We start from the raw sequence: 72,089 nt of genomic DNA, 5'->3' as shown, positions 1-72,089 counted from the left end.
GCGTGAAGTGCTCTATGTGTGACTCCTTGCGCTACTAATTATCACCTGAAAGACACGTAAAAACATTTGAATCAGTATAAACTGAGTGAATTCACAAGTTTTGGTGACTTGATAAATCGTATAGCATCATATCCTTGATAAAACCATATTGAAACACATTTCTGATAACATCATTAAAACATATGCTTGATAAAACCGTCCCGCGGGTTACGCGCGGACATTTCTGAAAACCGGGCTCGTCTATGCAAAGTGGCGCTGCCACTACGAGCTAAAACAATACCGTCCCGCGGGTTACGCGCGGACGTTGTGCTCGGAAAACTAGGCGCTCGTCCGTGCAAAGAGGTGCGACCCCTACGAACGGGCTTTACAACCAGTAGTACTACCCCATGACCATACTAGGCACTCGTCTATGCAAAAAGGTGCGACCCCTACGAGTGGGTTGATCAAACACAGTAGTCCCTACCCTTAGAGTTCCACGGACGAGTGATCACTGTCTAAAACTTGCGCACTTACATTGAAAACCAAGATAAACACCATGAACAGATAATCGTTTGCATCGCTTGTAAATATACCATGATAAAACATAATTTAAACACGTGTCCCTAGCCCCGAAAACAGTTTAAAAAAAACAGTGAAAATAGGGGCTGTGAGACTCACCTGTGATTCTTGTTAAGTGATGGTTTAGAGAGAGATTAAACGAGATTCAGGTTTCCTGATGTTATCCTCGAAATCGGAAGTCTAGAATATGTTTAAATAACAAGAAATATGTGTATTAAGACCAAGTAATCGAAGAATATAAGGGCTGGTCAGAAAAGTAAATCTCAAGACTAAAGTTTTCGGCTTACCTAGCGATGGAACTGGGAACGGATGCTTGGGAGATGGTAGTGCAGAATTACAGGTTTAAGTGGGGAGTTTGGAGTGTGTTTCTTGTGGTTGTGATATTTTTATTCAAGAATTGATACTTATTTATAGGCAATTTCAAGGGAACACAATCCCTTGATTTAGGGGATTGAAATCTTATTTATATTGGGTGTAATGATGACAAGGTTTGGGGTTTATTATTATTTATTTTAAGGATGGGGGTGATGGTCCTAGGGAGTGGTTATAAGGATTCTGATGGATTTGACAGTACATGCAGGACTGTGGTTGGTGAGAGTAGGTGCGGCTGACAGCTGACATTTCGTGTTACAGTATACTTTTCCTGGTACTGTTGTCAGTGTGCAGTCAAAAGGTAAAAATCTCTGAAACACGCAACTGGTTCTTTCTGGGCGGGGGTAATCCTCTTACATCTGAAGAATAGACTAAGTGTTTTGTGCGTGTAGCCTTGCGCGTATAGCCTTCTGCGTGTAGGCTATTTCTTTGAACGTTGTGGGTCCGGCGGCTCCAGTTGGTCTTCGCGCAAGCGTCCTTGTAACGAATCCTGCGCGTATCACTGCGCAGGCGTCCTTATAAGGAATCCTGCGAGTCCATCTGGCTCTGCTGGAACCAGCGTTCTCAGAGTATTAACAGGGTGAACTTTTGGATTTAAGCGAAAAGGTGGTTGGTTTCTGTGCAGACGTTCGTGCGTAAAGGGTTTAGTTTTAAGGTGTCCCGCGGGGATTCTTCCCGCAGGTGTCGCTCATAACTCCTTTTTATTTGATGCGGGTAGGTGAGTAACCTTCTCGTAGTCAGGGACGTTGAGTTTCATTTGTAGATTCTCCATGAGGTCTTGGTATTTCAACATAGTGATCAGTTATGTTGAAGTCAATTCCATCTTGGAGCTTCAAACAAACTAGCTCTCAATGTTCCCGCCATGCGGGGAGGTTAGTTCCCTTTTCCCGCGCGCGCATAAATGATTTTGGTCTTAAATAGGAAACTTGGATATGGTTTGAACATAGTTTTACTTATTGATTATTGAAGAGGTATGCAACCCATTAGACAAAAACGACATAAAATTAAGTTGTCATGAAAACACAACAAAAACCTGTGCGCGTGGCGCATATAACATATGCCCGCGCTGATCCTAACATAGCGCGCATCGCATCCGCGCTGGCGCATATAACATATGCCCGCGCTGATTCTAACATGGCGCGCGTCGCATCCGCGCATGGCGCATGTGACATCTGCCCCGATCCGACCCGACCCAGGTACCCGTTTCTCTGACCCGATCTCTCTTTTATTATTTAATATTTATACTTGTATTTTATTTTTAATAATAATATATATTTCCTGCCCGCCTCTTTCTCCCTCTCTCTTTCCGCCTTCTCTTCCCTCTTGTCCTTTGGTTCTTTCCGCCTAAGGATGTCTGCAGCTCCACGCGCCAGACTCCTTACATGGAAGCCTGCGTGAAGACATCTTGTTCCTGCGATGCGTGAAGAGAACTCTTCTCGCAGCGCGCTAAGAATGCATGTTCTTCCCGCAATGCGCTAAGAATGTATGTTCTTCCCGCGATGCGCTTAGAATTCTTGTTCTTCACGCAGCACGCTAAGGATTTGTGATTCTTCCCGCAGTGCGCTAAGGATTGTTGTGCCAGCCTTCGCGCTCGCGCACTCAGCCTTCCCGCGCTTAACCCTTGTATCTTCTGTTTAAATCTAGCCGTTTGCTTTTGTGTTGTCTTATCTTTTGAGCTGTTGACCTAATCTGCTTTATGTCTGAAAAGTTACTTTCGGCGCAGCATGCGCACCAACCCCATTGGTTGGTAGAAAAGGTGACTGACATTATCTTTTGAGATCTGCTTTTTCCATGCTTGACCAGTAACTTTATCTGTCCTCTCCCATGCCTTTTTCTGAATCCTGTCAGCCTTTTTCTCTTTTTCCTGCTACCATATCTTTTGATATCTTTACTTTTCAGAACTTTTTACTGTTGATATCTTTCTTTACTTTTGGAGATCTTTTTTTGGGTTTATGTCCCCTTGGGTTTGCCTATAAATAATAGTAGTATTTTCTTAACACTTCACACACAACACTTATTATCTCTTCCTCCCTCTTTTGCTCTCTGCCGTTGTCCTCCTGCCGCCTCCCTCTCTGCCTCCGTCTTCCTCCTTGTTCTTCCTGCTTTTCCGGTAATATATATATTATATATAATAGTTTACTTATTAATTATGCTAACTTATAATCAAGACTTAAAACCAATCGTTAAAACAATAATCTTTAATTATAGGTTAACTTTGCTTGTTTAAGAGTTGGTTCTTGCTTTATCTATCATCGCATCTTTATCAAGTGAGTAATCTCGTACCTAATCCCTTTTTGCTTTTAAATATTTTGGGATGTTCATGTGTTCATACAAAACTTGAGTCTTAAACTTGTTTATGAACTTTAGTCGCGCAGTATCCCATGTGTTGAGGACGTTTACTTGGCTGTTTATTTGTATGTGTGTATCATTAACCGCTTTGTTCGGCCTATTCCGCAGTTCCGTTGGTACCATTAGTTGAACACGGGAGACCTATCGTTTACGGTTTTCTTTGTTTACACTTGCACAGATGTTTTCTCGTTTTTATGCTCAATTGGGAGCATGGATTGAACTATGATCTATGAACTATCTTAGGCTTGATCACAATCTGATTACACCCTTGTTAAACTCTAGACATACACGTGTTGCGCGCAGATTTACTGTGATTATCTATGATTATCTATTAAACTTGATTTCTCACCAACACGCAAGTGTTTGACGTTTATTTTAACACATGTTCAGGTTTGCAGTAGCTGTTTTGGAGCTTGTGGACACGTAGGACGTTTTTACTTTTGGACCTAGAATTAAAATGTATCAAGACAAGTTAATGTTGTTTGAATGTTATAATTTAAAATATATTGATTTATGTTTGATTTATGTTCTTTATTTTCCCCGCCGCGCGTGCGCGATAAAATGTGTATTAATAAATATTGACACCAATAGTGTCGCGAGTAATGAAGCAATATGTGGCGCCCCGATGTATAATCCGCCTTTGGTCGGGGTGTTACAGATTGGTATCAGAGCTCGTTGACTTTAGGATAGGTGGTTAGACGTAACGGCCTAGAATACCTAAGAGTCCCTTCTCGCGCATGAGAGAAATCTCATGTTTGCGCGCTTATTGTTAATTACTCGTTATTTATGAATATGCTCGCGCTTGCGCAGTATATGATTTTATGTTTTATTTCGCGATATTTCGATTTTTGTTGAATTTCGATTTTATTGATTTTACTTACATATTCGTTTGTTGGGGTTGAAAATCCGAAAAGTCATGGTGATACATGAATAGTTGATTTTCAATTTCCATTTACGATTATGTTCTGAGGTTGGAGACTTGAAAAGTCATGGTGATACATGAATTGTCAACCTCCAATACTCATTTTCTTGTATATTTTATATTGAAGATTGGAAAGTCATGGTGATACATGAATCGTCAATCTCCAATACCCGTTTACTAGCTATTTTAAATTGAGAACTCGGAAAGTCACGGTGATACGTGAATTGTCGATTCTTGATTCGAATTTGTTACCTTTATTAAAGTCTGCATTTAGGATCATTTATTTTACTTTAACTTTTGATAGTATCTAACTCTGCGAAACCAAGCTTTATAAAGTTAAACTTTGCGATAAAAACCAAGATATTAACTAAAATTAAAACTTTTATAGAATGCCTCCGCTATCTCGCCGATTTCAGAGAAGAGAAGCCTCGCGCGTGCGTAGACAGCAACGTTCCCAGGAAATGGCCGCCGCAATAGCCCAAGCTTTGAGCCAAAACAATGCTAATACCTCCAGTTATAACATTAAGTCCTTTAATGCGGGTAACCCTCCGAAGTTCACAGGTCTTGAAGGAGCCACCGTGATGCTCCAATGGCTTGAGAAGATTGAAAACACTTTCCTCCATACCCAATGCCCCTCAGACAGACGAACCCTATATGCTTCCAGTGTCCTGGAATCCAGAGCGCTTACATGGTGGAATGGAGTAGCTCATGCGCGTGGCGCAGAGGCTGCTTCTAGCATGACATGGGAGGAATTCAAGGAAATTCTTACGCGAGAATTCTGCCCTCCCAACGAAGTTAAGCGCCTGGAGGAGGAATTTTGGAATCTTAAGCAATACAGCGGTGAAGCGCGCGAGTACGCGACGCGCTTCCACGAGCTAAGCTTACTGGTCCCTCACCTTGTTACCCCTTCCCGCCGAGCAATCGAGAAATTCCTTGGGGGTCTCCCCATGGAAATTCAAGATTCTGTATGGGCCAGAAACCCAGTAACCCTCTCTGACGCCATCGAATTGGCCGCTGTGCTCAGCGACAACCATGTCAGAACAGGAACCTTGTTCCTGCGGGGAACTGAGAAGACCAAACCCACCAAGACTGTCCCTGAACCAACAGAAACCAAACCAGAACCCTCAAACCATAACCAGAAACGTAGGCGCAGACAAGCCTATGCGCTTACCAACCCGCCCATTGTCCAGCAACCAATTTATCAACCAGTTTACGCGCCTAACCCACTGTCAACCTACCCAGCACCTCCTGTAGTCCACAACTATGCCTTAACCAATCCAGCACTTCCTGCCCCGCCAACTAAGAAACCTTACACAGGAAACCAACCCTTTTGCCCAACCTGTAGACTTCATCACCCACCTCAAGTCCCGTGTCGACAATGTAACCGATGTGGCCGCGTAGGTCACTCCGTTGAGTACTGTAGAACCCCTCCCTCCAATCCGATTGCGCCAACACCACCAGCCTACCCGCAGAACCCACAGCCAACTTACCAAAACCCACGACCCAGATCGTGCTTTAACTGCGGTGATCCAAGTCATTTCCGGAACGCGTGCCCAAGGCTACAAGTTCAGATTACACAAGCGAATCCGGTGAACCAGATTTCAAACCAAGTGACGCGTGGACGAGCTTTTAACATAACCGCGCACCAAGCGCAAGCGAATAACGACGTAGTTAATGGTACATTTTTGCTTAACGGATTTTATGCATCTATGCTTTTTGATACTGGCGCCGATCGAAGTTTTATCTCTCGCGCCTTCGAGCAGAAGCTTGCGCGACCGCGCAACGATTTAAAAGAAGATTTTTCAGTTGAATTGGCTAACGGTGAAACTGTTTTAATTAACTCTGTGATTAAAGATTGCACGCTTAACCTTAACGAAAATGATTTTCTGATTGACCTCATCCCCTTGCCTCTTGGAAGCTTTGATGTTATCATTGGTATGGACTGGCTCTCGAAGAATCGCGCCGAAGTTATTTGCGCCAAGAAGTTGATTCGCATACCTCGGGAAAATGGTGATCTTCATATCTACGGCGAAAAACCCTCCAGTGGTCTTAAACTTATGTCTTGCGCCGAAGCCCGAAGGCTCATGCGGAAGAAGTGTATTGCATTCCTAGCCCATGTGGTTAAACCTGCTGAAGAGAAGAAGCTTCGCGATATCCCTGTTGTGCGTGATTTCCCTGAAGTTTTTCCTGATGATCTTCCTGGTATCCCTCCCGCTCGTGAAGTCGAGTTCCGTATTGATCTTGTCCCTGGTGCTTCCCCCGTGGCTAAATCTCCTTATCGTCTTGCACCCGCTGAGATGCAAGAATTGGCCAGCCAACTTCAAGAGTTGACTGCTAAAGGATTCATTCGCCCTAGCTCTTCGCCCTGGGGTGCTCCGGTGTTGTTCGTTAAAAAGAAAGATGGATCGTTTCGCATGTGTATTGATTACCGCGAGTTGAACAAACTCACCATTAAGAACCGGTATCCCTTACCGCGTATTGACGACCTCTTTGATCAACTCCAAGGTGCCTCCTGTTTCTCGAAGATTGATCTCCGCTCTGGTTATCACCAGTTGCGTATCCGCGATGAAGATGTTCCGAAGACTGCTTTTCGAACTCGTTATGGCCATTTTGAATTCTTGGTCATGTCCTTCGGTCTAACCAACGCACCCGCCGTTTTCATGGATCTTATGAATCGGGTGTGTAGGCCTTTCTTGGATAAATTCGTGATCGTGTTTATCGATGATGTTCTGGTGTATTCTAAGACCAAGGCCGAGCACGAGCAACATCTTCGGTTGGTATTGCAAAAGCTTAGAGCCGAGCAACTCTATGCTAAGCTTTCCAAGTGTGAATTTTGGTCTGATGAAGTACAGTTTCTTGGTCATGTTGTAAACAAGATGGGTATTCATGTCGACCCATCCAAGGTTGAAGCAATCAAGAACTGGATTACGCCATCCTCTCCTTCCGAGATCCGTTCTTTTCTGGGCTTAGCTGGTTATTACCGGCGCTTCATTTCGAACTTCTCGAAGATCGCTTTGCCTTTAACAGCTCTGACGCACAAAGGTAAACCGTATATTTGGGGCTCGAAGCAAGAAGAAGCCTTTCTAACGCTCAAGCGTTTGTTGTGTGAAGCTCCTGTTCTTGCACTACCTGAGGGTAATGATGATTTTGTCGTGTATTGCGATGCATCCAACCAAGGTCTCGGTTGTGTTCTTATGCAACGAGGCAAGGTTATCGCTTACGCATCAAGGCAACTCAAGGTTCATGAAAGGAATTATACAACTCACGACCTCGAGCTTGGTGCAGTTGTTTTTGCCTTGAAGATCTGGAGACACTACCTTTATGGTACTAAGTGTATCCTCTACACTGACCATAAAAGCCTTCAGCATATCTTTGATCAAAAGGAACTTAACATGAGGCAACGCCGATGGAACGAACTCATCAGCGATTACGATTGTGAGATCCGGTATCATCCTGGTAAGGCTAATGTGGTAGCCGATGCGCTCAGCCGAAAACCCTGCCAACTTAACTGTATCTTGCCGCGCACCCAGCTTCACTTCGCGCCGATTCAAAGCAACCTTGAATCGCGTATTCGTGACGCGCAGCGCGCATCCATCAGTAATGGTAACCTTCGCGCCGAGTTAGCGTGTGGCGCGGAAGCACTCTTTGTCCCTAATCTGAGTGGAATTCTCTGCTATCTCAATCGCATCTGGATCCCTTGTGATGAGAATCTTCGCGCTGATATCCTGAGTGAAGCGCACAAATCTCGGTATTCTATTCATCCTGGCACTGATAAGATGTACAAGGATTTGCGCATTACTTATTGGTGGCCCGGTATGAAAAAGGATATTGCTGTGTTCGTAGCTAAATGTCTGACTTGTTCTAAAGTGAAAGCTGAACACCAACGCCCATCTGGTTTGCTCGAACAACCAGAAATTCCTACGTGGAAATAGGAAGGTATAGCAATGGACTTTATTACCAAGTTACCTTTGACAGCAAGCAAACATGATAGCATTTGGGTAATAGTGGATCGATTGACTAAGTCTGCTCACTTTCTGCCCATTCGTGAAAACTACCGTGTTGAGCAACTCGCGCAGCTTTATGTCAAGGAAATCGTCTGCCGCCATGGTACTCCTTTGAGCATCATATCCGATCGCGATGGCCGTTTTATATCTCGCTTTTGGAAATCTCTCCAATCTGCGCTAGGAACTCGCTTGGACATGAGTACGGCATATCATCCTCAGACTGACGGTCAGTCTGAGCGAACTATTCAAACTCTTGAGGATATGCTCCGATCTTGTGTTCTTGATTTTGGAGGTAATTGGGATTCACACCTGCCTTTGATCGAGTTTTCTTATAACAACAGCTATCATTCCAGTATCGGTATGGCCCCATTTGAAGCACTTTACGGTCGTAAATGCCGCTCCCCGATTTGTTGGAGCGAAGTGGGTGAAACTCAAATCACAGGACCCGAACTTGTTCAAGAGACAACCGATAAAATCGCCAAGATCCGTGATCATTTGCTGACTGCCAGAAGCCGACAGAAGAGTTACGCAGATCGTAGGCGAAAGCCTCTCGAATTTCAAGTTGGTGATCTTGTTCTCCTCAAAGTGTCGCCTTGGAAAGGTGTTGTCCGCTTTGGGAAGAAGGGTAAGCTTGCTCCTCGTTATGTTGGTCCATTCAAGATCCTCGCGCGTGTGGGAAAAGTTGCCTACAGACTTGACCTGCCGCTCGCGCTCGGTAATGTGCATCCAACGTTCCATGTTTCCAATCTCAAGAAGTGTTTAGCTGACGAGAACCTTCACATTGCACTTGATGAAGTTCAAGTTGATGAATCCATGCATTTCATTGAGAAGCCTGTTGAGATTATGGATCGCGAGGTTAAGCAAACCAAGCGCAGTCGTATCCCTATCGTGAAAGTTCGCTGGGAGTCCAAGCGCGGAGCCGAGTTTACATGGGAAAGGGAAGATCAAATGAAGATCAAGTACCCGCACCTGTTCTCTGCGCAACCTACTTCGAGATAAATTTCGGGACGAAATTTCTTAAAGTAGGGGAGACTGTGACATCTGCCCCGATCCGACCCGACCCAGGTACCCGTTTCTCTGACCCGATCTCTCTTTTATTATTTAATATTTATACTTGTATTTTATTTTTAATAATAATATATATTTCCTGCCCGCCTCTTTCTCCCTCTCTCTTTCCGCCTTCTCTTCCCTCTTGTCCTTTGGTTCTTTCCGCCTAAGGATGTCTGCAGCTCCACGCGCCAGACTCCTTACATGGAAGCCTGCGTGAAGACATCTTGTTCCTGCGATGCGTGAAGAGAACTCTTCTCGCAGCGCGCTAAGAATGCATGTTCTTCCCGCAATGCGCTAAGAATGTATGTTCTTCCCGCGATGCGCTTAGAATTCTTGTTCTTCACGCAGCACGCTAAGGATTTGTGATTCTTCCCGCAGTGCGCTAAGGATTGTTGTGCCAGCCTTCGCGCTCGCGCACTCAGCCTTCCCGCGCTTAACCCTTGTATCTTCTGTTTAAATCTAGCCGTTTGCTTTTGTGTTGTCTTATCTTTTGAGCTGTTGACCTAATCTGCTTTATGTCTGAAAAGTTACTTTCGGCGCAGCATGCGCACCAACCCCATTGGTTGGTAGAAAAGGTGACTGACATTATCTTTTGAGATCTGCTTTTTCCATGCTTGACCAGTAACTTTATCTGTCCTCTCCCATGCCTTTTTCTGAATCCTGTCAGCCTTTTTCTCTTTTTCCTGCTACCATATCTTTTGATATCTTTACTTTTCAGAACTTTTTACTGTTGATATCTTTCTTTACTTTTGGAGATCTTTTTTTGGGTTTATGTCCCCTTGGGTTTGCCTATAAATAATAGTAGTATTTTCTTAACACTTCACACACAACACTTATTATCTCTTCCTCCCTTTTTTGCTCTCTGCCGTTGTCCTCCTGCCGCCTCCCTCTCTGCCTCCGTCTTCCTCCTTGTTCTTCCTGCTTTTCCGGTAATATATATATTATATATAATAGTTTACTTATTAATTATGCTAACTTATAATCAAGACTTAAAACCAATCGTTAAAACAATAATCTATTATAGGTTAACTTTGCTTGTTTAAGAGTTGGTTCTTGCTTTATCTATCATCGCATCTTTATCAAGTGAGTAATCTCGTACCTAATCCCTTTTTGCTTTTAAATATTTTGGGATGTTCATGTGTTCATACAAAACTTGAGTCTTAAACTTGTTTATGAACTTTAGTCGCGCAGTATCCCATGTGTTGAGGACGTTTACTTGGCTGTTTATTTGTATGTGTGTATCATTAACCGCTTTGTTCGGCCTATTCCGCAGTTCCGTTGGTACCATTAGTTGAACACGGGAGACCTATCGTTTACGGTTTTCTTTGTTTACACTTGCACAGATGTTTTCTCGTTTTTATGCTCAATTGGGAGCATGGATTGAACTATGATCTATGAACTATCTTAGGCTTGATCACAATCTGATTACACCCTTGTTAAACTCTAGACATACACGTGTTGCGCGCAGATTTACTGTGATTATCTATGATTATCTATTAAACTTGATTTCTCACCAACACGCAAGTGTTTGACGTTTATTTTAACACATGTTCAGGTTTGCAGTAGCTGTTTTGGAGCTTGTGGACACGTAGGACGTTTTTACTTTTGGACCTAGAATTAAAATGTATCAAGACAAGTTAATGTTGTTTGAATGTTATAATTTAAAATATATTGATTTATGTTTGATTTATGTTCTTTATTTTCCCCGCCGCGCGTGCGCGATAAAATGTGTATTAATAAATATTGACACCAATAGTGTCGCGAGTAATGAAGCAATATGTGGCGCCCCGATGTATAATCCGCCTTTGGTCGGGGTGTTACAGCGCATATACCCTGCGCTGATCATAACATGGCGCGCATAATATTCACAATCACCTAATAATTAGGTTGATTACTTGGTTTATGGGATTGGGAAATTACCGGGTGTCACAATTACAAAGAAACAATATTTTATAATACCCTTGGCTTATGAAATGCTATATTTGATCAAGGTATAGGCTATACCCTAAACTAGGGTCTAAGCCAATATAATAAAATACTTATGTAAAACCCCTACCTTATGCATGTACTTGGATGAAATGCCTGTCTTGAGTGGGCAACGCTCCTACTAGTCCTCGGATATTTGAGAGAAAACAACGTTGGAACTTGCACGTACTTTGAGAAACAAACACACCAGATCGTTGGAAACATAGCACACACTTCAAGATTAACTAAGTGAGAGTGTCTTGAGTGGGCAACGCTCCTACTAGTCCTCGGATATTTGAGAGAAAACAACGTTGAAACTTGCACGTACTTTGAGAAACAAACACGCCAGATCGTTGGAAACATGGCACACACTTCAAGATTAACTATGTGAGAGTGATGGTATGTTTGGGATGCTGTGAACATCACCCCCGTACCCCTATTTATAGAGTGAGTTGTCGCACCCTGAAAATCTTAATTAAACAGCAGAAGACTTTGACTAAGTCGTTTTGGGTGATGACCGATGCTATTTCAGCCCATCATAATCAAATTTACATATAATACATAGATTGGACTTTATTCAATTATCGGAGTTTTTACACGTGTCATAATACACGATTTTATTCAAATACAAGTCCAAAGTTTGAAAAGTCAAAAAACACTTTCCATTCAAACACACGTCATCTTTTCCCGCGCCCTCCACGAAGCTTCCACATTTTCATTTACCTGAAAGATACATTTAAAATATTTTGTCAACGCAAGGTTGGTGAGTTCTCAATTTTTAAAACCATGTATTTTGAAACAAAGCTTTTCTTTGTTTAATTATTTCCATAAATACCACTTCGTCCATACGGCCCGAAGTCAACGTTCATTGAAGTAGCAAAAATCACGTTAATGAATTACAGTCGTATCAATATATATATATAATAGTCGTATCAATATATATAATCCTCTTCGAATGCTTACGAAGGTAATCCATAATTCAAACGTTATCCAACATTTTATTATTGTAACAAGTGTATTAGTCATAAGTTTGCAAGAAATATGACACATGCGAGGAAGTTAAATCTATAACCCGACACATACCAAACTCAAAATATTTGCCCCCAACATTTAACCAGAGCGACTGGTTGGCAGGCGGGGCGTCACCCCGATAGATCTATCAATATTTCTATGTCCCAATACGAGGATAACGGTTATAACGACCGGGTAGTTATTTCCTTACCTTCGCGTTCATACTATATTTAGGCAGTTGTTTCCTTACCTAAGTATTTCACGTCAGTCTGATTTAACCCACTACATTTAATACAATTGTTAAATAAAATGCTTACGAAATGTGTCTTCCCCCAAAAACATTTATAAAACATTTAATTATTAAAACGAGAGGATTTGTGAGAAACTTATCTTCGGTAGGTACAACGTTAGATATGTCCAAACACCTCGTGTCCTATTAATATGGTACACATTTTTAATAATATATACATTTTAAGTTTTTCGTTCAACTTAAAATATTTCACACAAACGTTTTAGTTTTCTTAAAACGTTTCTTTTTATCTTTTTAGTTCGATTGACCCTCGGTGACTTTTAGTTTGTTTAAGTCCAAGTTACGTTTTCACACAAGCACGCAAGATCCTAACTTACATAAATATTTATGTATGTATACTTATCTTAAATAATAACTAGTATCAATATATATACATGTATACAAGTAATAAAGTAACCACTAACACAATACTATTATTACAACAATAAATTATTATTATCAAAATTTATAAATTTTTATAAATTTATTAATTAGTTGCTGGAATATTTATTAGTGTATATCTTTGTAAAATAAATAAATAAATAAATTTTAAAGTTGTTTTCACCGGTTTTGTCGGTTTGTCGGTTTCGCGATTAACGGCGAACCGGTTAACTTTTTCATGTGAAACTTTATGTTTTAAATTTTTAAAAACACTTTTTGTATGAAATGTATAAGTTTATAAGTTCTTTTATAAAAATACTTTATTTATCATTTTAGATATTATTTTCATAAAATTGGCAATTTAAAGTTTCCGTGTCGGTTCTCGTGACACGAACCGTCTAGGATCAAGTTTTACTAACTTATCCTTAATGTATAAGTTAGTTTTGAGTAATGTATAACATTATATAGGTTTGAGGGGCTGTTCTAAAATAGTTTCTAGAAACGTGTCGGTTCGCGTTAAAAAGTCGAATTTTTCGACCATTTAAGCAACCGACAAGCAAACTAAACCAAACGAAATATGTTGAACACATTATGCACCAAATACGATCATTTTAAATTTATAAAATACTAAATATTCCAGAATCAATTATTTATCAAAATATGCATTTTTAAGCAAGCTAAAGTAAGCATGTTCAGGTTCTATTCTATCATGTAAGATTACCATCATTTTGCAATTATTTATCATTTGTCATGTAGCATTTATATTATCAAAAATAAATAAATAGATTTTGTTCTTATTTTATCATGTAATAAACACCTTAAATAAGTATGCGAAACTAACAATTTTTCAATATTCATTTTATTCATTTCAATTCCTCATATATGATTTTCTAGCATTCAACTCAACATATTTACTACTCTTAAACTTATCCTAACTTTCAAGAATCAAGGTGACAACCATCAACCATCCATTAGCATTTAGAAATCAAGAAACCAAAGTTGCAAATCTAGCATATCATCCTCCAACTTAACATTTACTTAAACCAATATTTTTATATCCAACCAATATATAGTGTGTTTTCAATAATAAACGAAGTCATCACTTAAATCAAGTTTTCAAGTAATGGATGAAATTAACTAAACTTGGACACCCACCCACCCACTTACTCTCTCCCTCCCAATTCGGCTCCCTCTCTCTCACACTAACATTTCAGAACCCATTTCATTCAAGTTTCATGTTAGGATCAAATCAAGCAAGAAGATTACCTATGGGTTTCTAAGCATCAAAAAAGAATCTAATATATATGCATGTGTATGTATATGTGTAAGGCACACTTACACATATCCATACACCTACGGTTCCCACACACATACCCACATTCAACACCAACTTCCATTTTCATGAGTTTTTATTTGGTTTGTGTGAAGCTTTTAGTAAAACGAACTCAAGCAAACTAGATTTTTGAACTAAATCTTACCTTCGGGTTTGCGTGAAAGAGATGACTTCTTGAGTGTGTGTGTGTGTTTATAACCTCCTAGAATCTCCTTAAAATGCTCTCAAATGCTTCCTATATCAGTTTTGGGGTTGTATTTCTTAAGGGTTTTGTGTTAATATAAAATGATAGTGAGAATGAATTTGGTGGGATTTGGACGGCTTGAAGGAGGTAAGAAAGAGTGAAAATGGTGTGGTTTAGGAGATTGTTGATGATTATAATAAGAAAGAACAAAACAGATGGCTTTCATGCATACTTTGAAAGGCCACGTGGAAGATCTAAAAACTCACAGCACATTTGGTAAGGTAAGCTATGTAGTAGGGTGAGGTGGGGATGGCTAGGAGGTTGGGTAAGTTTTATTAAATAGTAATTATTATACCCGATATTCTAAGTTTTGCGAATTTTAAACAATCAAACGAGTTCCAATCCTAATAATTTCTATCAGACTTTATCCGATGTTGAATTCCTGATAATATGGAGTAAAGAAATTAAATTTTGGTGGTGGTGGGTTTCGGGTTTATACAATATCCGACACTGGCTCTTGAACCGCTAACTTTTAAAAATAATTTGAACCAAACCTTCTTAAAATAAGTTTATAGCTTATTACTAATTTTTTTTATCATAGTAATAATTTTTAGAGTTATTCCAGATACTTTGGACATTTAACTTTTTACTTTTAAGTCGCCGCCGGTGTTTCGCGTAGTGTCCGCTACACGACAAATTTAACTTTTCGAACATAAATAAATATATAACACATAATTGGAGTTTTTTGACTAAAATAATGTCACTTTATTTATTATATTATTTTATTTACATAAGCACGGTTACATTAGTCATAGGATTAGGCTAATTTTTAGGGGGGTGTCACATGAGTTTTGGATTTGGTTGCGTATCGCAATGGAGTTCAAGAATATCCATCGTGTAGCGCGATGGGTGTTTTAGCCGCCTCTGAATATTTAATATGTCGCATATCAGGATAGATGAGATGGTGGGCCTTCACGTAACGCGACACCGCCCATTAGGGTTGCAATGCCGACCCTAGACCTGCTACGTGGTCTGTCGCGTGGTGCCACATGTTGACCACGTCGCGTATCGCGATGGTTCTAAACCGAATCCATCACATAGCACGACATCGCTCAACGTTGGGTTTTGTAATACTCCCATCGCGTATTGCAATGGGTCTTGAAACTCAGAATTTTCATTTTTTAGGCCCTTATCTTTTGTAACCTGTCAAATTTGGCCCGAACGTTTCAGGATGTTACAGAGGTGCACAAAAAACCCGAACCGAAAAAATAGCTCAGAACCGGGTATTAGAAAAAACCGGTTTTTGAAAACCCAAATCTGAAACCGGGTTTTTTCAAATACCCGCCCTCTACCCAAAAATTACATGAAAATGCCCATAAAAATATCCCAAAAGCGTAGCCTCTTAAGAACCCAATCTATACCTAAAATTAAGGTATTGAAATACCCAGGTATACCCAGTTTCATACCTTACCCGAAACCGATTGGGTATGGTTTTTCAAGACAACACCCGAAGTCAGACCCAAACCTAACTTGGGTATGGCTAATACCAGATCATGCCCGAACTCGGTTCTAAAAAAACCCGATACGTACACCTCTACTTCTAGGTAGATTTGGATTAAACATTCTCTAAGTAAAATTATTATTTCAATACTTGTTTGATTTTCTAATTATATTTACTTAAGCAATCTTGTTTCATAAAATTTTTCCAAAGTATATACAACTTTCTTTCTTCATTTTATACAATTCTCTTAGAGCGCGTTCGTTTTACGGACTTTTTTTAAAGGATTTGGAATTGGAATTGAATTTGGAACTGGAATTGGAATTGGAATGGAATGGAATGTTTGAGAATCCCTATCATGTGTTTGATTGGTTAATATGTATTGGAATTGAAATCTTCTTCATTCTCGTTTTTTTTTGAAGAACGAGGGAAACGTTGTAGTTTTTTTACATTTTTCGTTTTTGATTTATATTTTGAGTTATGATTTTTTTATTAATTTTTTCGAATTTTTTTTGGAGAGGTTTTTATTTTCCATAACAATCCTTATAAAATATATGGGATTTTAAAATCCCATGAAATGTGGGATTTAATGGGATTTAGTTTCCATTCCCGTTCTTTCATTTAATGAAACAAACATATCAATTAATGGGATTTAAAATCCTATTCCTTAAAATTCCTTTAAAATCCTTGAAACGAACATGACATTTTTTGCATCATTTTCATTATTTGGTATAGATTCTTCATATAACACTTTGTTATCTTGATCATACTTGTTTAATAATTAAAAATTATTAATCAAATACTTGTTTAATAATTAAAAATTATTAATCAAGCATTTACAAACATATATGTGACATATAACATCATTGATAAACTAGTAATATTTCAAGTCACATTACGCCAACCAGTCATTATAAAAGCCACTAAGGTTGACCATGGTTTTTCTAACAAAATTACTACTAACTAATCGGACAGTTAGCTCAAGGTTGTCACACAACCCCTAAACATTAAGAAATGAAACTGAAAAGGGCTAGATTTGTAATATTCTCATGAATCAAAAGAGCAAATATCCATTGATTATCTTGTTGGGCATTTGATGTAAAACAATAATATGAACCTCGGTGCTCCATTTTGCGCCTCAACGCCTCTCCACTCCAACCTAAAGACCCGGTAATGTAATTCACTGCGGCATTTCGTCGAACACCTTATCTTCACCTCTTGTTTTCACGCATTAATCAAGTATTCGCTTAGTTTGCCAACTGGGTATCGTACTGATTGCTTTGCTATATGGGTATACTTCATCTCATGTTTCAATTACAGGAATTATAATGCTGCGGGCGCTGACAATTTTGCAATTGAGAGTCACAGTGTAAGCTACTCGATTAACAATGAAAGGGGGAAATTGGTTCCAATTATAAAGGACTGCTCGTTGAAGATACCGTCTGGCCAGTTTTGGATGCTGCTTGGACCTAATGGCTGTGGGAAATCAACTCTTTTGAAGGTATCAAACCAACCGATAAACCCTGTTCACCAATTTTGACTCAGTACTCATAGGGATGGATTACTTTAAAAAAATTGCGGGTATGAGACGGGTTTGGGATTTGGTGATATACCCGTTTACCCGACCTGATTGCATATACATGTTTACCCGATTATACACCCGGCATGATTTTCTTTCTTTTATTTTAAGTTGATATGTATATAATGTTAAACTTTGAGCAAGTGAATCAAGAACACGAACACGAGATTTGTAGAACTCTCTACAACTCTTTTATTAAGAAAACGACAAATGAGAAAAACTTAATAATAACTAACACATTGAACCTAGGGTATATATAAACCCACGGTTCCAATCCTATACTAACTCAAATACAGAATTTGAATACAAAACAAATATGAGTAAATAAAATAAGACTAACTTATCTTATAATAATAAACTAATTATTATATTAAATAATCTCCAAGACTCTAGGAGCCTTCAATCTGGTTTGGTGTTGGACACGTTTAACATATAATGTACCCGGTTTGTTTTTAGTATGTATATATATGTGTGTGTGTGACACTAGCTTTTAGCCCGCGTTCTACGCGGGTTACTTTTAATTTTTTTTAATATTTTATAAATATATATATTTTTTCTTGTATGATTTGTTTAGGTTTTAGTTGGAGTTAAGTTTTTAGTTTTTTTGCTTTATTCACGTTTTTTTGGACTTGATAGGCTTGTTTGGTAATGCGGAACATATATATTGTTTAATGGATGGCCTTAAATGGGCTCTCATGCATCTATTAAGTAATGTGGTCCAACATTTTGTTGTTTGAGATTTTAATAGGATTTTTATATCTTTTTATACTTCTATAATGTGAAGATACAATTTTATGAAATTGAGATTATTGTTTTGTTAGCCTTGGTATAAGTGGGAATAAAAGGTACAAATCCTAGTTGAAATATGCCTTGACAGTTTAGTTATGTGATATCTAGACGAAGCATTCATAGCTTCGTTAAAAAATGTTAAAGCTAACATTTGCATGCATAGCTTTACATAAAGGAAACGTCATATGTTGCATGCTGTTGCTGACTTCTTACTTGAAATATGCATAGAGTAGACGAAGCATACATAGCTTTGTTACAAACTATTAATGCTATTTCTTCTTGAGGGGTCGAGTGTCTGTTGAAAATCAGTTTGCAATGAGTGTGTTAGTCGTTAAAAAAAATAAAACAACCATATAGTTATCATTGTTAAACTGCGAATGGTGTTATGACTTCAAAAAGGTTTTTAATTCTTTTTTAAACAACGTTTTAACTCCATGGTTTAAACGTTGGTTTTAACTCCATGGTTTTAACTCCATGGTTTTAACTCCATGGTTTTAACTCCACTATGCCTAACAATCACCAATTCCTGAGTTTAAACGTTGGGTAATGTGTGATTCAGTCTGAAAACATTAAACAAAACGCACTCTAAAATCCAAATACAAAATACCTTGTCAAGGAGGAAGTCATGATGCAGACATATTTTTGCACACGGAACAACTGCAACAGAACACAAATACTAAATTTCAAACTTAAAAGTAGAGATTCTCAATTACTATTATTTTTTCATTTGGTCCGTTAACATATTAAAAAGATATGACTTGAATCGACCCTGCCTAAGTAAACATGGCCAAAACTGGTGAATAGATTTATGCATGGATGCTAAACGGGTTGTGTTGGCGAGTCCAACCCGACACAAACCTACAAATCGTGCTAGATGTGTGAACCCAAACATGGCAAGAATGTTCGTAGCTTGACACAAACAACTCGCTTATTCGAATTTCTTTAATTTTTATTTATTTATTTGCATATTAAACTTTAAGATTACAATCTTACAACACAGATTTTCTGCAGCATGGGGATGAAATGATGAATAGTCAATTTAGGGTTTTAGGATTGAAGAAAGGAGATTAAAGGGGTAATATGACGATGGCTTGTAGGTAAGGTGTTAGTGATAACTATGTATTATAGCTTTCACACATGTTACTGGTTCTGAAATAAACTAACTCATACATACATAAACACATATCTTGAATAGCTTAATAATTTTTTTTTTTGGAAACCAAAGACAAATTGGTTATGAATGTTTTGAAAGAAAGCAGAGAAATTAAGTACATTGGCAGGAAAAGGTTCATGAGCATTCCCATACAAATAAGTTTCAGTCACATCCAATCTTGTTTACTTATGCATTAACAAACTAAACCGCTTTTAATCATCTAAGGCTATATTGAAACTATTTAAAAGCATAGTTGTTAAAATATTTGTTAAATAACTAGAATGGCCCGAGCTTGGTACACTGTTTAGGCTAAGGCTTCGGAGGAACCTACACACATAATTTGTTTGCAAGAAAGTTAAGCTTAAAGGTGTAAATGTAACCTATTTCCATAATGCTTCTGCTTCCATTCTACGACAGTTTGGCTCGATCTGATATTGAAATAGCCCAATTAAGGAGTGTTCATGGTTTCATTTTAAATCATGAAACCGTCCAAACCGGTCATCGGGTTGGTTTCATGGTCAGTTTTTTCTTTAACTTTTCGGTCGATCGCTTTCAAAAATTCTAAACCGTAGCGAACGATTTGGTTTACAGTTTATATCAAAAACCGGCAGTGTGAAACAGGACCGGACTGTAAGATTTGACAATATATATTTTTGTTTTTTATATATATATTTTTATATATTTTTGTTATTTATATATATTTTGTATTTTTGAATATTTAACTATATGTATTGTTTTACATTTAGTTGGAAATAAATCTGGGTCAAACTCTTCAAAGACTTAAAGTCCCATGAACTATGATTAGTTAGCTGCTTTCAGGTTCCATCATTTTGAGTTCATATACATAGTTTTTTTCTAAACAAATTGGTGAAATTACCATTTCTACATGCATATAGAATTACTTAAAATTTGCATATTACTTTTCAGTTGTAATATTCAAACTACATCAATAACATATGCAAACACATTTTTTATTACCAAATTCAGTTTATCACGTAGTAACCTTTTCATTTAATATTTTTTGCAATTTTTATTAAGGCTTAATAAGTTTAACCCGTGAAACCAAACGGTTAGTAACGGTTCGGTTTGGTTCGGTTTAGTTTTCAACAGTTCAGTTTTGCTTTTCGATGATCAAAAACCGTAACTAACGGTTTGGCTCACAGTTTGACCTAAAAGCTGTCAAAACTGGATCGTGAACACCCCTAGCCAATTCAATAACCCTGAAAATAGACATGGATTATATTTAATCATAATTATAATCAAATTATTTAATCATTCAAGAAAGTGAGCAATTGCTTGATTGGATAGAGATGCATATATCATGCAGTGCAGGGTTTAATTGGGTAGCTTCATCATATTTTCTGCAAGTCGTTTCAAGCAAGGCATTTTTAGTGTATGTGTTAGAATCTGACATTCCTGTAGATAAGAGCAATCGGCTTTAACATGAATTGCCTTGTAACTCTTTCAAATGTTACAAACAACAATATAAATCATTTAGCAATCGGCTAGGATTTGATTGACCGAACCTTACTATTACGGAGGGTTTGAGAAACCATGACGACATTCCTGTAGATGACGAACCCGAATTAAAATAAGAGCGATGGAGGGCGGAACTGAAATCATTTAGCAATTTTCAAGGATCCAAATCCATCTACGATGGCAGAGCCAGACAATGGCGGAGCAGGCGGCGTTACGATGGATTTAGACAGCAGTCTGAAGGAGGCGCTGGCGGTGGCGGAGACGGTGGAGAGTAGGACAATTTAGGGTTTGAAGAATGGGAAAAGGGTTAAGGCGAGGTAAAGGATGGATGGAGAGGGAGTCTGATATAACCCGTTTGAGTGATTCGGATTGTCAGACCCATACAACCCACGAAATTTATAGGAATGTATGAGAAGCCTCCGTTTAGGAATGAAGCAATCTGGTAGCTTGAGAGGGGTGGGGGAGCGACCACATCGCGACACGTAGGATTTTTTGGTAGACAATTATATAGATAGTCAGATAATGTACTCGGTTTATTTTAAGTATATACGAGATATAGGTTACCCGATAATATCCCAGAAACCCATGGGTATACCTGATACCCAATAGATACCCGACGGGTTTTGGGTCAGGTATGGGACAAGCTTTTATAATAAGGTATGGGGTTGGGAGTACCTAAACCCGTCTTAAACCTGACCCGTTGCATCCTTTGTACTACATGAGACGCGCCTTTAAATCCAAATTTTGATGGTTATCTCTTATCAGTGAGACAGTAAACTAATGGCTGATCGTCAAAATTAGGGATTTATGTTTGGAAACAAGTGGGATTGTTGTTTTTGTTTATACCATATGGCTGCATCTTTTGAAATGTGATTATTGATGTGCGATGTTGTAAATATTGGATTCTATTATGTGTTATTGAGTTGTTTATGTAGTTAATTGTGTGCAGATATTGGCGGGCCTATTAAGCCCAACAGACGGTTTCGTGCATGTGAGGAAACCTAGAAGTTATGTCTTCCAGAATCCAGATCACCAAGTTAGTTTTTCTAAGGCTGTTATTCACAGATGAAGTTTATATAGGATTATATATGAATCAAGTATCATTTGAAAGTAATAAAGGGAGGGGATTTTTACAAAGATGCGCATGGGTCTGTGTTCAAACTGGACCTCAAAGGTTTTTGAAAGCCGTTCAATCTCGTTTTTTTTTAACTATGATTTTGGTTCAGCTTCGGTTTTACCAATTGGGCAAGAAAATCTTGGGCCGAAAAAATGGGGTTTTTACAATGATTTCGGTTTAACCATTTGGCCTTTAAAAAAATGGCACAAGATAATGAAATGACTTGAAACTTTGTTCCTAAATCTTCTGTTACTTAATCATTAATTGGTTATTACACATTTGGACCTAATATTTGTAGGCTACACCATTTATTAAATTCTTATAAATTACTTGACAGTGTTTTTTTTTTTTTTTTTTTGCTATATCGGTTTGGTTTTTGGTTATAGCAAAACCAAACCAGAAAATTGATAGTTTAAAAAAGCAGAAAACCAAGCAGTCAGTTTCTTATTGGGTTCGATTATTTCGGTTTCCACACCCTACGTTTTGCATATTTGGTGTCTGGTGTAGATGCATCCATGGGGCATCTAGTCAGTTAAATATTTTAACAAAATTAATATCATCCTGAATTGTATTTGTGCATGCGAACCACCTTAAAGTGGTCCCATATTCATGTTTTTAAGGTTCATAAATTAGGTTGTTATGCCTACCGTAGAAGCTGATGTGGCGTTTGGTCTCGGGCGGTTTAATCTGATGGATAATGAAACAAAAGTGAGAGTTGCAAAAGCATTAACTGCTGTGGGCATGTATGATTATCTGCAGGTAAGATATGAAGTATGAACCTGTCTTGTCTTTCATAAACAATAATAAATGTCTAATGTTTGAGTTGTTAATGCTATCAGAGACCAGTACAGACTCTTAGTGGAGGTCAGAAACAAAGGGTTGCGATTGCTGGCGCATTGGTTGAACAATGCAAAGTGTTGCTACTAGATGAACTCACAACATTCTTGGATGAAACCGACCAGGTATCAACTAATACTAAACTTTACTGTTAGTATGTTACTGTTACTGTTGGTATTGTTTTCAGATCGGGGTGATTAAAGCTGTGAAGAACACGTTGAGTGGTTCTGAAGACGTGACCGCATTATGGGTAACGCATCGTTTGGAAGAATTGGAGTATGCAGATGGTGCTGTGTATATGGAAGATGGAAGGGTGGTGATGCATGGTGAACCGTCCGTCATAATGGATTCGATTGAAACGAGGAGAGCCTCTTATAATGACAATATCAATTCTTGAAACCGTGCACTTGTTTTTTCTATGATTTCTATATGATTTCCTTTGTTTATTATTAGTTATTTTGCTTTTAAGTCTAGTAGTAGTGGGTTAGTTTCTTGTCACTTCATTTTGGTTGTTTGTAATCAATCCTATAAACTAGGGATGAGCTCGGTACCGTACCGGTACCGAAAATCGCCAAATCTTGGTACCGGTACCGGTACCGAAATATTCGGTTCGGTACCGAGACAGTACCGGTATTGAAGGCAAAAGTTAGGGAAATACCGGTACCGTACCGATCCCGAAACTCAAAACTTTGGTACCGACGGTACCAAATCGGTACCGGTATCAAGTACCAAATGCTTATCCCTACTATAAACGACAGATCCATGTTTTATCTTGGATTAGGAACGAAATTATGAAATTGATTTGATTTCTCTCTATAGTTGGCCTTGTTGGTCAACAATTAAACATTGGAACCACATCAAGAGACTCTAATTATTTGGTATAGTTTTGGGGTTGGTTGTATTCTTCGTTTGTTCTCTTGTAATTAGGTGTGTTATTCGGGTTGTACTTTTGGGTCTTGGGTTTGAGAAATTTATTTCGAGTACTCATACCTAACCCTAATCTCCCTTGGTTTATTCGGGTTCGGGTTAATCAGGTTTCAAGTATGTGAACTACAAAACTAAAAATTATATATATGTTAAAATTCAAGCAACTACTTCATCTTCAAATTTTAACTTACATAAGCAAATAACAAACCACAAAACCCAATCGAAAGAGTCTGAAGAACAATTAGATTGACTGATGAATAACCAGTCGACTAATGAATTGAGCCAGAAAAAACCGATCTATTGATTGAATAAATAGTCATATCTAATCTATGGAATTAAAGAATGCTGGAATAGTAATCGATATATGGGCCGGAATCGGAACAAATTAGACGACTTCAAAAAGGAATTTGATACGTAGTAAAGTAGCGATATTCATTGAATAGGCTAAGGCAGGAGATACCACAATTGAATAGAATACTTAGTCAAACGGGTTATTTGAGTTTTTCGGGATTACTCGAAACCCATTAAAAAGTACTCGGTACTCGACTCATATTAGTTCGGGTTGTACTCATGTTCGGGTTTCATGTAGTTATTCTGGTTGCGGTTAAAAATGACAGCCCTCTCCTTATGATGTTTCTCCGCACCAGACGTTTTTTGTATCCAGGTTGGTTAGCAAACTTGCTATGGCGTTTGACGGTTAATGAAATCTTATTTGTTTGTTCATTTAATTTACAAATAAAATTTGATAGATATAGTTTTTTTAATAATCAGGAGTTAAATTTGAAAAAAAAAATAAAAAAATATTAGGTCGATAGATAGGGTTAGCTTATTGTTCTTCCTTCCTCAGCCACTTTGGTCGTCTCCTCTCCGGTGCGGTGAAGAAATTGAAACCTGCCGCCTCTAATTCTCATTTTCATTACAATACAATAAAACGGATAGCGATGATATTCCTTGCTTCTCTTTTCTTTTCTTTTCTTTCTGCAAAATACTTTTACTTTTACTTTTACTTGCTCAGCAGATCCCCAACTGATTCTACTCTAGTTTTACATTAAATTACTCATGTCATGGTTTTATATTATTATTATTATTATTATTCCTCGTACGTTCCGCCTCTAATTCTGTCAGCTTCTTCTATTCTTGGATTCCAACATTACTTACTGATTCAGCTTATTTACTTATGAAGGGTGATATTTTATGCTACCCCCTTTTTCCCTTGAAATAATGTATAATCTATTGATGCATTAGTTAGTTGAGTTTATTTGATTTAGGCCATTACCTAGTTAGGGTTTCTCTTTTGTTGATGAGAAGAAAAAAAAAGGCGTTAAGAGACCCTCCCTAGACGCTCTAAGATCCTTTTTCAAACATGCTTCCATTTCGAGTCAAGAGATAGATAAATAGACACATCCCGTTTGATTCTAGCTTTCTCCAGACCTCGGGGAAAAGGCTCGAATGGTGTGCCTCTCAGCTGAAAACATCTCATTGAGCGAAAATTCAATCAATCAATCAATCATGCCCAGTACAATCCCACCGACAGCAAAGCTATAAGTAGGGTCTGGGGAGGGTGGGATGTAGGCACACCGTACCTCCATCCAAAGGAATGAAGAGGTGGCTTCCAGAGAGACCCTCGGCTCTAAGTTCATGTGTATGAAGCAAAATAAAGGAAATCAAAGTTTAACAGTTATATACAAACTACTACTAATTATAATAATATTAATAATAAGATCACAGTTTAACAGCTATATAAAAGCTAATAATAATTATAATAATAATAATATATGTAAGGGAAATACCATTATGGTATGCGACCTAAATAAGTTAAGTCTAAGCCCTAAGGTATTCAATTCTCTCTAAAAATCCTTAACTTTAATTCTACTTCTCCACGATTTCCTATCCTCAACCATGTCCTCGGAGAGGTTTAGGTCTATCAAATCATGCCTAATCCTCTCATCCCAAGTCAATTTCGGTCGTCCTCTACCCCTCCTCCCCTCTATAGTAATGTTTTCTACGGATCTAACAGGATTCGTCGTCTGTCTTCTCTTTACATGTCCAAACCATCTCAATCTCCACTCTCTTATCTTGTCTGCTATGTTCGCCACCCCTAATCTCTCGCGAAACACAACGTTTCTTATTCGGTCTAGCCTTGTGTGCCCACACATCCAACGTAGCATTCTCATTTCTGCTACCTCCATCTTCCGCACTTGTGCCTTCTTGATGGCCCAACACTCTGTTCCATATAGCATTGCAGGTCTAACTGCCACCCTATAGAATTTTCCCTTTAGTTTAGTCGGGAAACTCTTGTCGCACAATATACCTGTGGCTGCTTTCCATCTACACCATCCTGAACTCGGTGGGTGACATCACTGTCTAATTCCCTATCGCTCTGTACAAATGATCCTAAATACTTGAACTTCGTTACCTGCGGGACCACCTGCCCTTCAATTGTGATCTGTGCGTCTTCATTGTCGTTTATCCCACCAAAATCACAGTGGAGGTACTCCGTCTTAGATCGGCTAATCTTTAAACCTTTTGTCTCTAAGGTTGTTCGCCACTCCTCAAGCCTCATGTTTAGATCTTGTTTTTTCTTAGCAAGTAACACAATATCGTCTGCGAACATCATGCACCACGGGAGAGTCCCCTGAATTGACTTTGACAACTCATCCAAGACTACTGCAAAAAGAAACGGGCTCAACGCTGACCCCTGGTGAAGACCTACCTCTACAGGAAAGAAATCAGTATCCCCCACTGGCGCACGGACACTTGTTTCACTCCTGGTATACATATCCATAATTATCTCTATGTACTTCCTGGGCACTCTTCTACCCTCCAAGCACTCCCAGAGCACCTGTCGTGGCACACTGTCGTAGGCCTTTTCTAGGTCAATAAACACCATATGTAGATTACGCTTCTTCTCCCTATACTTTTCAATTAATCTTCTTAGAAGGTGTATTGCCTCTGTGGTGGAACGCCCCGGCATGAAGCCAAATTGGTTGACCGTAACCTGAGTTTCTCGTCTAAGTCTACCCTCAATCACTCTTTCCCATAGCTTCATAGTATGACTTAGTAGTTTGATTCCTCGGTAGTTACCACAATATTGGGCGTCTCTTTTGTTCTTATAGATAGGAACTACAACGCTGTTCCTCCACTGGTCTGGCATCTTACCTGATTTGAGATTACTATTGAACAGAGTAGTTAACCACATGACTCCTTCCTCCCCCAGACACTTCCACACCTCGATGGGTATGTTGTCTGGGCCAACCGCCTTAGACCTTCCCATCCTCCTAAGTGCATCCTTCACCTCTTCTCGTGTGATCCGTCGGCAGTAGCAGTTATTCGATTGTTGTCGTTGAAAGTTTGTGTTGTCATGTTCTTCTTGGAAAGCTCTCCCATTGTTAAAAAGATTGTGGAAGTAGGTTTGCCATCTTAGCTTGATGTCCTGCTCCTTGACCAGTACATGCCCATCTGTATCCTTTATGAACTTCACCGGTCCTAGATCTTGCCTTCTACGCTCCCTGGCTTTGGCAATCTTAAACATAGCATGTTCCCCCTCTTTTGTTTCTAGACCTTCATACATCCATTTAAAGGCCGCCTTCTTTGCTTCCGCCACTGCCTTCTTCGCCTCTATCTTGGCCGTTTTGTAGTTGTCCCTCAGTTCCACTCGCTCCTCCTCATTCGTGCACCTCATTAGCTCCCTAAAACATCCTTGTTTGTCCCTTATCTTGTCTTGCACTGCGTCATTTCACCACCAAGACTCCTTATGCCCACTTGTCTTTTCTGTTGTGACCCCGAGAGTCTCCTTTGCTACTTGGATGATCTTTGTCTCCATAGCTTCCCATATATGAGTTGAGTCCCAATTTAGTCGAGCCCGCGTATGCAGCATGAGTTTATCCTTAAATAGTAGGAGATTTTCGTCCTTCAAATTTCCCCATCGAATTCTCGGTGTACCTTTCTTCTCTCGAACAATCAGCTTATTTCTGAAGGCTATATCTGTCACTAGTAGTGGATGTTGAGTCACAACTGCCTCCCCAGGTATGACTTTGCAGTCCTTCCACCAACGTCGGTCTCCTTGCCTCATCAAAAGGTAGTCAATTTGCGTGTCGCGTCCGCCACTGCTAAAAGTGATTAAATGAGAATCTTGTTTCCTAAAATAAGAATTTATAATACCTAGGTCATGTGCCACCGCAAACTCTAGAAGATCTGTTCCGGTCTCATTCCTATCACCAAAACCGAAACCCCCATGTACGGCTTGAAAACCATCGTTAGCCTTACCAATGTGTCCATTAAAATCACCTCCTATGCAAATCCTCTCCCCCCTAGGTATGCCTCCTACCACTGCGTCTAGGCAATCCCAAAATTCTCTCTTTTCCTGATCCCCTAGGCCTACATGGGGCGCGCAGGCGGAGACTACTGCCACTACTTCCTCTCTTAGTACTAATTTCAACACCATAATCCTGTCATTATGTCTTATCACCTCTACCACACTAGTGTGTATTTCCTTAGCCACTAGAAACCCCACTCCATTCCTAGCTCCATCAGACCCCGAGTACCACAACTTATACCCATTACACTCAGCCCCTCTATGTCCTTTCCACTTAGTCTCCTGGAGGCATGCTATCTGAACCCTACGTCTTTTAAGCACATCTACCAATTCTAGCAACTTACCATTTAATGTTCCTACATTCCAAGAAGCCAAACGCAATATACGCTCCCTATCTTTACTCTTTCCTACACCCCTCGTTTCAGGACATGGTCTCAAGTAATAGTCATGGTTCCTACGCTCTATGGTTGCAACTAAACACACAAACACAAGCAATAGAACACCAAATCAATAATAATAATAATAATAATAATAATAATAATAGTAACAAAAACTAATAATAATAATAATAATAGTGTGTAGCAATAACAATAATAGTCAAGAGATCTTAAAATGAAAATAAACTCCAAAGATCCGGATCACGTATGTTCTAATGATAATAATAATAATAATACTAATAATAATAATAGTGAGAAAGGAACGAGTATACCGTGAAGATGATGAGGTAGATACAGCTCAACGGCAGCCAGGTTACAAGAAACCCTCGTTTATCAAAACCGGGAGAACACCAAGATATAACGAATCGAGCTAGACAACACAACAAGGTGAACCAACAATTCCGGCGACTTTTACGGCGGCCGTGGGTGGTGACGCAGCGGCAGGAGGCGGCGCGACAGCAGATCCGGCAAGTTGTGAGATCGGCGGACAGGAGTGGCAGCACACACCAGTGGTAGCAGCAAACAGATGAATTCCGGTGGCTGCAGCTCGTCGAAAATGGCGGCGGCGCGTCGGAAAAACAAACAGCAGTCGGTGGCAGTAGCAAATGACAGCACCGGCGGCTCAAGAGGGTTGCGGTGGTGCTTGCGGTGGTTAGGGAGTAGCGACGGCAGCAGGGAGGTGGTTAGGGTGAAACCTATCACCTCGTATAATTTTATTCAATCTTATTGTTAAAAGCTATATATGTTAATACTTAATAACCTTTGTTTCATACCAGGTCATAGAAAATGTGTGCGAAGATTACCACAAACGAAAATTGAACCGATGCATATAACCACACGAAATTTCTCTTCACTGTATACACAAAAAACCATATTCCAATTACAAGATTGATTTTTTTCTTTTCGTTTTCTTTGAATATCTCATTGAGCGAAAATTAGTTTACCTTATTTTATATGTCTTTTATTTCGTAAAACTTATTTTATATGTTTTCAATTTAAAACCAAGCAGCACAGAGCTACTTAATTATAAACCATACCGAGTTTGAGCCTTAGCATTTCGCTCGTTTTTGTAAACTCCAACCGAGTTGAGCCACTCGGTTTGTAAACGAACCAGCTTAAACCAGATGCTTGCTTGGTTAAGCTTATGATGAGCCGGGCGTGCCTTTGAATCCAAAAACAAACCCGTAGCCGCATGTGAGGCCTTCTCGGTCCTTGGATGCGGATTAAATCAACTACACTTTCACATATTTACCTTGTTATGAATTATTCATAAGTCATAAAATACAATCTTTTATATCTCATGGTACTTTTTCCACAAAAATAAGGAATCCCAAACAGCCCACCCCATAGCGATCCTGTTCTATCTCTTCCGCCAGAGCCTTTCCGTCAGCTTCTCTTCTGCCCTGTTTTGTATGCTCTGCCAACTCTTAACATTACTGATTCAGCAATAGTTTGGTTTTTTGATACTTGATGTTATAGATAGATAAACTTGTTTGAGTTAGGGCATTAGCTAGTTAGGGTTCCTCTTTTGTTGAATATGAAATTCGTTCTAATTTGAGCAGCATATTGTGAGTCTAACCCCTAGTTTTTAGGTTTGCTGATCAAAATCTGCATCTTATACCTTATTAGGGTTTATACTCGTAATCCACAGTTAAACCAACGCTGGCTGTTTCTTTGTAACTGAAGACAAGTACATGAAAAAAAAACATTTAAGCTTGTTGTGATATTGGTGTTCTAGACATTTACCATGTGCTTAATGGCCTTTGTTTAACTGGATTGAATCACAGATGATTCTTGCATACCGGTAGTCCGTGCTAGAAAAGAGTTTCTGCAAATTCAAGTTTAGGGTTAATTCAGATGTTGCTTGGTCTTATACAGTTATGCATTAAAGGTATACATGCATTGGGTGAATTTATCCGTTAATGTTTTCTATTACGCATGCATGTTTGACTCATTACAGATCGAAAACATAACCTAAATCTCCTTGCACATAAAGTAAATAGATTAAAGTTGACACAAAACTAGTTATTTCATTTATTTTTTTCAACAGTTTTCAATAATAAGAACTTCATGATTCAAACATGTTTTTGTTTTATTTTTTCAACATTTATATTATCATTTCACACGTTTGCAGATTCACGATACACAAAATGCCCAAAAAGAGTTCATCCAAGACAACCAAACCCGGGCTGCAAAACCCTATTGTAGCTACTTGGGACATGTCAAACAAGACCTCAGCAAAACCATCCGAAACCGTGTTACAAAAACCAACCTTAAAAAAACAGAAATCATCTTCCACACCAACGCGATACGGGCAGGAAATTGATGATATCTTTGGTAAGAAAAGAAAGAATCCCGAGCAGAATTCGACCAGCAAGTTGACCAAAAAACCAAGGAAAGATTCGAAAGATGATGAATCGGTGACCCGAAAGAAGAAGAGTAAATATGGAGGGTCTAATGTGGATATGTTCGAAAATAAAGAAGCGGTTAAACCGAGGCGGAAAACTGGAGATGGGTTAACGATATACACGGAAGAGGAGTTGGGGTTTGGTAAGGCGAATGCAGGGGGTACCCGGTTATGTCCTTTTGACTGTGAATGTTGTTTCTGATCTTATTTTAAGGTTAGATGTGTTTAAGGGATTTTTACATATTTCCTTAGTTTTGACTTGTTTGATTCAATTGAACATGCAATTATGGAATTTTTTATTATGGTTCTTGTTTGTGTTTAGATTTGAAGTAAATTTCGATCTCGAAAATTGCAAATTCTTGGTACCGGGACGGTACCGATATTTAAGGTAAAATAGGGAAATACCGGTATCGTCCCGTACCGATACCATACCGAAACTCAAAACTTTGGTACCGATTCGTTACTGACAGTACCAAATCGGTACCAGTACCGAATTTGCTCATCCTTAGTTTAGAGTTGAATGGTATTGGTGGACAAGCCCTGGCCCATATCAACTAGTTGCATTAGAAATAAATTACACACAAAGAAAGTTTACCTTCAATAATAATTTAGAACCAACTTAATAGTATAAATTGAAGTATCACATTTTCCAAATGTACAAGTGCAACCACTTCACAATAGCAGCACAACCACCCTACCAACCTCTTCTCTACTGCTGATTTCCTATTCTGTCTTATAAGTCTCTTTCACACAAACTCATACTCCATTGTTTGTTAGGGTGCAAATGAGCCGAGCCCGAGCTTGATTATTCTCGAGCTCGGGATATGAGCCATTTTTTCAAGTTCGAGCTCCACTCCGGCTCGGCTAGTTTGTTAATTTAACTTATATATGTTTTTAAATATTTTTATATACTTCGTAAAAAAAACTCAAACGAGTCTAAACTCGTAAGGTTCGGCAAGCCCAAACGAGGTAAAACTTGAATATACACTAGGCTCGTAAGGTTCGGCAAGCCCAAACGAGCTTCACATGCAAAGCTCAAGTTCTTACTTCATAACTAAACGAGCTTTGTTTGAGGCTTGGGATTGGCTCGTTTAGAGCTTTTTATCGATCCGATCTCGAATGGCTAGGCTTATTTACACCCCTAGTTACGATCGATTCTGGTTTTGAATTTGACTGGGGTTTTGATCAATGATAATGCCTTCTAGTTTAATTTAAATAGTAGAACTTTATAACATCATTTAAGTTGAGTACACCAAGTCAAATGTTCCCAATGTCTAGGTTTCGGCAATTTTGTTTACGCCATCACAGTATTTTTTTTTTCTTAAGGAAACTCGCATATTTTAGTTTTAAAAGAAGTTATGTTGTATATAAAAACCATGTTTTGAGGTTCGCAATTTGTTTTTACCTAACATGAAAACAAAGTAACATGCGAATTAAGTAAAAGCATTCGCAATATGGGTTTTACATGTCCATGATAGAAGCGAATCTAAAATGGCAATAGGGAGGCAATGGACATTGGAGGGTATCTAGTTGTTGTCATCGTCAGGGCAAAGTACGAATTTTCTCATTATATCAGAGTGATGACGTCGATCTTCTTAACGGTTCTAATAGCCAGAAATGATTTTTCTTAGTCAGTTGGTTGTGTAACTTGGAGATAAAAGACTCTAAGCGGTTAATTATCACATAATGGTGCTTTTTTATATGTAATTATATGATTTGTGGTATGGTGATGCTAATAAAAAAAACCCTCCGATTTCTACTCATAAATATGATAGGATTTTTTAACCCCCCCCCCCCCCTCCCCCGGTTCCCTCTTTTTGTTTTCTTTCTTTTATTTAGTTTTAAATACGAGATGAAAGTGTAAACTGATCATTTAATAAAATGTCTAATAACTACAAGTTGATAAATCTGTAACAAGTAATAGACATTGAAACACAATATCTTGTAATTAATGAAAATGAAGGACTAAGGATACAAGTTGGTATGCATCTAAAGAACTAAAAGCTGCAAATTACTCTTATAATTTAGTAAAACAAATGATAATACGACTTTTAGGCCTTGAGGTTATTAATAATTTGTAATTATACGTACAACACTGGCATACTTCATTGACAATTATACAAGTTGCATAACATTTTTGCCATATAAGCGTATAAGTCGTCCCGCATAATATGGTGAAAAGAGAATGAAGGTGATAAAAGTTGGTACCATCACACCAGAAACGTGTCTAGTTCCTTTTTCCTTTTAGCCGAGTCGGTTGCATTTGATTATAAAAATAAAAAACCAAAAATACATAAAATCTTTTATTAGAAAAAACCCCAAAATGAAGCAACGAACAAATACATCTTCCTCACATGGGGGCCATTGGACTGGACGCGTCTACCTGCCAACTTTGACCTTGAAAAGTCAAACTGAAAACCAACCGATTAATCAATCGAGCGATTAACTTTCAGCCACGACACAAATCACCATTGACTCTTTCTTTCTTTCTTCTTCATTTTAAATTAAATCCAACAACCCTCACAAAACCCTAATTTTCAAATATTCGATCCAGTTTTATTTTTATAACTATAATCTCAACGTTATGGATGCGGCAATGAGATCGCATGCTCTCTCTGGTTTGAATATCTCAAAAGCCAAACACGATCCTTCTCTGTAAGCTTTCTCATTCATCGCTGATTTCTATGCAGTTTGTTATGTTAATGATGTTTGGTGATCAGCTATTGGTTGACTCTTGAATTTGGTTAGGCTTGTTTTTTTAACATTTTAGGGGAATATAATAATTATGCGTGACTTAGGTTTGCCGCCAATGTTTATAAATTCAAGCTGTTGTATCCGTCTCCGAGAATCGTCAAAAATGATAAAATAATTTAAAAGGGAATTGGGAGTAAACAATTAAATTTTTAAATTGGTTATGATTTGAGTTTTTTGGGTTGTGCAATTTTTTTTCTTTTCCTTTTTTTTTTTAATTTTATAAAACTGGGCTTACATTAGTTGAGTAATTGGGTTTAAACATTAGGAATACTGAATGCATATTTTTTTTAAAAAAATGTATATATATAATTAAAAAAATAAATGAAATTCAGGCCCACCAAGGTGATTGGGCCGAGGACAGTAGACCACCCTGTCCTGCCTCATAGCCGGCCATGATGGATTGGAAACAAATTAATGCATCAGTGAACAAATTTTGTGCATTTTGTTTATGATCTCATTTGTTAGTGTTTGATGCTAGAACACAAATCCGTTTAGTAATCTGACCAGCTGAATTTCATACATGTTCTATATGACTATATGCATTTAGTTTGTTCAAAAACTGGATCTAAGACAGGTTTTTATTTAATATTATTTGTTTTCTATGATTTTAAACCACTAGTTGTAATTCTATAGATATCTAAATGTTTTCTTTCTTGGTCCTGCTTCATATACTAAGTAGTTCTTGCAAGTTGGGCTGAAAAGCTGATGAAATATAGGTTCATACAGTTATGTGGATTCAAACCTGTAATACGTGTCGGCAGTTTTGATAACTTGTATGAACCTTTTAGCATATGGAGCTGCATGAAGAAAGGAAACACATTGCTATATATACAGTTACAACTAATAGGTTCTGCTCTCAAAACACAAATAATGTTAAAATAAACATCTCTTAGAGTTAGGAACCGAAGAAACTATATGGATATAATTTGGCTTGTTAATTTGTAAACACTAAAGTATAAGATATTCTCATCATCTCTGTCTCTGGACGAATTTGTTCAATTGATACTTGGTTTTAGAATGCGTGCATCACATGATACGGTGATGCAAGCATCGCTTCAGTTGATGTGTGCATCACGTTATGAGGTAGATGTGCGATGCGGTCTGATGCAGCGCGTTACGCAGTTAACCGGTAATTGAACAAGTTAGATCGTCGATTGCAATGTGTGTTGAGTTTTTCAAATCTGATTGAAACAAATTTGACTATCGATTGAGCAATGGGTTTTGAGTATTCGAACAAATTACACCATCGATTGAAAAAATATGACCAGAGATGATGAGAATATCTTACATTTTAGTGTTTACAAATTAAAAGTTAACAAGTTAAAGTATCATCTATAAATAATTGTTAGATGTTTCAAACAACAAACACCTTGCATACGTGATGTATACTTTTGGCTTATTTGTATTATGCTATTATTCCTATAGGTTTTCCAAATAAGCATCTTTAAGAAACCATAAAGCCTCTAGGGTTGCCTTGTTGATAGGTTAAAAGTTAATACTTGGAAATTTTTATCATGGTTATTTTCTTACAATTTTATCATGGTTATTTTCTTACAATTAACCTTCAAGTTCCAACTTGCAGTCATGCTAGTCAGCTACCACATCAATCGTCTTTGACCTCTGGTACAACTGGAAGAACCTTCCAGAACTTGCAATTGGATACTGTTCAAAACAGAAACCGAGCTGGAAAAACCTTATGCTCTGCAGAAGCGTGTATTAAACCTTTAACTGCTATTGAATCTCATTCACATGTTGATGAAGATAAAGTTGGAGTACTTCTTTTGAATCTTGGAGGCCCAGATACACTTAATGATGTTCAACCCTTTCTGTATAATTTATTTGCTGACCCTGTATGTTACTAAATCCCATTTCAGTATCAGTTTTTATGCCAACTTAATTTCAATACTTCTGTTTTATTATTAATGTTTATTGATACAGGACATCATTCGTCTCCCAAGGTTGTTTAGGTTTCTACAACGACCCTTGGCGCGACTCATTTCTACACTTAGGGCACCCAAAAGTAAAGAAGGGTATGCTTCAATTGGAGGTGGTTCACCTCTGAGAAAGATAACAGATGAACAGGTAATGTATGTTATAAATTTATCAGAAAATTTGTAATATGTTAATATTAATATTAATCACTTCAACATTGTTGTTTGTTGCAGGCTGATGCTCTTAAATTGGCACTTGAAGCAAAGAAAGTGGCTGCTAATGTCTATGTGGCCATGCGTTACTGGCACCCGTTTACTGAGGAAGCTGTTCAGCAGGCAAGTATTAACTACTAAGTGTTAAACAAAGTAACAAACAACTTAATTCTCCCAAAAATTAGAGTTTATTTGGCGGGCCCAATGGGGAAACTATAGTCATTCCTGCTTGAGTTTACATGATTTTAACTAGGTGTGTACACGAACCGAATGAACACGAGCGGGGGATGTCAGTGTCTGTCCGACTCCATTTAGCTTTAACTGAGCAACGATTGAACATGAACAATTAAACGAACATGGTTTTCTTGTTCCTCTTCGTTCCTTAAGATAATGAACATGTTCGTGTTCGTTTTATGGCCGTCCGTTATTAGTATAGACGAACGGTTCATGAACGTAACGGACATAATGATCATAAGCAAACGAACCTAACGGTACATGGATGAACGAACATAAACTAACGCACATAATTTACCGAATCCCAATTAAAAGTGCACATGAACATCTATCTGTTGGGTCTAAAAGGTTAACAAACTAAACCAAAAAACTTAAATGAACAAACATAAACGAGCATCAATGAAAGTTCATAAACATAAATGAGCAAACATGACATCTTCATGTTGTTTGTCTAACTAAATAAACAGAAAATTTTGTTCATGTTCATTTGTTTATTAAACAACCAAACTTCATGTCGAAGATATGATTCGTTTGCAGGCCTATTTAAAATACTAATAGTGATGCTTATTTCTTAATCATGTCAGATTAAACGAGACAATATCAAGAAGCTCGTTGTGCTTCCTCTTTATCCTCAGTATTCAATTTCCACAACTGGTTCAAGTGTCCGTGTTCTTCAAAACCTATTTAGGTAAAACAAAATCAGAATTTCATCATTTGGTGTTATTTAATTGTTTTATTCTTTCATTTAGCAAAAAGTAATCTGAGTTAACATCTTCAGAGATGATAATGCTTTGTCAAGACTTCCTGTTGCTATTATTCAATCATGGTATCAACGTGGCGGTTATGTGAAATCAATGGCTGATTTAATTGAGAAAGAATTGCAAACTTTTGGTTCACCTGAAGAGGTTAGTTCATTTTCTGTTTATTTGGAATTTGAAATCTGAATATTTTTTTTGAAAAATAAACTTCATTCACCACAAACGACATGCAAGTCCTCAAAACGAGGGCCGCAAGGAAAACCAAGTTACATCAACCCAAAAGGATATTTACACCAATCGTTCCATTCTATAGATTTAGATCTAGACCTATTTCGAATCCAAAAATACGAACAAGATTTAATCTTGGACACCACCTCGAAAGCTTTGGCCTCTTTACCCTGAAAAATCTTCTCATTTCTTGCATTCCACATACTCCATAAGGTCGTAACCACTATACAATGGGCCACCCTTTTGTCGAGTTTCGGCTTCTTTAAACCTTTCGCTAACACAAGAATATCCTGAATTTCAAACACAAAAATAGGATCCAAACGGCACCACACGGCATTCCTATCCCATATCTCAGCTGCAAAAATACAACCAGTGAAAATATGATTAGCGGATTCCTGATGCGATTCACAAAACGGACAACTGTCCTCGCTAAGATCCATCCCTCGCTTATTTAAAGCAATTTTATTAGGAATCCTGTCCTGCTCCGCTCGCCACGGCAACACATTACACTTGATTGGCATCCACCCATCCCATTTAAACTTAAAAAAGGGTTCATATTGTCAGCTATCAATAATAAGTTTTTTTTGCAGCAGAAACCGAGAACATGCTGAATATAGTTTTAAAATTGTTTTTTTGGATTAAATTTGTAGGTGATGATATTCTTTAGTGCACATGGGGTTCCTGTTAGTTATGTTAGAGATGCTGGTGATCCATATAAGGATCAAATGGAAGATTGCATTTACTTAATCATGCAAGAACTTAAAGCTAGAGGAATTAACAATGACCACAAACTCGCTTATCAGGTTATCCATTTAACTTCTTATTTTTCTGTTAGTCGTTTATTTGTTTCTATGTTTATATCTTGCTCTATAGACAATAATTTACTAAACGGGAAGTGTAAAGAATTATATCAATACGACACTTATGTATATGATGGTTTGTTTATATTATGGGGAAATTGCATGTATCCCCCTTGTAAACTTCATTAATAACCAAAATTGCATATATCCACTCTCTTAATGAAAAAAGTCTCAAATTTACTCATTTTGATTTATTTTGTTAAACAATAAATTATGGAAGCACTATTTTTACTATAACTTTAAAATTTCTCAAATTTTCATATTTACTCATTTTAACTAATATTTTTTTATACGAAATTTCTCAAGTTTTCATATTTACTCATTTTAACTAATATTTTTTATACGAAATTTCTCAAATTTTCATATTTACCCATTTTAACTAGTTTGTTCTTTTTTTTGGGGTCCTTTTGAGATTTTCATATTTACCCACTTTTGTCTATGTATAATCTACTCTACTCTTCTTTATTACGAGATTTTGGAGTAACAGCCATAAAAAAATACGAGTGGCAATCATAAAAATGGAATCAGTTTGTTATTTTTTGAAAGGGTTTTTTAAATGTTGAAAGGGTATTTTTCTCATTATGAGATATTTCAATAAGGGAAAGGATATATGCAATTTAGATTTGGTTGGGTAATTATGCAATTAGTGAAGTTTACAGGGGGTATAAGCAATTGTAGTTCTGTCATCCGTGTTGGATAAATATGCAGTTAGTGAAGTTTACAATGGGATGTATGCAATACTCTCATTATTTATGATGTCTCATTTTTGTCTTCTTTATTTCTTTATATATCAGAGCCGAGTGGGGCCCGTTCAGTGGTTGAAACCTTACACTGATGAAGTACTTGTTGAGCTTGGCAAAAGTGGTGTTAAGAGTCTCCTTGCGGTTCCTGTTAGGTAATGCTTTAAACTTAAGCCTTTAATTTTTTATCATTTTATTCAAAGATATGTTGTTACTGTTATTGTTGAAGTGACCAAAAATTTTGCAAGTTAAAATTTTGGAATAAAATGTGACTCACCCAACCTGACCCAACGCTTAGCGTAAATTTATCTAGGCCTGTAAACGAACCGAATGTTCAGTGAACCGTTCGGCGGGAGATTCGTTTATGTTCGTTTCTTCAATAAACGAACATGAACAAAAAAGTTTGTTCATTTAGTTAAACGAACCAACATGAAAACATATCTCGTTCATTCATTTATGTTCATGAATGTTTGTTTAAATGTGTTCATATTCGTTCGTTTACGCTCATTAGTTTACATATGGTTAAGTTCGTTCGTTTACGTTTGTTAATATATTTTTTAGGCCCATTACAATTTAGTCTAAAAGTTTCATTAGCTATTCAGGCCCAACACATTGTTCACATTTACTTTTAATCGGTTTTAGCTCAGTGATGTTTGTTCGTTTACGTTTCTGAACTCTTTGTTTGCATTATTAACGAATGAACGTAAACGAACATATGCACGCTCATTTTTTTAATCAACGCACATTAACAAGAAAACTCTGTTCGATTAAGTGTTGATAGTAGATCGTTTGTACAATTAAAGTTACGAACGAACACAGAGCATGCTTCATTCGTGTTCGTTTGGTTTGTTTACTGGTTAATTATCTTTTTGACCCGTTGCATGTTGCCCAACCTGCTCATTTTGGTGTTTGGTTTTGTGAATGTGCAGTTTCGTGAGTGAACATATAGAGACACTTGAAGAAATAGATATGGAATACAAAGAGTTGGCTCTTGAATCCGGGGTTGAAAATTGGGGGCGGGTCCCGGCTCTCGGTTGCACCTCTATGTTTATAACTGATTTAGCTGATGCGGTTATTGAAGCCTTGCCTTCTGCTGAAGCAATGACAACGTCTACATCTGCTAGTGGGTCGACTAGTGTCAATCAAAATACAGTTGGGTATGCTATCAAGATGATCTTAGGTTCTTTCTTAGCGTTTATAGTATTGCTAGTGTTCCCTGCATTTAAGAGTCAAAACGTCTAAGAGTTCCACTGGGTTAAAAACTGAGGTTGCTTTTGAAGAAGATAAAGGGTCAAATAAAGAGACGGTTAGAATACACGAGAACGGGAATTTTGTTACTTTTTACAGATTGAATTTGATTGTTTTGTTTTTCTTGTGAAAACTGAGACCTGGTGAAGAAGCTGTTTCGTCACTTTGGTTCGCTTAATATAAATATAATGTGAAAAGTATAATCACAGATGATTTCTAAATTGTTATAGATGTGCAATACGGGTTTTTCCTATAATAGGCTTGTTTATTATGAGTTATATTTTAGGCTTGACTCTTTTAAACCCGGCTTCATTCGAGCTGATAAAACCTTTGATAAACGTTGAAATTTATAAAACACTTGTACTATGCTATTTATTATTTTTTTTAAATTACTTATGTAAAATCAAAAATCATAATCTATAAACTCAATGGGCCTTTTAGGGAGGTATGTGTTACTAATGGACTTTGCTTGCGTATGTGTTACTAATAACCTTTTATGTTGTTACATGTTGTCTTTCTAATTATGCGGTATGGAAACCATCATTAACACACTAGCACTATATATTATCGGTATTATGCTTTGTATGATATAGAGCCGAGGTTCTTACTGGTAGCAACCTCTTTCTCTCTTGAACTAAGGGTATGGTTTGCCTACATCTCACTCTTCCCGGACCCTAAGTTATAGGTGGGATTTTATTATGGCTATGGTAATCTATAAATTTAATAACATTGTGAGTAGAATGATTTAATCCATGCATCATTGGTTTTAGTAGATTATGTATGGTCATAAAGTCAGTTTGGTTTGGTTTTTCGGCTTTGAGAGGACGGAACTGAAAACTCCAAACTGGACAGTCGATTTCGGGTTGGATTTGGTTAGTTTGGTTTAGTTATATCGGTTACGGATCATGTCGTTTTATGCACACCCTAATGTTTGTTACTTACCAAATAAACAGTTGAATTCAAATTATCATTGTATTGTATGACTTATGAGTTATAAGAACTGTTGAACTTGTAGATTGTATCCTTCAATCTTGATTGTAGTGTTTAAACTTGTAGTTGTCGTTACAAGAATTAACCCTCATTTAAATATTCTCTTTAGAAGATTCAGGGGAAGCAATTAATTAATCACTTGATTAACCACCAACTGTAGATGACCAACGTGCATGATACTTGGGTAGTGATTTGTCTGATTTGCTCTAGTCTTCATACACTAATCCTTAATGTGGTCAGTGTACAAACATTAAAAGCATATTCAGCACGAGTCATAACATTTTATCTGATCAATGTTCCATGCAATACCAAGACTATTTGTAGTGGTTTAACTAAAAAATGAAAATACGATTGCTACATAACACAATAACACTTACACATGGACTCTCACCAACTTTTTTTTTAATGTGTAACTATTTAACTAAAACAGAAATATAATTCATCTAATTTTTTTTAATAAAAATGTGAGGTTGGTAAATTTGAATGGTTGGAAAAACTATGACCACACATCCTCAAGCCTCCACACCTGTTAACAAGGTAGCGCCCAAAGGGGCTCCATGCCCTTTGCACCCAGCGCGTAATGGATTAACGGTGAGTTGGCTAGGAACACCACCTCACTACACAACCCCTAAGGCTAACCGTAAGTGGTCAGCATGGAAGCCGTGAGCTGACAGTGACCAGAGCAAATTGTGCTCCACGTGTGAAACCCGGTCTGCGTGAACTCACACTAAAAAAATCATTTGCCTTACCGAAATGAAACCAAGTGTCATTTTTCATATGCTGGATACCAAACAACCATGCAAAGGATAAAAGATGCATACTGCATTAATAAACATTGACAATGATACCTGGTATGAAAAACTACAAGAATAAGCAATTATAAAATTGTATGATTTGCATGTTCATAAAACATGTCTGAAACTCCCATCCATAAAATAACTAATCCACCAATTAACAAAATCATTAAGCAATCCAAAACATCCTTGGTATCAACTCCACTACATCCTACATTAAAACCATCACTTACTCTTTAACTCTGCTGCGGTGAGCCTTTAGAACCAGGTGCAGCACCTGAGACGCTGCTGCATCAGAACCATAACCGGTAGTAGATTGATATCCACTGCCATACGCTGGCGGTTGCTGCACCCCGTAGCTTGCCTGACCAGCAGGTGGTCCACCATATGGTGGTTGACCATATCCCACACCACCATAAGCAGGTGGTCCACCATATGACGGTTGACCATAGCCAGTTGCACTAGGTGACTGCCCGTTAGTAGGTTGACTTACAGACGGCTTTTGTGTCGGAGCAGGTCCATAACTGCCATATCCAGGTTGACTTCCATACCCTTGTTGACCAGAACTCTGAGATGGATAGCTTGGGTTTTGACCAGACTGCTGACCATAACCAGATTGAGGTGCGGAAGTTGGAGGGGCTTGAGTAGAGCCATCACCCTGCACGCCATACCCTCCAGTTTGACCATCAGTGGTTTGACTTTGACCCGCAACATTATATCCAGACGCAGGATTACCATAACCATGTTGTTGATAATATCCATCCTGAACATAACCTTGACCTTGCTGACCATACCCATAACCTGATGCATCTGTAGATCCTGGTCCACCAGCACCAGGTGGTTGAGTCTGTTGACTTTGCTGCTGACCATAATAATCGTAACCAGCACCCTGACCAGTCTGCTGGCCTGTCGACTGGTCCCACCCAGTGGCATACCCACTGCCATATGGCATCTGGGGGTAACCACCCTGACCAGGGTAAGCACCAGGTTGACCATAGTAGCCATAGCCACCAGGTTGCTGCATTTGTTGACCAGGTGGGGCCCAACTTGTGGGAGGCTGAGCTTGATAACCACCTTGCTGAGAATATCCACCGCCCATTGAATTTCTTGGACGGTTCTACATTATAGTTATAATTAATCATTATCAACTTCAATAAACTAGAAACATGTATATATGCATACATATACATACAAGCATACAGCATACCTCACTAATTACTTCATTAACCATTTGTTTCGCAGCCTCTATCTGATCACTCGTTCCATCTATCTGCACTGTCCTCTCGGTTGATGTATCACCAGGTGGCGGGTGTAATGGTATTACCTGAGTTATAAATTATAAGCATCGTAATTACAAATAGTTCGGATGAAAAGTTGATTTTCACCATGTTAACAATAATAATGAATCTATATAAACCTGAATACGTGCTCCTGTAGTGGCTTGCATGCTTTTTATAGTCTCGCCACCTTTACCAATAACAAGACCAACCTGAAAGCATAGTGAAATCATGTCATGTAAAGAAGTAACAGCCACTTGCAAAAAATATTTTCAAACAAATTGCTATTACTTTTGAACATATAATACCTTCTTGTTTGGAACTTTCATCACAAACTGTTCGCCACCACCCGACTGACCACTCACCCTTCTAGAAATTGTGCCAGAACCCCCTGACTCAGCCTGGTATACAGAACACATAAGTTTGATCATCAAAATATTTGTACATTAGAGACAGAAAATACTATAATTTATATTAAGGTTGTTTGAATATATACCTCAGCAAGAACATCTTTGATCAACTGCTCAGCTTTTGCAATAGCGTCTGCAGAACCAGAAATGTCAACGTCTCTAGTAAGTGAATGCGGGTCAGCATCCATATCCCTGGTGATCTGAATCTTTGCTCCAGATTGCAGCTGAAGATACTTTATAGTTTCCCCAGCTTTACCAATAATGACACCAACTTTGCCATTTGGAATTTCAATTTTCTTGCTAGAGTTTGTATAACTATAAGAAGATGGTATTGAAGGTGCAGCATGTCCATAATCTGTTATGATTAAAATCTTGAAACATGAATTCATAAAACATAAACAATCAGCACATTCAAACTAAAGAAAACAAACGCAAAAACCGGTTAATTACATCAAAACTTCAAATGAACAATTGCAATCAACATGATTGATGTGTTACACTAAATTTCATTTAAAGATGAACCTTGAGAGATAATCTAATCACGCAGTCTTTGAAGAACTGAAGTAGCAGTTCTAATTAGAGATCAATGAAATGATCTTAATTAGAGAAAAAAAATAAAACTAACATGGATTTAACATACAAAAACATTACTAAACTCCCTAAAATTGTAAAATTCTCAAAACTAAGCAACCAAAAATGTCTATATAGGACGCCATTACTAGAACAGTAAACGAGCAAGAACAAAGACATGTTCTTGTTCATTCATTTAAGTTTCTCTGAAGACTAGCACTTAACAAACTAACTTTCTTGTTCATATTCAGTCGTTAAAGAATAGGAACATGTCTGTGATCGTTCATGTTTGCTCAATAGCATTCTTAACAAGTTCAAGAACATAAGAAAAAACACAAAAGAACATAAATGAATAGACACAAACATACACAAACGAATAAATATATAAGAACACAAACGAACGGTCATAAAAGAGCACCTATTAAAGTCTTATAGATGTTTAATTATTTCTAAAAAAACTATAAAGTCACATAGTTAAAAGGAGACAAATGTAAATGAATGAATGAACTAAACATGTTACATGTGTTGATGTTCATTCGCTTATTAAACAAACAAACAAAAACACGGTTCACAAACAGTCGGGTTGTTGACACTCACAGTCCTATCAGTTAGCTTAAATCTAAGCAAAGAAACTTGTAAGGTTGAGAAAAGCAATCAAGAAATAGCAAACTAAAGCGAACAACAAACAAAGCGGCATCCTAAACTAATTAATAATCATAAGCATAAGATAACAAGCATCATCAATTATAAAACCTAACTTAAAAAAACCAATAGATATAAGATTCATACCAGTAGGACCGGAGCTATAATCTCTGCTCTCATTATTATTATTATTATTATTATTATTATTATTATCCCACCCGCTTCCGTCGCTATCAAACTTGGAGCGCTTGGATTCGGCGTTATTAAAGAGACGAGCAGCGATCTCTTGCGCCTTCTGTTTGGCGAGCTGGATCTCGTCCATGGGCGGAGGCACGCTGTTGTACGACGGAGCCACGGAGGAGGAGTCTTCGTACTTGCGTTTGACGGAGTCGCCGGATTGGCGGTAGTGTGCGTCGTCAGCCATGTGTAAAGTAAAACCCTAGCCAGCCTCAGATTAGAAAGATAGATAGATATATGTTCGTTTGTTTGTTTGTTTGTTTGTTATATACTTGGACCCGGTTGGTAGATAATACCTATCTACTATTTCATATCCTAAACAATATAAAGAGGTGAAATAGGTAAAAAATATAAAGTTTTCAACTAACCATTTGAATGTTGACAGGTAAAATATATTCATTTTAATGATTTTTGTTGTTTTACAAAATATTCAAGACTTATGTTAATGGTTTGTGTTATTAAGATGGGTGACCTTCATGCTAGAATGGTGGAGTGATATGGGCCTGGATCTGGGTCACACGTGCAAGAAATGGCCCACAATCGTTGGACAGAAAAGGAGGCAGCCGCCGCACTACATGATGGGCCCGTTGAATCGGCCTCCTCTTATCTCCACTAACGTTGGTCACAAAAAGGACCAACAGGATATTCTTAGAGCGACATCTTATCTAAAAGTATTCCATCCCTTCGGCTATAAACAAGAAAGCACCTCCAGCATGTAACACATTCCGATCCCTAGGCTCTTACTCATACTTATTCGCCACTTACCTTACTAATTTTCACGCCAGACTATGGTTATGGAATCCCCCCTTTCTTGTAACGAGGAAAATGGCGTTGTTCGTTTTGTAAATCTTGAGTGTGGCTAGTAATCATTAGTTATCGGAGTGGTTTTACCATGTGAAAATGACGAAATACTTATCTAAACCATGGCTTAGACTGTGTTACTTCAAACTGATACAAGGATTCGTTAGAATTTGTTATTTTTAGTAGTTAATACATATTATTCTTTCATTGTATCATGTTAAAATTAAATGTTACTCATTTTAGTAATAATGATAAAAGTATAGAAGTGTATTATATAATTAAAAATGAAGAATATGAAAGAGAAACTCTAGTAATTATTAGTATAATTATATATTATATAATATATATAAATGTATGGTAAGAAAATGAATGTGAATGTTCTAAGTGATATATATATGAATATACTAGGTTAGTTACCCGTGTAGTACACGGGTATGAATAAATAAATTTATTTAAATAATAATATAATATGAAATACAAAAAATATGTTCAAAATATATGAAAAATATATTTTATGAAAGAATAAATTACACATTACATAATATGAAAATAAAAAGTTTTTACCAAATTCATAAATCTCTAATTACTTTGTACGCGATATTTGTTGTTTTATTTGTAACTTTATTTCTATATCAAATCTTAGTAGTTTCACGTTGTTTTTACTTTTAATTCTAGATAACGCAACACATAACTGACCATGAGTTAAAATAAATTATCTCAAAAACAAACTAATCATATATAATGATTGATCTTAGTTTTTATTAATCTTCATTAAAAACAAAAATAAAGTGAAAATTTTATTATTTGAAATTAATTATTTTATCTAAAGGTGTAGGATAAAAGTGTGAGTTCCAATATTATTTCCGGATATGATTTCGGCTTCTATAATACGGTTATCATATTGTATTTTCACATGTAGTTTAGTTTCATTGCATAGGTCATCTAAGCAGCATCACTTCAATACCGTCTTTTAGGACTAACCTATGATTTGACAACCTTATACTTTGAGGCCATTCAAAACATTAGGAAACTAATACTTTCTTGTAACGTATCATTTTATGTCTGATATATACCATCTGAATAATAGTAAAATTTTTCATCTCCCGAAAACATGGATAGCAAACGTTTGATAAATTCTTAAATGACCTCATTTTTTGGTGCAAGTATAACTCGTTCAATAAAGAAATCTATATTTTTGAAATCTTTAATAATATAAGGATATACAAGTTAATTTATCATCTGCTAACATTTGTATTCTTAAGGTAAGAAGTTGTCTTATTCAACTGAAAAACCAAAACATATAATCCAGTGTTCATATATTTGTGGATTTTTAAAATGATGACCTTAACATAAATTATGGGTTAATTAAATAGCCAATTAAAAAAATGAAGTTGTAAATGACTACTTTTTTAAACTAATCCATGGACCAAAACTCATTCTAATAATAAACTGTTTTGCCTGAACCATGTTTGACACTTTAGTTGGTTAAATAAACCCGCTCGTTTAACATAAACACAAGAATAAATCAATAGTGAAATTTTCTTTTTAGGGTTTGAAAGAAAAAAAACTTCTATAGTAAATATTATATATATTTAATAAGTTAAAGTTTATTGAAATTTTAATTTTAAATTAATCTTACATTTTCATCCAATAATATCTTCTCTTATAAAATCTTAATATTAATTAACAAATATAATACATTTAAAACCTTAATTTCTGAAATCATTATTTAAAATTAACATGAAATTTGGTTACGTATAAAAACCTAATATTATTTATATAAAACAAAATAAAACATTTATGCCGGTATTAAATTTTTTAAATCAAGAAAAGAATTATTAAAAAGAGAAAATGAAAGATTAAAAAGAAAAAAAAATGAAATAAAAAATTATTAATAAGAAAGAGAAGAAAAAATTTTGTAAGGATCACCATGGTGATGACATGTAACATTTAAAAAGCTTTACTTATTATATAATATAATTATGAATGCTCTGAGATAGCTTTAGCATATAATGAACTTCCAGGATAATTCTGACTCGGATGGCAAAATCATACACCATATAAATGGGAGAATTATATCTTAAAAACTTTAAAAATAAGATATACAAGCCTAGTTCTAAAAATCATATAAATCCCTGCAAACTTCTATAATATCATACGTATCCAAACGAAAGTTACAATACTTCATGCAAATCAAGCACTAAATAAACAATTACAGAATTTGCAAACATAGCAAGCATTTTTAGGTGTCTTATTCAATCCGCGTCTTAACAAAAACAATCCGCCATAGAGAAAAACCACTTTGGGTGTCTAATAATTGCATGATACATAGCAAACACACAATTTATTTGGTAAAAACAGAAAACAGTGCAGCAAAAACCTCACTTAGTCCACCAGTGAAGAAAGTCCTTGCGTCGGTTGATCTTTTTCTGCAACTGCAAAAGCCCATATAAGAGAGCCTCGGCTGTGGGTGGGCACCCAGGGACATATATGTCAACCGGGACGATCCGGTCGCATCCCCTAACAACAGAGTATGAGTAGTGATAGTATCCACCACCATTTGCACAGCTTCCCATGGAAATCACCCATCTTGGTTCGGGCATCTGGTCATACACCCTGCAAGTGAATTGAGTTTACCATTTCAATCCAACATGTAATAATTTTAAACATATCACGAGAATTTGGTCAAATGAATGTCATGCAAAGTTGGTCAAAGCAGAATCAACGAAATTGAAATTCTTGTGAGATGTCGGTCAATTTGTTTGTGAATGGATGGATAGAAAGATGGCGCTGTTAACGTGCTAACATACATACATGTCCACAAACGTTACATACATAATATGTTGATCCTAACATCATTGACTTGATCATCAAAGGGTGTTCACCAAGGCTTCAACCTAGGTCACCGTTTTACATGCTCACTTATAAGTTGTGTTTTAGTGTAGTATATTTCCACGAATAGAAAGTACAAGGTAAGGTTTAATGATAGCAAACCAACATAGCTAAGACTTGTTCATGCAAATTAGGTATACAACTACCAACTTCACACAGACCTGTATACAACTAAGAATAAAGAAGGCGTGTTCATGTGCATTTTAAAATTATTATGTGATGTTTAATAATTAGAATCAAATTTGCAGTGAAATGTGTACTAGGCGCATTGAGTTGTAAAATCACGTATAATGTGGTTGGTAGTTGGTACTAAGTTCCAACTAGCTAAAGAAGCAAAATAAAATGAAATAAAAGGCCATTGTGGATGTATTCGAATTTATATATCCAAATTTACTTTTTAAATAAGTTTGTTATAAAAAATTCAAAAAATCAAGCTACCTATTTTTCTGTGTGCTTTTGTGAGCGTGACATGAGTTTTCTATATCATTTGATGAAGCAACTTGACCGTGACACATTTAAGCAATCTATCTTCGAAAAAGCAAGCAACACATGACGAATTAGTCACGTAATTGCCCAACCTTATTTTATTCATGCTTGAAAGATAAATTTTGGGGCTCTTTCGAGTTTCAAGCACACACAGCAAAATACAATGAGCCTAGACTCAAAGTGAAACCTTACAATTGATGCTCCACAGTGCACTTTTGTTTCAAACCAGCTATAATCATGGATTCATGGCCACTAAAGTCTTAAGTACACTGTTAATTATAGTAAAAAAAAACTAATAGGTTCTAATATAAGGAACTCAAGCAGCACAAACAAAACTAAAAGTCACTCAAACTAGCTTCTAGTGGCCAGAAAAACAGCTTTCTTTTTGTGAGTGCTGGTTTGTTTGTAGGTGCCATCTTTCAAATATACACAAGCATAAACGGTATAACAGACCACACTCAACACTCATTAAATCCTTAAAATCCTATACAAAAAGAAAGAATACAGAAGCTCAAATTTTTATAAGCTACTAGTTGCCATACATGTAATTACCAAGCTACTGCATGCAATCCGTGTAAATTTGTTAGATATGTAAGAGAAAGGTTAAGACATTGTGAATGAATTCAAATTGAAGGCACCAAAATTTTACATGTTCTCAATTGTAAATTACTCGTTAGTAAACGTTTAAATATACATTAAAATTTCAAACAGCCAAGCTAATAATCTTGGTTTAAAAAAGTGTGCCTCATGTGATCTGAAAAATGCCTCAAGGCAACGCTTAATACACATGTGGGCTAAAACTGCTCAAAATTAGGGTAAGAAGAAGACCAATATGTACAAAATAAGGCAGACTTATGCAAAAGAGACCATAAAGATTCGTCTTTTGGTTGTACATATGGCTTGCATACCTAAAGCGCTAGCCTTGCGCCTTACAAACATAAGCCAACTAAATGAAGTTGCACATCCCTATTTGAGTATTTTAAAAGTGAAACAATTAAGCAATCTGATGATCTGAGCTATATTTGAAAAGGAGATTAACATAAATGAAACTGCACAGCCCTATACGACTAGTAAATCAAGAATTTCAATTGATCCTAAAAATAAGAATTTAAGCAGCACAAACAAGACAAACCTAAAATTCATTCAAATTAGCTACCAGTGGCCAAAAAAACCATCTTTCTTTCAAACATACACAAGCATAAACAGTAATTTAGCGGTGAGCAATAACCGAACCGTTAGCCAAACCAAACCGAAAACCGACGCAACCGAACCGCAATTAACTGAACCACAGTTATCGTTTATCTTTTGACCCTTGGTTAACCGAACCGAACCATTCATATCTTCATATATTTCTAGCTTTTATACCTCCATTTCATGTATTTATATCTCCATTTCATGTGCTTATACATTCATTTCATGTATTTCTAAGTAAAAGTTTTAGCCCAAATTTGATTTTGGTTATCAATCGAACCAAACGGGTTAACTATAAAGCGATTGGCTAATTTAACAATGGAACCGAAGTGAACCGTGCACACCCCATACTCAATAGTAATGAAACCCTAACCAAAACCAAAACAAGTAACTTACTTTCTGAGAGCAGGAGCCATCTTGTTGGTGAGAGTACCAGCCACAATCATACAATCCGACTGCCTGGGGCTGGGCCTGAATATTATCCCAAACCGATCCAAGTCATACCTGGCTGCTCCCGTGTGCATCATCTCCACCGCACAGCACGCCAGCCCGAACGTCATGGGCCAGATGGATCCACGCCGGGCCCAGTTCATCAGATCGTCCACCTTCGAGATCACGAACTCCGCCGTCTTTGACAGACCCTCCGTTGACGGTGGGCCCGGCCGAGAGTACGGCGCCGGAGAGGAGAACGATTCGGCGAGTGCTGGGAGCGTGGTGTGGATGGCGCGTTGGGAAAACACGAGGCGGTGGGATTGCTTCGCCAGGAGAGCCATTGGAGTGAGGGTTTGTGTGTTGTGTTGTGTTGTGTTGTGTTGAAGATGAAGAAGTGGGGTTGGGTGGATTTATGTTGAGACGGTCGGGTCGGGTCGGGTCGGGTCGGGTCGGGTCGGGTCGGTCGGGTGGGTTGGAGTTAGGAATTTTATTTAATTAATGTTATTATGTTAGGTATAAGATGATTGATAATGGTGGTATCTTCGTGTTTTGATGGATATCATGAATCGAATAATGAGCTTATGGTTAGTGTTGTTACAAGGTAACACTTTTAAATAGACTGATGGTTATCTACTAGGATGCTGCCCACGGGTTCGAATAGGATGGTTCGACAAGGATGTTTTAGACTGTCAATGACGGTAACAAGTTAACGTGAATTCTACTAAATTTTAATGTGTTTGCTCTTTATCTAGTATTTCAGCTCTTTTTATTTAAAACTATATTGGTAAGGGGCACATGTATATTGCCAAATTCGTCACCAATATAGACATATTAAAAAACTTTTTTTTAAAACAGCTACGTTGTATTTCAAAAAATACCTTTATACCCAATGTGGCAAGTAGAGCCCAAGAAAAACAAAACAATCACCACATTTATAGCATAAACAAAAATATGCATAATTGCCTTCATTCACACATCTCCAAAAATAGTCCACGTAGTTAACATAAAAACGCTTGTACCGACTTCTTATCTTTTGCCGTATCTTGATCAGCCCGAAATCAAGTGTTTGTCTCACCAAAGCTACATTTAAAGGTATTTGGCCATAAACAAATTTAAATCAAAAAAATTGTCACACCATTTAACACTACCACTATCTACCTATTCTAATAAAGTAAAATAAATGTGGACACTTGTCAGGTTTTGGTTAATTCTCATAATTTTTTCCCTCCAAAACTAATATACCCTAATATATATAATAAATAAATAATTATTCACTTTCATTTTACACTATATTTATATAATATCTATATATTTTTATAAATATAATTATTAACATATTATTTTACTATATATTCAAAATACTTGGTGAATTCCAAAAATCAACAATAAATCATGTTTCTCAAATGAAAATTGTTTTGGGTTTTTTTGTAGAACTTAAATTTGATTTTATGGGTCAAAAGTTGGTAAATAGATTGTTTGGTACAAGTTAACTACATTTTGGTCAAAATTTGTTGCCAAAAATGAAAATTTTGAGTATTTTTAAAAGTTTGAGAATGCAGAATAGATTTATCGTCAAATTTGTTATGGGTTCAAAGTGTTGACTTTAAAATGTCAAAAGTATGAAAGTTAAAATTTTAAACATGATTCGGGTTTCAAATTTATTTTTAAGAGCATTTTTTTGAAATAATCAAAAGGTTCGGGATTTGACAAACTAACTATTTTCCCCTCAACTATTAAAATTTAAGAAAACATTGCGAACACTTTCAATATGCCACCCCATGCCTATCAATGCTTAACTTTTATCAAATTTGAAATATTTATATCAACATTAATTTTTCTTTCAATGGTGATCAGAACATCGTATGGGAAGTATGACATGCTAAACTATGCTCAAATGAAACAATATTCACAAAATTGAATGGGTTAACATGTTGTTTTTTATGTTGTCATTATAACAAAGTCGAGAAGCCCTCTGAAACTTATCAAAATATTTTTCATGGTGTAGCTCAGAAAAACATAGTTCTAGAAGAACATCCATTGTTACAATTTAATGTTCTACTTTCCTTTGATGGTTGGTAAATTGATAAATATATCAATAAAGGTAACGCTCCTTTTGTATTTAGGCTGAAATGTTAGAACTACTATCGTATGAGAAGTCTTATTTCCGAAATTAGTTCAAAACCAAAATTCTTTCATACATAGATGACACCGAGAATGAATTTTTTAATAGAAATAAGCATTCTCGGGTACGTTTTTGCACGGGCATTTTTTTATTTAGTTCATTTAAAAAATCATTTTGTGAAATAAATAAAATCGATTTATGTACACATTGTATAGATACAAGCATAGATATAATACATTTTTTTTCATATACGCTATGTAATTATTTGTTTTACTTGTCCTGTGTGTGACATGGGCTCTAAAACTAATTATAATTATAAATTAATATAATTAATAACTTTGGTATCACAAAATGTTTTCTTTTTATTTTTGTATATGTGATTATAGTTTTTTGTTTTATCATATATGTTAGGAATAGTTGGATGGTTGTGTGGATTGTGCAATGTACCTCTATCGGCTATACATCAAGGATTAAATCTTGATCTTGTGCAACTTTGATTATTTTTTATCAAATTTGTTATTTATGGTTATTTTTTTTAATTGTGTTGTTAATGGTTTTGGTTATTTATTTTTTCAAGTGTTTTAGTTATGTTTATGCATATGTGAGAGTGGTTGCCTTTCAACATTAACTTTGGTGTAGGCCGGATGGTTGTGTTGTTAAGTAAACCGACTGAATTCGCGTAGAAACACTGCATTTTGTTTTAGTTTCGGTACCGTAACGAACTTAAATAAAATCGGCAGAATACCAATTTTGTTTTTTTAGTTTTGGTACCGTAATGAAGGTGACGGAGACCGATCAAACTTGCGCAAACTCATCACCTCAACGCCTGAGTTTTACTGACCGACGCCACCTCATTGGTCACCTGAGTTTTTATATTGTTTTGTTTTATTTTTTGTTTAAGTTCCGATACCATAACGAACGTAACCAAAACTGACAAGTTCGCATCGACTTAATACCTACTTTAGTTTTACCATCATCCAGGGTTTACCGACCTATCCTGACGCAACGCGGCCGGTAAAACCGTCTGTCAACAAATTACATAGGCAAATCACCTCACACTTAACATCGAATGCCCAAAACAAGAATTAATAGACAATAGTTTACAATTTAAAAATTACCACATTCATGACATTCACCCCTTACAATGACTTGCTAAAATTTACACCTTTTCAACAATAAAACAAAAAAACCTACTAATTGAAGATTCATCACCATCAAAATTAATCTTGATTTATTATAGTTCCATGCTTAATATTAATAATGTCACCACCGTCATAATCATTCATTTCCATGCATAGAAGACAATGCAACAAGACTCAACTTTTGTAGATTCAACTTAACAACCGTATCCGTAAACATCTTCGTATCCTCCACCGTGTTCCCCGGAGGCACATCAACAACATACGACTCCGAAACAACCGTGTACGCCTTCCCATCCTTCTTAATCAACTCATTAACCGAAGTAACAGACAGATAGTTACTCAACCTGTGTTCGCCACCCACCACTCTAAAACTCAAAATATGCTTCTCATCATCGAGCATTTCAAGCCGCTCGGTGCTCGTGGAGGCTGGCAGACCCGACATGACGGTCACCTCACGTATGCTGCCAACGCCACCGTCACCCGACATGTTGCAGCTCTTGACAAAATGCTTGTACCTTTGTGGGCTGTCAAACTGGCGAACCAGCGGCCAGACAACGTGTGCGGGTGCGTCGATGTGTTGGGTTATTATGGACGTGCATGTGTTGGGCGTTTGGTCGAAAATGTGGTGTTGGTTGATTACGAGTTGGAGTTGGGAGTATTCGTCTTCGGTGAGGCCTTCTGGGATTGAATTATGTTCCATTTTGAGAGGGGTAATTAATGAGGGATTAAGGCTTGGTTTGATTATTGTGTAGGTTGATGGTTGATATGAAGAGATGAAGAATCGAAGTTGGAAGAAGATCACGCGTGGGTGGAAAAAACAAAGTTTAGGTTGAAATGAAGTTCTTGTGAGTAATGAAAATGATGTTTATTTCATGACACTAATATTATTTCGTTAGCTTTTAATAGATCAGAGCCATTCAAATTGGTTAAACCATTATTACTATTATTAATAATATTTTGTAATAATCTTGGTTGTGGTAAAATGGGTTTGGGTCAAACGGGTGTTAAAAGAGTAAGTTAAATGAGTTTATGTTAAAACATGCTAGCTCAAGTAGTTAGTCGTTATATTTCTTTTCTTTTAACGGCTAGTGGAATCTAACTATAGGTGACGAGGTGGTGGTAAAACAAGGGTACACATTGTACACTTTAAACATGCTTTTTTTTAATCGACCGATGTTAAAAGAAATATATATATATATATATATATATATATATATATATATATATATATATATATGGGAGGGATATTTTGATAATCATATTGAGTTGTAAGAACTTAAGAACTCCATTCTAGGCCACACATTTAATTAACAGAATTGGAATATGTGGTTGAGATTAAATCTGGCAAAAAAGTCAAAGTAGGAGAAAGAATAAATATGTAACTGATTACACTAACTTTTACGTCTGTTACACATGTGTAAAAAGTCGACTCGGTTCGTAAAAAATTCTGTAATTTTTTTACGTGTATGTAACCTACATATATTATGTTTGTGCAAAAAAAAAATCGTTACGCTTAGTTCTTTCGAGTTCTTAAAACTCAAAGGGGTTCTCATTTGAAATCTCCAATATATATATATAACCTAGTTAACTAAAAAAGTTATATTAGAAATGCAAACTATAGTGGGTCTAAAATGCGGTAATGTAAGCACCGACCCACCTTGCCCGGGCTCAGGGCCATCTCTGAAAACCTTTGAAAATTTACGGGCGTAGGACATGTGGAAAAAATGGGGCCTAAATTTTGCTTTAAAAAACTTATAAGTCCACTATATCTAGGGGTTTTCGCGGTTCATTTTTGACGGTTTTTAAGTCACCCAGTAACGGTTTTTTTAATCATTGTAAATCAAAACCAAACCTTTTCTGTCTGTCTGCAGTCCGTATGTAGGTATGTCCAGTGGTCCAGCCTGTCGGCCCCCTTGTATTGGTTATGTTCTTTATTTCTTGTCTAGCAGAAACTAATGGAGCTCCGTTTGATCTCCTAGAAGGCTATAATGAAGGAACCTGAATCAGTTGCAGGCTATAATGTAGAATATGCGCGGGATGCGATCCTTAATAGTTCATTGATGGTGGAAGCCAGTGTCCCAAGCTCGTAATGAAGGAAGCGATCTTACTGTTGAGGGTAATGAAATTATCCGTGAGGCTACCAAATGAAGTCCTGAACTAGCCGTTGTTTGTGAAGTATGGAAGGATATCAAATTTGAATTCGCTGCAATGGATACTATTGATTAAATTCCAAGCAACAAACACTTTAGATAAGGATAAGAAGATATAACGTTCGTTCTCTTAATTGAATTTCAATGAAATTCGGCCCAATCTTTACCATAAGAGTTTAAATCGTATCGTGGTTTGGTTCAGGGTTTGGACTTGGACTTGAGGGTTGTTTCATAATAATGAATATTATAGTTTCTTTCATTTTTGAGTGACCATGTTGTACTTGATCCAAAAAACAACAAAACTACCCAATATGATACATTTATTGGTGCACATGTATACAATAAATCAGAACAAATAGCAAACCAAACCATGTGTACATAATAAAAATAATCTAACATTATATCCTAGGGTAAAAAATGTTAATCTACCTAAGTTGCACGCTGTTTGAGTGTGAATTGCTAACGCCAGAAGCTTCATAATCCATTAACTGTTTCATGGAAAAAGTAAAAATGGAAAGTATCTCCTCTGGGACTTGATTCCGGAATCTGTAGTTCTCAAAATGATATCTTTCCAACTGCGCCACTATTTTCTAAAATTAAGTTATATAGAAACATTTAAAGAATCTTAGTAAAATTTTTGGGCCTCCTGAATGAGTGGGCCTTGGGCTTGCTCGGGCTTTGCCCATGTTATAGGCTACAGCCAATCAATTATAGAAACGGCCCAAAAAGCATGCCTCTCTCTCTCTCTCATGCTCTCTTCTCTTCCTCCTCAGTCCTCACCCTTTTCTTTTAGACATTTTATACAAAAAAAACGTCTATCATTCCTCTCAGATTCACGTCATATTTGTGCTAAGCTTATTATATACACATTTAATTGGTTGACTCTATGTTGCCAGGGCATATGCTTTTAAAATACAATATTAAGAAAATATATTTTTAAACTTTTTTTTTAATAAATAACTTTATATTTTCTTGACTAATTTCTTCTTTTGTCAAAACAAATTGAACGCAAAGTGTTCTTACTTTATATCTTTTTCAACAAACGATTGAAACTTTAAATTAAATAAAAAATCAAAAATAATTTTCATGACAGAATAATAACAAAAAATGTTTTTGTATTTGTAACTGGAAGTTAAATTTTATTTTAACTGACTCCATTCAAAAAATTATAAAACCTATTTTATACTAAAATAGATTTTCAATCAGATTTAATTCATTAGTTAACTATATAAAAAAAGCAGAATAGAAAAAAAAACAAAAAAAAAAAAAAACAGTGAGCCCCACCTGTTTCACTAGTACTAAAAATTTATCAATTTTGACCCACTTTTTCACTTCATGTATTTCTTTGAATAAGATATCCATCAAAGACAGTTTGTACTTTGTAGCAACCATAATTACCAGAAAACAAAAGAATTGCCAAACTACTGAAGCTCAAACATGTACATAAAATGTGCATAAAAGTAATATGCTATAATAGACTATAGTATTCAAATTAGTTGTGTTCTATACAACATCAGGCTGCATTTGAAAGAACTTATATGTACAACTTTTTACATGTTAAAACTGTGAACAATATTACCTGTTAGTTTCTCAAGTTCTTCGGTCTACGACTACCTGAACAGATCGCTCTTGAAATATACATCCGTCTTCCGCCCGTTAAATCTCCCATAATTACTAATTTGAAGCCATTTTGGGTATTCATATATACAATTTTTTCCCCAAAAGGTTTCAACTTGCCAGATGAAATTTTCATACGGCAAAGGGCGCATCGGGTTATAGATTTTTCCATTATAATGAAAAAATAAATTTAATTTGCATCCTCGACCGACGTGTGGAAAACAAAACTTGGAAATGCTGTGGTGATGTCCCTAAATTATCATTGAAATTTAAACCATATAAATCAGATGATAGTGAAACACTTTCTTTACATGTTTTGAATATTTATAAATAATTAAAATCTTAACTGTAATTTCAAAAACAATGTTATTGCAGTCTAAATCTCTGAAAGAAAAAAAATAAATTAAGAGGTTATATGCATTAAAAATAATAACTTGAAACGTGTTCTACCCATTTGATCAGTTTCACTCGTATCTTAGCAAAAATTTCAATTTTTGCCTGTTTTAAAACGAGGCGATTTCATAATACGCTTGAAAACTTGCATAATCTCATATTTACTAGACTAAAAAAGTTAATATAAAAAATGATCATTTAAAATACTTCAAATTTCATATCTACCAATTTCATTAAATATAATTTATAATATGACCATTATACCCTTCTCTTTCTCCTTGCACTCCAAACTCTCATATTCTAATGCAAGTTTTATAGAAAGGGCATACATGTCATGCATTTGAAAATTGGTATGTATCATATTATGACTTTTTGTGCGGTAAATATGATACTATATTTTCCTTGATAGACATAAGAAAAATCGACTCATTCATAAGTAAACGAGTATTAACATTGGAAAAAAAATTTATTACTTTCGGAACAAGAATAACGACATACACAAGGTAAGGAAGAGTCATGTTCTTCAAAAGCCCGGGGCACCGAAGCACAAAATCTTTCCATTCCTCTTTACATATTTTACCATCTCCATCTGCATCCGCATCAGCAAATGTCTGCAACAACCATCATCATCATCATCATCATCATCATCATCATCATCATAATAATAATAATAGTAATCATTATGCATCTTTTATTGGTTACTATAATAAAATATAAATAATTATAAGAAATTTAATCTTACTTTGTCAATAATAGCCTCAAGAAGATCATCAGATAAATTCACCTCAGATTCCATTAATATTGCTATCAGCATTTGCTTCACCTATTCACATTAAAATGCAAACTGTTGTGCCCATTTTACTTGATAATAAAAACTATATATTATTACAATAATCATATAAAACTTTTGTGTGCATTGGTAAGTTAATGGGCTGAAATTACTAATATTACAGCATACTTACTTCCTCTCGCTCAATATACCCTGTCTGTCTCAGATCATAGAGCCTAAAAGCAACTGCAGAAACCAAATCAAACTATCTCATGATATGTATATAATTTAGAGAAAATCACAAAAGTAGCCATTGCCAAATGACTGACTTGTTTACTGTTTATGAAAGATTCAAAGTTTATATAGCTTTAACATCTTACAATTTATTTTATCTTCTATAGGTGCATCGGGATGGAAGATACTAAGAGCATGAACAAATTCCTCAAACTCTATTACACCATTCCTCTTTTCATCAAAAAGATCAAAAACCTATAAACAAAATAGCATTATTGTATGTTATTTGTACCAAAACAAGACAAGTTAAAATTCAAGTTTTAATAGAGCATCTACCCGATCCAAAAATAGGTTCTCGCCTTGTGGGGTATTGAATAGTGCTAACCATAGCTCTTCCTACACCAAATTATTAGCATTGCCTTCATCTATAATAATATATGATGCAATAAGCTTTTATAAAAATATAAATTCACTGCTAACCTTGTGTATCAGTCCATCATCAATAATGGAGGAACTCAAGCTTTTAAACAGTTCAAAAAGCGCCTCGACTTCATTAATACTAACTGCAAAGAACACGGAGCATGTGTAAAAGGTAGTTCTTGAAACATTCTTACCTCATGCCTGACATTGTCACATGATTACTATAAGCTAACAACAGAAGGCATTTGTGGCATTAGAATATATCATCCTAATAACAAAACAAATGTTATAGATAAATAGTTGCAGCTTAAGGACACTCTATTGATTCTCTATTCTCTAATCACCTAAATCCTAAACAAATAACCCTGTAATGCTGGTTAAGTTGCATTAAAACCATTCACCTCAATTACACTATTTCCCATTATAACATAAATAGGGGTGTATGAGCCGAGCTTTGGCTTGTTTCGGTATAGCTCAGCTCATTTTGGGCTCTATTTCTAAACCTCGAGCCATGCTTGTGGGTAGTTTACCAAAGTCTGGCTTGGCTCAGTTACTACTCATTAATTATCATACTAATTAATCATGTACAAAAAAGATTATTTTTATATAAATATTTATATTTATAATTATGATATTTATACATAACATATTTACTTATTTTTATCATAATTCTAGACACGATAATGATAAATATATAATTATATTTTTTATACACCAAATAAAAACTTTATAACTAACTGGCTCATTTAATTGAACCCCTGGCTTGAGCTCATTTATTAAACATGCTTGTTTTTAGGCTTGGGCTTGTTTAAACTTGGCCCGAGCTTAATTCTAGGTTTCAGAGCCGCTCTCAAGTAGCTCATGAGCTTGTTTGCAGCACTAGTTACATAAAGAGATATTTGGAAAGTAGTCTGTTTGATGTTCATTGTTAATAAAGTATTGGCAAACCACATTTAATCTATATTTAATATTTCATCTTCACTCATCATATTTTCCAAAATTTAAAGTGTCTGGCTCAGTTTTGAATCTAGTTTACTTTTACTTCAGTTGACCAAACATCAAATTTTCCTAAAATTTCTAGCATCTGCTTTTAATTTAAAAAACACTTGGAAGAATCACAGACCGCCGGTTGTACGAATAAAAAGCCTTATTTGCATCAGATTCATAAAACTGATTACTATTTACCAACTTGAAATAACTTACAGTTAGATCCGGACGCAAGGCGATAAAGCTGATGATGATCAAACCGAAGTTTCTTAGAACTCGAGCGATTCCACAGGTGGAAATCGAAGCAACCGGAGACTGCGAATAATATAACTTCAGCTATGGCCATCAATGGCGTTAATGCAGCACAAATCTTGTCTCCAATGGTCAATGAAATCCATCTCTGCTCAAAACAAACAAATATTTAAATTTAAAAATTTTAAAAAGAAACGGAAATAGAGATAAGTAATTGTACCGATGAATCATTTGATGCATTCATTGATGCAAGATGAGTTGTACTCACTAACAATTAGAAATTAGATTAAATATATGAGACGATGGAGGTGGCTTTCTTTACATGAACGTGTTTATTATTAAAAAGAAAATAATACCCATGAAAGTAGTCGTTTTCAGCCATGATGAAAAACACAGTCAACTCCAATATTATAAGTTGCTACTACGTTTGTTTATCCTAGATTGTTTTTTTAAGATCTGGTTTTCATTCTACATAATAGTAGATGTAGTAGATCTATGGTTTTTATATTTTTATTTTTTAAAAACTTTCTAAGTTGTAATACTGATTTCGTTTCAAAGTTTATTGATTTTTGAGTTTTTTAACCTATTTTTTTAATTTATTTTTATTTTATATTATTTTTAACATCGATAATCAAAATATGTTAATGAAAGATTTGAATTTGCATCTCTTTAAGGACTTTTTAGGTGTTTATAATCTTTATGAGTTAGTTAGACCTTCAAAAACCTGACTATGTAAAATACTACCAATAAAAATTAATGAATTAAAATTTTAGGGATGACAAGTTTGCTTAGGTTATGATAAATATAATTATAAATTTATTCAAAAAGAATAGAGTTTAACGTGAAAGTAATAAGCAACAAAATTTATAACTTTTATTAGAGAGTATATATAGATTTGACCTTTAGAAAAATATTTATAATTTTAAAAATAGCAAAATTTTAAGGATTATGAATTTGTAAGACTTTTAGTATTTGTGGAATCATGTCATAAGAATTTTGGTGACACAATCCGACTTGTATTAATTTCTTGAATATTCGAAGACCGAAACGTAGTGATACTGATTAATAAAAGTTGGTGTGACAACGGACATTCTCATAGTTACTTTAATCAAATACTCTGAATCATTCTTAAAATTTTTTCAACCAATTAAGATTACAATGATAATTTTGATAAAATAACATTTTAGATATAAAGAAGAAAATTTAAGATGTGTATATATAACTTTTAAGTGGGCAGTTACTTGATATACACACCATTTGCTTTGACCAAGTTACCGTTGTAGAGGACGTTTCCATTTTATGATGTTTGTTGCACACCTACAAGTATTTAAATAAGGTATGTATATTTGATCCATTCATGACGTGTACCGTTTCGATGCGTGGAACCGATGACTCAAACACTAGCTAATTGAAGTCGGTCCTTACATCCAAGTCACTCAAACCCTAGCTAATTGAAGTCGGTCCTTACATCCACGGGTGACCCTGGTGAGGGACTGAGAGGCGAGGTGGGCGATGGCCAGAGACACATAATTTTTTTTATACAAAATTATGTGTACAAAATATGTATATTTTAGAAAAAAAAAACAATAATCATAGCCCAATTTAAGCTTATTCTAAAAAAAAGGGGGAGATGTACACATTTAAGCCTATATTAAAGGCATGTTTGGTAAGGAGCTTTTAGGGGCTTTAAGCTTCAAACTTTTAAGAAAAAGCTCATACTCAATTAAAAGCCTTGTTTGGTTGGAAGGAGCTTGAAGCTTTTAGGTCATGAGAAAAAGCTTAAAGCTCCAACTAGTAACGTTTATAAAGAGCTACAAGCTTTTAGTATTTTAATTACTTAAATAACCTTTCAAAATAAGTATATTTAATATTATTGTTTTTTAATTATGCCCATTTTGGTCTTTTTATATATTTATTAAAAGCTCTAGCTACTCTGTAAAACACCTAAATATATCTAAAAACTACTGCTTCCAGCCACCAGTCACCAGCTACCAGCTAGTTTTGCCAAAGATACCCTAAAAGTCATTTACCGAAATTAAGCTTCGATATAAGTTTCAATACAAATAAAAAAAGTTTAAACTTAGGAGCCCATATTTTTACTTGCCCTTAATTATCTCAAAAAGTCTTAAGGATTTTTCGCGAACCTGCTTACTTCAATGCATGCTATAGTTTATTCGATCTAATGTCTCTAGAGTATTCTCATTATTACCCTATCTTCATTTCTAAAATTATTACAAATTACTTGTTTTCAACCCTCCCAAGCTTTATTCGTCCTTTGATTATTCAATATGTCACTGATCGTTGTCTGCGATTTGCTTTTGGTTTTTAATCCTTATGGATTTCTATCTTCCTTGAATTTCTTATATTAACTGTTGATCACTTAATGAGAAATCTGATTTTGATCTTCATTCTACTGGAACATTTGCGCGGAATTGAAACTACATACTGAAAATCAAGATCAAGATTCTTGAATACAAATTGAAATTAAATTATGATTGAATAATCAATATCTATTTGATCGATGACGAATCCTGTTTATACATTCCAAAGCAACATTCCGGAGGATCAATGCGACTTTATAGTTTATCCTAATTGACATTTGACACAACGTTTGATTACAAAACATAATTATTTATTAACCTACTAAAAGTAATAATTACAAATATAACCATAACTTTACTACCTGGAGAATTACGCTAACATACTATGACCAACGCTAGTGCATGCTTTCGCTTTGCTCTTATCGCGTGTAGATCAATTTTCAAATTATAAGAGCATTCTCATCCCACCCTCTATTTTCAAACCAAAAATTACACTAAAACTCACTTTATTTTCTCTTTCCATTTTAATTAAATAATATTTTTTATCATTCCTTCACTCACAACCACTCTCAAAATATATTAAAAAATTATAGGGGATAAACAGTAACTTTTCAAATATATAGAAAAATCACAACTTTTTCTAAAATATAAAAACTCTTCACTCACAACATCCTGAATCACTCTCTAAATTATAAAAACACCTCTCACATTAAATGAGGGGTTGGATGAGAATGCTCTAAGAAGTCATATTTTTAGTCGAGTCACATACATACGCCCGACCGGCATGTTCCCTTTTGGTCTAATCCCCTGTCCCGGTCTACCGAATCCTTCAGTCTTATGTTTCGGTTTTATTTGTCTGGTCTTATCATCAATCCACGCATAGCCCGAATGAGATCTAACACTTTACACAACTGTACACAAATAAGACCAGTCTTTATTACATATATTGTAATTTTTTTTTATATTTTAGTCGTAATATTTTATTTAGTAAACTTTAGGAGATTTTTTTTGGGGAAAATTCCCAAATTAAGTATTTATGAAAACAAATTTCTAGTTTTAGATATCATTTGCAAAAAAATCCCAGAAATAGTTATTATAAACTAGTCGTGACGAGTAGTTTGTAAAAACCAATTAAAACTTGTCGCGTGTCCTTAAACTAACTGTAACGAGCACGTTCACTAATCATTTACTCGTTACGACTAAATAAGTTTCATGCCTCGTAATCAACGCCCACGAGTAATTTATAAGTCCTTTAGTCGCGACGACTAGTTTACCCGATTTACATTCCCTACACGAGTAGTTTATTAGTAGTTAACTCATCGCGACTAGTTTAACCTTATAATCTACTCGTCGCGACTAAATGACTTGTGGGCGTTGATTATGAGGCATGAAACTTATTTAGTCGTGACGAGTAAATGATTAGTGAACTCGCTCGGTACGGTTAGTTTAAGGACACGTGGCAAGTTCTAATTGGTTTCTACAAACCACTCATCACGACTAGTTTATAATACCTATTTCTTAAATTTTTTTATAAATAATACCTAAAACTAGAAATTTGTTTTCATAGATGCTTATTTTGATAATTTTTTCATTTTTTTTTGTTATCCGTTAATGCAAGGTATCTAAAGCACTTATTTATACCCATAGTATTCTCTAACTATTATTATAATAATATTGTATTACTAAACATGCTGAAATTGATTAGTACTTAAGTTATACCTAATTGGATAATATAATTTTAATTTCTTAAAGGAAATTAATTTAAGAAGAGGTTAATCCATATTTTAATTACAATAATTAAAGTGGCCAAGCATATAATTACAAGCTATCAATGTCACCTTTTAACCATATTTTTGGGTAATATATAATAAAAATATATTTAATACAAAATACTAGAATACTTCTTGCATGCAAAGGATGTTAATAAAACCAAATTCTAAATTAAAACAGTGAGACCTCTATACACAATCTATAAGCATTTGTATACTTTTAATTGTAAGGCCTTGTTTTCGGCAACCATACTTTAACGTTGGATTTACTCATAAACTCAGTTTAATATAGCGGAAGTCCATACAATTTGCAGCGGAAAATTAAACTTTTATAAAATACTTCTGTCTCTAACTAGACTTTCAATATGGATAGCCTCGTATGCGCCTCAAGCTTGCCACGCCATCGATAATACCTGCATGCATACTAAAAGTCAGCTACATGTTGAGTGAGTTCTAACGTTTCTTTCTTTTAATTAAACTTCGACTTATAATTAAATCACTTTCTTTATTTATATGCGACGTAACACTCATCTATAACTAGTCCCGTACGTACTTGCTCGTAACCAAGCCTTATATTCTTACTCGTAATCGACCATATCAAATTAAAGGGATTTGCCATTCTAACTTGCTGCGCGTGCATGAGGCCCGAAGGCTCTACACATGAACATGCAATCATTCATTCACATCAATATACATATTGTTATTCTACGCAGGTATGTGATAGGACTTGTCCCCTACCTTCTTTCTGTTCTATCCACTGACTTTTACCTGTACAAATAGTATCCATAGCTGGACCATACATTCACACAACGTATATCTATGCATTTAAAATTATCATGCCATGCAATCGTACTACATATACACACATAGTTAATAGCTACTATACTTAGTATCCACAAGTGGATCACCTATTCATTGTATCCATGACTGGACCGCCTATTCATTGTGTCCATAACTGGAACAGCTATTCATTGTGTCCATAACTGGACCAGCTATTCATTGTATCCACATCTAGACCGCCTATTCATTGTGTCCATAACTGGACCACCTATTCATTGTGTCCATAACTGGACCATCGTATACATATTATCCGAACCAATCAGTTCGTTGTATCTATAACCAGACCACATTACTATCACAACACGTGCTCGAACATAGTATAGGCTTTTAGTCCTTTATTGTATTCGTGCAAGTGCCTTCCCGTTCATAGAACTATGTTGTTTCCTTAACTAGAGCATCTGTCTATCACGTACTTGTCTGCATATCACTCACGAGTACTCATGATGTGGACAGGTATAAGGTACTACGACCCCCCTGATGTCCCCATCATGACTTACTCATGTTCATAATGCATTCTTAATATTTGTAGTTACATAGATTTACTGCTAATATACATAAGGAAAAAAGGGGGCTAGAACTCACCTGCAGTTGATTCCTCTTTGAATTAATAGAAATTCCTCTCTTCAACTGAGCTTGACTAACTGTTAATAACGTACACATATTAATCCTCTATAATCTCATGTTATTCAACTCTTAAGTTAACGGGGTTAACTTTTAAGTTAACTGAACCGACATGTATTCATCTTTAACCGTTCTTATTAATCTAATATACTTTAATCCTCATTTATGGTTATTATATATTTATATTATATTTACTTTATCATAATTAACTCATGCCCTTAATGCGTTTATGGGTTAACGTCCTTAAGCGGGTTTGGGTTCGTGTGTTTGGCTCATCTCCATCTCATATTCCTTACTTGAGGCGCGTCATGGGTTGATAGATAAGTCGGGTCTCGGGTTCGGATTTGTCCAAGTCTTTACCTCCATATATTATTATTATTATTATTATTATTATACCCTCACCATATAACCCAACCCTAGACCCCACCCCCACTTACTCTCTTCTTCTTCCTTTCTTAAAAACACAGCCGCCGCCACCTTCCTCCACGTCCGGCCACGGCCACCGCCGCCTCCATCCACTTCCAGCCGCACACCGCCTATACCTTTCTTCCTTCATCTTCGGTCACCGTGGTGTACATAGAAGGCTTAGAATGGCGACCTCTAATCTTTTCGCACGGGATGCGAAATCCACAAGTTCGCATAGGAGTTCGCATGAGATTTTGCATAGGATTTCGCATGAGATTTCGTATAGGATTTCACACACTAAGGTTCGCACGGGTCTTCGCATGCCGAAATTTCGCACGAGGTGGGAATTCGCACGGAAGGCGACTCCATCGTGAAGATCCAGTCGCGCAAGGGTTATCGAGCTTACGTTCTATTCTTTGGAGTTGGGTCTAGCCTTGCCGGAGCTGAATCTCGACTCGGGTTGTACTTTCGGACCTCCGAGTCCGTTTAATTTCCCATGGGTGGAGATACATGTATATATTTATATCTATATATGTATGTGTATACCTGCACAAGTATATATACGTGTGTATAATATATATATATATATATATATATATATATATATATATATATATATATATGTATATATAAGGGTGGGTTCTAGTGAAAACTCCTCTTAAAGAGAAAACTTAAAAACTCTTAAAAACTTCTAAAAAACTATTTTAAACTTAAAAATAATTTTTTTTTGAAGTTTCTTTTTTTTTTCCATTATTCTTATATGTTGTTATTGGTTCAAAAAAAAACTTGTCAGTAACCTCGTCGGTATAGTGCGCATGTGTAATAGTGTGCATTGCATATATGCAAAAGTGTTTGTATTGCATAGAATACAACACTATTGCACATATTTGATACACACCATTGTATATATGCAATACAAGACTAATACACACATCGAATACACATTAGTACGTATGTGTAATACAACATTAACGCACATGTGCACCACATCGACTTTTATTTTATTTTTTTTTTCCATATAATATAATACTACTACACAAATATTGAATATATGCAATAAAACACTATTAAACTCAAAAATACATAGTAATACACATGTGTACTACAACGGTATCGCACAGTAATACGTATGTGCATTACAGCGGTTTTTTTTATTTTTTTATTTTTTTTTATTTTTTTTATATTTTTTGAGTGAAATATAAGAAAATATAAGAATAATGGCTAAAACAGAATTTTGAAAATATTTAATTATTTTTAATTAAAAATAATTATTTAGGAGTTTTTAAGTTTTCTCTCTAAATGTGAGTTTTCTCTTGATCCTCTCCCTATATATATATATATATATATATATAGGCTAAGTATAAAATGAAAACACCACTTGAGTTGTGAAAACTCTAGAAATCCATTCTCAACCACATGTTTTTAATTAATGTTTAAATCTTGTGATCCACAATTAAAGTGAATAAAAATGTAAATATAAATATAACTTTTTCTCTCTCCTGAAAACATATATAAAAATTAGTAAAAAAATGTTAAAAAATAGCAAAACATTTTTTTTGATGTTTCGATGTTTTGTATGAAATGTTACAACTTATATTACATGTAACAAAAAAAAAAGATGTTATATAGAGTTTTCGCGGGTTTTCACAACTCAGGTGAGTTTTCATTTTAACCTTACCCTATATATATATATATATATATATGGATCTATTACCAAGTCCACTTATTTTGCCCTGACTAATTCCTTATCTGGTTCTATTGGTGCTCGCTTATGATGGATTGGTTTGGGTTCGATTGCGGTGCCTTTTGATCATTTGATTTGTTCGGTTTGCTCTTGTTTTTAAACCCTCACTTGTTTGTTCGTTTATTATTGCTTGTAACAATCACAACGAGATGAAGATGAATAAAATTGATAAATATAATACATAACATACCTTATAGATTTGGGTAAATGGATCTTGGATGGAATGTGTGTACAGGTGGTTTGTGTGTATGGGAGTGTGACATTTGAGCCAAAACAAGGTACTCCTCAGTACGTATTTACCGATTAAGCAAATAAACGCTTTTTGCGTAACAAACGAATAATTAACCGAACGGGTCGGGTTATGACCCATATATCTCGGAGGGCCATCTATAAGTGATATACGATCTATACAAGCTAAAATATTAGAAATATGGTCTTAGTTTGATAGCAAACAAGTTAAACGAAAACATGCTCGTTTAACCACCCGCTATAGATTTAAACGCAAAAGATAGTTACAAACCAAGCATTGTATCATCCGTTAAGCCGAAAAAGACGTACCAAACACTTACTTGAAATGTTTTAAGTGATCCGTGAAAATATTTTTGATTTTTACAAACATATAGTATGCTTTTATAATTTTACACAAAACTATTCGAAAAACACTCGTTTTCGCGCTGTTTAACGCACCCGGTAAGTTTTTCGCGCCAAAAACTGAACCCGAACTAAATTTGGACTGGGCTTTTGGTATTGGGCTTGAGAAAACAGATTGTTGGGCCAAAATGGGCCCAAGGGGGCCCAAACCATCCTTCCGATCGGACCAGCCCACCCCACCCCCCATTTTTTTTATATAACTTGTTTAGGAAGCTTGCTTATCCAATTTGGTTTATAAAATCTGAGGTCCAAGCAGCTGCATCCTAAAATTCCAGAAAACCTCCAAACCCTAAGATAAAGGGCTTAAATAAGTAGCTTTTGAACTTGTTTAAACTTGTTTAATACCATAAAAATATGTCTTGGATAATAAAAATCATTCCTAACCGTGTAAAAATCCTAAAAATGGTCCATAAACATGTTTTGATCACACACATGGTAAGGAACCTGTTTTGATAGTTTTTTTTTGCCATAAACACGGATTAAAGGGTTGAAACGACGTTTTTACGGTTCAAAAGTTCGTTTTTGAACACTAGCCGAAACCCTAACTTAAGGGCTGTTATGTTGATGAAATATTACTTGGTTTGTAATATAAGACTTGTACCTAGCTTTCTTAGAAGCACAAGAACCTGAAAACTTGATTAAAAGGTCGGAAACGAGCCAAACCCGCTAAGGTAATGCCGAAACACTCGCTTACGGGCTATTTAGGTTAAGGTTATGATGTACATATTTTTAGGACTTGAAATTTTTCAGGGACATCAGGGACCATGTCAATAAGTCCCTGTTCAAATTTGGTAATTTTTCGACCATCCGAGAATATTTGGCGAATTTATTACCGAATTGGGACGTTTATTTGGGAAAAATGGCTAAAATACTTCAAAAATTATGAAATTTTTCTGGGAACTCAGATTTGATGTATTTTGATCACATATGAATTTTGGGATCATTTAGAGAAGTTTAAAGGTGTTTTGTTTATTTTCGTTCGTGTGAATTTTTACAGCTGAAATTGGGCCGAAAAGAATATTGCACGAGCTTTTTACCTTCTGGAATTGATACAGGTTGTTTTGGGACATTATTTTAGTATTCAGAAATTTTTGTGGAATTTTTGGAAATTGTTTGAGGTAAACGGACGATTTTCAGGCGAAATATAGCTGATAAAATGAATTTTTATAAATTAATAAATCAGTAAATAAATTCCAGAAATATTTTTATAAAAATCTGCATATTTTAATTGACAAGTGATTAAATTTTCATAATTTAATTATAAACGGTTAATTAATTATGCTAATCTGAATATTAAACAAATTCAGTTTTTATAAAAACCGGCAAGTTCGCGACTAGTGAATCTGCGGGAATATCAAAACACTAAGAGTGATCAAAAATCATATTTTTGGACTAATTAAGTAAAAATGAACTTTTCTATGAGAAACCTGGACAATCCGGGTGGATTGTGCGCGTTTCTTCTCAAATCAAACTGTATAAACGGAAACGGGCCCCGTTGCTAATCTGGGACCCCAGTATGTGATCCTTCTTTATAACTTAATCATTTTATTAACCAATACATTTACCCAAGTTTATTTTCCCATAACTGCTTTCTGAACGCGTAAACGAGCAACTTGGCCCAGCTGGGAAAACGGGAGTCTGAGCCAAGTTCGGTTTTAAGTATTAGACATTGAACAACATCACAACCTAAGACTATTGCCACTTTCTGGGCGTTCCAGCTACACCCAGATTAGTTATACAGTCCAGTTTAGTATTGGGATTATAATAATATTAAAATATTAATATTATTATAATATTGATTATAGGAACTACTGATAGCGGACCGAACAAACCACGAGCTGATTCAGTACTGAATATCTACTAAACCGTGAGTTTCATGACCCCACTTTTAAACTGTTTTACGAACTTTTGGGGTGAAAAGCATGCTTGATTTTATATACATACCTGAAACATGTGATGATGTGAATTATCTAAGTGCTAACACATGAAAGTCCCCACTAACACAGTGATTAACTTCGAGCCGGTGGCTTGTGAATAGTACTATTGGTTTGACAAACCCAGGCGGGGTCAGCACGGTTGCTGAGACATTATCCCGTTTGCACATGTCCATATTTCATTTTTACGAACCAGCTATGTAGTGTTAGACATAGCTACCGGGGCATGTTGTGGGCGGAAAGGGGCCACAGTGGTTGATTGAGCGTGGGAAATGGAGGCACGCACCACGAACAGTCCAGGCTTCACTGTAGCTTAGCATAATTACATCACATACATCATTTACATACATACATACTTGTTTCATGATTACAAGTGTTGACTTGTGAATACTCATTACTGATTTCTTGAAACTCGTGAAACTCACCAACTCTAGTAGTTGACCCGTTTTAAACTGCTTTTCAGGTGTACCTAAATTGGAATGATTTGGTGACCTGTTACTTGCCTGAAGTGTGTGGTTGATGCTACGTGAATAGAAGCAAGGGCGATAGTAGTAAGAATGTATAATTAACGAACTAGTTTTGTCTCTATCGCTTAGACTGTTAAACAATGATAGAACGAAGAAATGCCATATATTGTAAATTAGTTTGTAATGTTTATTTATAAACAATGTGTTGATATCAGAGGTGTCTGTTACATTCCCGTTTTACGCTTCCGCATTATGCTAGTCGGGGTGTGACAGAAGTTGGTATCAGAGCCATTGGTTATAAAGGATTAGGTTATCCCTTAGGGTACCTAAAATATAACCGTAGGCTCGATTAACTCTGGGAAAATAATTAAATAATAAATTAATATTATATACTGATGGATGTCGGGATGAACTTGTAGGGCAAGTGAGTTATTGTGGTCCGGAATATAATAACAGACTTGCTTGTACGAGGGAATTCGGGGAGAAGTCGCGGAACATGTGGTTAGGTAAAAATGGCAACATATGTGTATAAAAGGTAAAGTGAAAGTATATATATATGTAACACTCATACGTGCTTATGTGAAACAAGGTGTATGAATACGTGTAC

At 36.0% G+C, this 72,089-nt stretch overlaps 4 protein-coding genes and 2 pseudogenes across 5 annotated transcripts; 2 read left to right on the top strand and 4 right to left on the bottom strand.

Annotated features, from left to right (window-relative positions):
• Positions 1-17,027: 17,027 nt before the first annotated feature.
• LOC143613543 (ABC transporter I family member 10-like) lies at positions 17,028-23,269 on the top strand. Its single transcript, XM_077087220.1, has 6 exons — positions 17,028-17,086; positions 17,237-17,417; positions 21,866-21,952; positions 22,667-22,792; positions 22,873-22,995; positions 23,058-23,269. The coding sequence occupies exons 1-6, from the start codon at positions 17,028-17,030 to the stop codon at positions 23,265-23,267; spliced, it is 786 nt and encodes a 261-aa protein (XP_076943335.1). The 3' UTR covers positions 23,268-23,269.
• Positions 23,270-35,224: 11,955 nt separating this feature from the next.
• On the top strand, positions 35,225-39,921 carry LOC143613532 (ferrochelatase-2, chloroplastic-like). The gene is made up of 8 exons (XM_077087213.1): positions 35,225-35,560; positions 35,649-35,792; positions 35,876-35,977; positions 36,673-36,776; positions 36,867-36,993; positions 37,725-37,877; positions 38,729-38,829; positions 39,604-39,921. Exons 1-8 carry the CDS (start codon positions 35,225-35,227, stop codon positions 39,914-39,916), a joined length of 1,380 nt encoding a protein of 459 aa, XP_076943328.1. The 3' UTR covers positions 39,917-39,921.
• Positions 39,922-41,809: 1,888 nt separating this feature from the next.
• Positions 41,810-45,029, bottom strand: LOC143613536 (uncharacterized; annotated as a pseudogene). Its single transcript, XR_013150133.1, has 6 exons — positions 44,753-45,029; positions 43,480-43,748; positions 43,292-43,384; positions 43,124-43,195; positions 42,914-43,030; positions 41,810-42,823 (listed from the first exon to the last, which is right to left on the bottom strand). The product of XR_013150133.1 is annotated as an uncharacterized LOC143613536 (transcript).
• Positions 45,030-47,987: 2,958 nt separating this feature from the next.
• LOC143613538 (NADH dehydrogenase [ubiquinone] iron-sulfur protein 7, mitochondrial-like) lies at positions 47,988-50,996 on the bottom strand. Its single transcript, XM_077087217.1, has 2 exons — positions 50,609-50,996; positions 47,988-48,259 (listed from the first exon to the last, which is right to left on the bottom strand). Exons 1-2 carry the CDS (start codon positions 50,983-50,985, stop codon positions 48,025-48,027), a joined length of 612 nt encoding a protein of 203 aa, XP_076943332.1. The 5' UTR covers positions 50,986-50,996; the 3' UTR covers positions 47,988-48,024.
• A 2,896-nt stretch (positions 50,997-53,892) lies between these two features.
• Positions 53,893-54,616, bottom strand: LOC143613542 (abscisic acid receptor PYL2 pseudogene; annotated as a pseudogene).
• Positions 54,617-57,854: 3,238 nt separating this feature from the next.
• LOC143613531 (calcineurin B-like protein 9) lies at positions 57,855-60,974 on the bottom strand. The gene is made up of 9 exons (XM_077087212.1): positions 60,951-60,974; positions 60,695-60,878; positions 59,552-59,634; positions 59,408-59,467; positions 59,218-59,326; positions 59,031-59,083; positions 58,811-58,891; positions 58,567-58,679; positions 57,855-57,926 (listed from the first exon to the last, which is right to left on the bottom strand). The coding sequence occupies exons 1-9, from the start codon at positions 60,972-60,974 to the stop codon at positions 57,866-57,868; spliced, it is 768 nt and encodes a 255-aa protein (XP_076943327.1). The 3' UTR covers positions 57,855-57,865.
• Positions 60,975-72,089: the final 11,115 nt, after the last annotated feature.

Source organism: Bidens hawaiensis, unplaced genomic scaffold, assembly GCF_021521415.1.
Source record: "Bidens hawaiensis isolate Kalapana, Puna unplaced genomic scaffold, B.hawaiensis_p1.1 tig00037700_1, whole genome shotgun sequence".
Taxonomy (NCBI): Eukaryota; Viridiplantae; Streptophyta; class Magnoliopsida; order Asterales; family Asteraceae; genus Bidens; species Bidens hawaiensis.
Note: the sequence above shows the minus strand (reverse complement) of the source record. Positions and strands in the feature narration are given on the sequence as shown.

Bases quoted from the DNA above. Each gene is read 5' to 3' on its own strand.
- LOC143613538 (XM_077087217.1), bottom strand. From the start codon at position 50,985: ATGGCTCTCCTGGCGAAGCAATCCCACCGCCTCGTGTTTTCCCAACGC. The intron at 48,260-50,608 runs GTAAGTTACTTG...ATTCACTTGCAG, and splicing joins ATGGCTCCTGCTCTCAGAAA to GGTGTATGACCAGATGCCCG.
- LOC143613532 (XM_077087213.1), top strand. From the start codon at position 35,225: ATGGTTATTTTCTTACAATTTTATCATGGTTATTTTCTTACAATTAAC. The intron at 35,561-35,648 runs GTATGTTACTAA...TTATTGATACAG, and splicing joins ATAATTTATTTGCTGACCCT to GACATCATTCGTCTCCCAAG. The intron at 35,978-36,672 runs GCAAGTATTAAC...TAATCATGTCAG, and splicing joins CTGAGGAAGCTGTTCAGCAG to ATTAAACGAGACAATATCAA.
- LOC143613531 (XM_077087212.1), bottom strand. From the start codon at position 60,974: ATGAATGCATCAAATGATTCATCG. The intron at 59,327-59,407 runs GTAGATGCTCTA...TTTTGTTTATAG, and splicing joins AGAACCTATTTTTGGATCGG to GTTTTTGATCTTTTTGATGA. The intron at 59,084-59,217 runs GTAAGATGTTAA...TGGTTTCTGCAG, and splicing joins TATAGAAGATAAAATAAATT to TTGCTTTTAGGCTCTATGAT.
- LOC143613543 (XM_077087220.1), top strand. From the start codon at position 17,028: ATGAACCTCGGTGCTCCATTTTGCGCCTCAACGCCTCTCCACTCCAAC. The intron at 17,418-21,865 runs GTATCAAACCAA...AATTGTGTGCAG, and splicing joins GGAAATCAACTCTTTTGAAG to ATATTGGCGGGCCTATTAAG. The intron at 22,996-23,057 runs GTATCAACTAAT...TATTGTTTTCAG, and splicing joins TCTTGGATGAAACCGACCAG to ATCGGGGTGATTAAAGCTGT.